Source organism: Leptodactylus fuscus, chromosome 4, assembly GCF_031893055.1.
Source record: "Leptodactylus fuscus isolate aLepFus1 chromosome 4, aLepFus1.hap2, whole genome shotgun sequence".
In the NCBI taxonomy this organism is placed as follows: domain Eukaryota; kingdom Metazoa; phylum Chordata; class Amphibia; order Anura; family Leptodactylidae; genus Leptodactylus; species Leptodactylus fuscus.
In genome coordinates this window covers 37,002,797-37,074,885 of record NC_134268.1, presented here as the reverse complement: position 1 = coordinate 37,074,885, position 72,089 = coordinate 37,002,797, and the positions used below count along the sequence as shown (strand labels likewise).

Sequence of the window (72,089 nt, the reverse complement as noted above, 5' to 3'; positions counted from 1 at the left end):
TTCTAGGAAACCTGTGTAACATAACATTTGGAGCTATAATAAGGAATGCTGAATACTATATTTACCTTCATAACTCTACCTCTTTGTGCTATAATCATATTATAATTTCCAAGGATTCTGGGAAAGCTTGGTAACATACCAAGTGATTCTGTAATGGGAGCTCCTGAGTACCAAATAGACCTAAATAAATCCCTCCGTTTGCTTCCAGATCATGCCAAGGCTTGATTGGTTTGCATTTGCATTTCAGGGTTCTGGGAAAGCTGTGTAGCATAGCATGTGGACCTGTGATAGGGAATACAGAATACTACATTTTCTGGGTGCTGAAAAGCTGGGTAAAATACCAGGCAATGCTGTATTAGGGACTGCTGAGTACTAAATATACGTAGGTAAACTTCTTGCACTGTAATTGCAACATATATGTGTTTTTTCAGGGTTCTAATCAGACCCTGCTGAAACAATATCTACCTGTATATAAACCTATTTGTAAGTTACAACACTGATAGTTTTGCTAGCTTTCAGGAATATGAGAAAGTTGGGTGATTTTCACAAAGCAGACAATAACTACACACTTGTAATTACTCCCCTGTCCCTGGTATGATTCATGCTCTGGAGCTGCATTGTCTCCATTACACTATTACATCTTTAGGGTGAATTCACACTGAGTAAACGCTAGCTTATTCTGAACGTAAAACACGTTCAGAATAAGCGGCGTCTAAAGCAGCTCCATTCATTTCTATGGGAGCGGGGATACGAGCGCTCCCCATAGAAATGAATGGGCTGCTTCTTTCACTCCGTGCAGTCCCATTGAAGTGAATGGGGAGTGCCGGCGTGTACGCTCCGGCATGAGCAGAGCTTGCCGTACACGCCGGCACTCCCCATTCACTTCAATGGGACTGCACGGAGTGAAAGAAGCAGACCATTCATTTCTATGGGGAGCGCTCGTATCCCCGCTCCCATAGAGATGAATGGAGCTGCTTTAGACGCCGCTTATTCTGAACGTGTTTTACGTTCAGAATAAGCTAGCGTTTACTCAGTGTGAATTCACCCTTAGGCTCCGTTCCCACGTTGTAATGCGCCGTGCATTCAGACACGTATACACGTGTCAGAGTGTGAGCGCTCAAAACAGATCCCATTCATTTCAATGTGTGCCGGCTCACATGCGCTACACATTGAAATCAATGGGAGTCTTTTTAACCCATTGATTTCAATGTGTAGCGCGCGTGAGCCAGCACACATTGAAATGAATGGGATCTGTTTTGAGCGCTCACCCTCTGACACGTGTATACGTGTCTGAATGCGCGGCGCGTTACTCTGTGGGAACAGAACCTTAGACTAAATGGGAGCTAAACCCCCCTCTGAACTTCCTGTGAGGCCATGCTGATGCATGCAGCCAGTGTTCAGCACTGTGCAGAGGCAGGAAATACTCTCTGCTCAATTTATATGCGAGATTTCTGCTAAACTTATGAGAGCTGTACTTTAGCAGCTAATTCTGCAGACATAGCTAGACATGAATTATATCATGCGGCTCATTGTTCTTATCCTTGGTTTTCAGGGTTTAGTGGCCCTTTAAGACCAATGGTGCCCCCTCTCACAGATCCTCCACAGGCCCTCAACAGGATTGAGGTTCAGGAGTTTATGGTGGCCAAAACATGATTTTATCTCCTTTTATGTACATGGGAGTGAAAGTGTTAATTTTACTTTTTTTTTTCTTTTTTTTTTTTTTTTGGGGGGGGGGGGGTGTTAGGATATTACATTGTTTTGCGTGAAAATTATTTTTATTTTGAAAGGCTTGATTCTTCATTTTTACCATTGTTAGAGTTAAGTCCTCCATCTTTGTATTCTGGCAGCCATCTTGTACTCTTTCACATATAAACTGTATAAGTATGTATTTTTCTGCTTAAGTCAAGGAGGCCCCTTGTCAGACTTTAAGGAATGTGATAATGAACGTTAATGCATAGGTTGCTAATCATTATCTCTCAAGGGCCTCATTTTGAGAAGATGCAGCTGACTTTGTATATCTCTTATCTCCTTTACATGATGTATGGACACATAACCAACAAAAGTATTAATCTTATGGTATCTGGGCACTCTGTCATATTTTATGGTATATGAAGGTCACTTAGAGTGTATAGACACAGAGTCTATGGAAGCGTGTCATCTTATCTCTTTTGCCATGATATATACATATAGACATAGTCTGGGATGTTAGCTCACACATACCGTATTTTTCGGACTATAAGACGCACTGGACTATAAGACCTAGGTTTTAGAGGAGGAAAATAGGGAAAAAAAATTTTGAAGCAAAAAATGGTAAAATATTTAATATATGGGAGTTGTAGTTTTGCAACAGCTGCAAGGCCACATTGACAGGTGACCCTGCAGCTGTACGGGGACGCATAGAGTGTTTTTTTTTTTTTGCGGGGCCAGAAGTACTTTTTAGTTATACCATTTTGGGGAATATCTATTGCTTAGATCACCTTGTATTGAAAAAAACCCGGTGGTTTATGACATATGATTTTCTACTTTTATATATATATTCTAGGGACAGGAGGTGATTTAGAACTTTTATTTATTTCATATTTTTATTATATATTTTTAAAGCTTTTTTTTTTTTTTTTTTTTTTTACTATTTTATTCCCCCCCGGGGGCTTGAACCTGCGGTCACTTGATTGCAAGTCCCATAGACGGCAATACAACTGTATTGCCGTCTATGGGACATTCTGTCTATTAGTATTACAGCTGGTCATAGACCCAGCCGCAATACTAATATATAGCAGTGACAGGCTGGGGAGCCTCATTAGGCTCCCGGCTGTCACCCAAACAGGTCGGCTCCTGCGATACCGCCGCGCAGGAGCCGGCCTGCAACTTTACAGGTACGGGGCGGTGGGGACCGGCCCCGGGGGAGAAGAGGCCGCTGATACAGACTGCAGACCCGGCATCCGCTGTACTAGAGAGGCGGATGCCGGGGAGGGATAGACGCTATCACAGGTGCCGGGCCTGAGACATCGCTGCGCTCCACTGTCCTGCATGAAGCCAGCGGCGGGGGGACGGAGGAGCGGAATAGCATCACTCCTCCCGCTGCTGGCTTCATGCAGGGCAGAGGAGCGCAGCGATGTCTCAGGCCCCGGCGTCTATCCCTTGCCGGCTTCCGCCTCTCTATTACGGCGGGTGCCAGGCGCCACATTCAGACTATAAGACGCACCCTTCTTTTCCCCCAAAATTAAGTGCGTCTTATAGTCCGAAAAATACGGTAAGTATTTTGAATCCTTCTTTGTTTCATGGGAAAGTCCATCCCAGTGTGGAAAGTTATAATGAGATGCAGATTATATCAGGCCTCAGCCAATAGCCATGTGCCAGGCTTGTCTTATATCTCTATGACCAATCATGATTGTACTGATTAGAATAGCCAAGCCAGCTCTTTGTCTGTAATGTATTTAAACTACCTTTTTCTTACAATAAAATCAGAACTCTTTTGATACACTACCATCTTGTGTCTTTAATCAGTTCTCCAGGCTTAAAGAAGATGGCTGCAGTCCATCTAGGCCTGTTAATTAATTATCTAATTAGGACCTCTACAACATACGGAGGGATCCATATGTCCCTATCACCATAGCAGAAGATACTCAGCAATGTCATGTGTTGTTCAAAGTTAAATTTGACACCCTCCGTAACCCGTCATCTCTCCACTAATGTGACCCACAACATCACTCTGCCACGTCATTGTGAGGTCAGTCTTTGAGGAACAGGTTGGTTTGTTGTTCACCAGCAATCCAGAATGCCATCCATCAGGCCATACAATGTAATATGGTATTCAACAGTAAATAAACCTATCTGAGGCTGAGGCACCACATGGCATAAACACCGCTTTTGCCCGCAACAAAAAAGCTGTGGAAAAAACCATGGCATTTTACAGTCACAGATGTAGCGAATACCATCCCCACTTTGCAGAAACATACACGCATGTGGAAATTGCAGCATGTCAGTTATACCTACGAAAACTTTGGCAGTTTCCCCATAAATATAAGTGAAGCAGAAAGTCCGCAGAGGAAACGGCGGTCAGGCTGTATAATCAAAATCAGGCCAAGCGAAGATCACTCCGCACAGAGAACTAAATGATTCTGAGTCTTTCTTTTTACTTCTTAGATGCTATGACTCCTAGTATCTTTTCTATCTGCTATTCTGAGCTTGTATGTGTTATTTTCTTGTAATATATTACTGTATTATCCATGCTGCTGTAACACGCTGAATTTTCCCATGGTGGGACTATTAACCACATGAGGACCGCCATACGTAAATTTACGGCCTCATGTGCTGGTACCTAAAGACCGGACTATTGCCGAAATACGTCCGGCCTTTAGGTACCTTCCTGGAGGGGGGGGGGGGGGTAGGGGTTAGGTGTTACTAACACCTAACCCCTTCCTCCATAACGTCCAGTCGGAACTGAGTCCGACTTGACGTGTTAACCCTTTCGATCGCGCCGTGAAACATCACGGCGCGATCAAAAGGGATCCGCCGACAATTGAAGGTGATCGGCACCCCCCGCGGCGAGATCGGGGGGTGCCGATGTCAGTAAAAGGTAGTCTGGGGTCTGGCCAGTGACCCCAGACTACCGGAGCCCCCACATACCTGGTGATCCTGCCAGGCGATGGAGGAAGTGAGCGATGCAGCTCACTTCCTCTGTAGCTTACAGGACACGAGCAGGCTCATGTCCTGCTCGTGCCCTGTCTGCTATTGTGCAGAATCAGTTGATGCTTTCATCAAAGCATCAACTGATTCAAGTGTCCTAAAGGGACAAATGAAAAAGTAAAAAAAAGTTTTTTTAAAAAAAAATCTTTTTTCTATACAAAATGAATTATCTAAAAAAAAAAGCACTAAAAATAAAAAAAAGCAATGCATATTTGGTATCGCCACGTCCGTAACAACCTGTACAATAAAACTGAAATAATATTTAATGTACACAATGAACGTCGGAAAAAAAAACCCGGAAAAAACTCGCTGGAAGTAATGATTTTTTGCCATCTCATCCTACAAAATATGCTATAAAAAGTGATCAAAAAGTCATATGCACCCGACAACAGTGCCAATAAAAAGCGCACATTGTCCCGCAAAAAATAAGCCCTCAACCAACACTGTCAACTGAAAAATAAAAATGTTACGCCTCTCAGAAGATGGCGCTGCAAAAAACATTGATTTATGTCCCCAAATGTGTTTTTGTTCTGCAGACTTAGTATCGCATAAAAAAATAACATAAATGAGGTATCGCCATAACCGTACCGACCCGCAGAATAAAGGTCACATGTTACTTTTACTGTACGCTGCATGGTGAAAAATTGAAAATGTAAAACTCAACGCCAGGATTGATTTTTTTTTTTTAAATCCAGCAAAAAAGAGTTAAAATGTATTCAGTAAGTTGTAGGCACCCAAAGATGGTGTCATTACAAAATGCATCTCATCCTGCAAACAACAAGCCCTTATATGGCCACGTCACCAGAAAAATAAAGAAAATATAGCATCTAGCAATGTGAAGACAAAAACCCGCAAAAATCGCCAAATCATTAGAACCCAACTGGCTGCGGCAGGTAGGGAATATATAAGCTGTGCGAGCGAATATCAGGGGACACCCCAAATTTACAGCTTATGAGGGAAAAGACACCAGAAGTGACCCCCAAAGTGACCCCCAGAGCAACTCCCGCAATCATAGGAGCTATTGGGACATAGTAGGGAATTTGGTGTTTGCAATGTCCTCCGCACAGCCTACATATTCCCTCTTCGCCATCCGCTGTGCAGTCACGTCTGGGATACTAATACTCACTACACCCCCTGATAAATACTTTGAGGGGTGCAGTTTCCAAAATTAGGTCACTCCTTTGGGGAATCCACTTTTCTGGTACCTTACAGGCTCTACAAACATGACATGGCGTTCAGATACCAAACATCCAAATCTGTGCTCCAAAAGCCTCATCGCGCTCCTTCCCTTCTGCGCCCTGCTGTGCGCCCAAACTGCAGTTTATGCCCCATGTATGACACATGTATGGCACTGGTGTACCCGGGATAATGTACGTAATGTCATATGTGGGTATAAACTGATATTAGGGCACAGCTGGACACAGAAGGGAAGAAGGGTTATTGGGTTTTTGGAGCACAGACGGTTTGGTTTTTGGATGCCATGACACTTTTGCAGATCTGAAACGCCAGTAAAGTGGAATCCCCTGATATGAGACCTTATTTTGGAAACTACACCCCTGAAGGATTTATCCAGGGGTACAGAGAGCATTTTTAACCCCCAAGTGTTGCTATAACTTATTATTCATAAATGAATACGAAGCTGATTGTGAGAAGTGAAAATGACCATTTTTCCAGGAATCCGTCATTTCAGTGCGTAATATGTTGTGCCCGCCTTGTATCAGAGATGAACGCTCTAAAAGCTGTTGTGCCTGGGATACCCGCTTACCAGTTTTTGGAGTGTGTATCTCTGCTGACATAAGTTGGGCACAACATATCGGGCACTAAAATGGTGAATTTCTGGAAAAATTTCATTTTTAACTTCTCTATCAGTTGCGATTTCATTTCTGGAAACTAAATAAATGCAACACTCAAGGGTTAAAAATTCTCGCTATAACACTTGATAAATCCCATCAGTGGGGTAGTGTCCAAAATAGGGTGACATATCTGCGGATTCCACTTTATTGACAATTCAGGGGCTTTGCAAAAGTGGCATGACGTCCAAAAACCAAACTGTGCTCCAAAAACCAAAATTGCGCTCCTTCCCTTCTGTCCCCGGCTGTGCCCAAACAGCCATTTCTACCCACATATGGCTTTAAGTCCGTTATCCGGGGTACACCAGTGTCATACATGTCGGCATACACCGCTATTTGGGTACCCAGCAGGGTGCAGATGTGAAGGAGCAATATGTGCTTTTGGAGTGCAGATTTAGATTCTTCGTTTTTGGACACCATGTCACATTTGCAGAGACCCTAAAATTGCCCCTACAAAATGGGGTCACTTCTTGGTGAATTCCAGTTTACTGGCACCTCCAGGGCTCTGCAAAAACAACATGATGCCCAGAGGGTCCCTCTAAATCTGTACCCCAAAAGCTAAAACGCACAGTGGTCCTTCCTTTCTGAGCCCTACTGTGTGCCCAAGCAGCAGTTTACACCCACATATATAATTTTTTGACCCCCGGGATGGACCCTTAATAGTTTTAGGAGTGCAGGTCTCTGACAACACAAAGTGGGTGCAATGTATTGGGCACCGAAATGGCATATTTAAAAATTTCAATTTTCATTTTGTACATTCATTTTTGGGAAGCATTTTAGGCTCAAAATGATAATACCCCTTGATACATTCCTTGACAGGTGCCCTCCAAAATCCAAATAGCACTCTTTCCATTCTGAGCCCCACTATGTACCTATACAGCAGATTTTGGCCACATATGGGGTATTGCCGTGTTCAGAAGAAATTGTGTAACAAACTGTGGGGGGGCTTTTCATTCTTAAACTATTTGCAAAATTAAAACTATGGCGCTAAATGGACGATTTATTGGGAAAAAAAGCAATTTTTCATTTTCATGTCCCAATGTTAATAAAATCTGTGAAACACCTGTGAGGCCAAAATACTCACTCTACCCCTAGATAAATTCTATGAGGGGTGTAGTTTCCAAAATGGGGTCACTTTTAGGGGGTTTCCACTGTATTGGTACTTTAGGGGCTCTGCAAATACGACATGGCACCTGAAAAATATTCCAGCAAAATCTGCCCTTCAAAAGCCAAATAGCGCTCTTTCCATTCTGAGCCCCGCCATGTTCCCATACAAAAGATTATGACCACATATGGGGCATTTCTGTGTTCAGGAGAAATTGTGTAACGAACTTTAGGGAGCTTTTTCTCCTTTATCCTCTTGTGAAAATTAAAAATTTGGGGCTAAATTGACAGTTTATTGGAAAAAAAGTAATTTTTCATTTTCATGGCCCAATGTTAATAAAATCTGTGAAACAGCTGTAGGGTCAAAATGCTCACTCTACCCTTTGATATGTTCTGTGGGGGGTTTAGTTTCCCAAATGGGGTCACTTTTAGGGGGTTTCCACTGTATTGGTACTCTAGGGGTTCTGCTAATGCGACATGGCACCTAAAAATAATTCCAGCAAAATCTGCCATCCAAAAGCCAAATAGCGCTCCTTCCATTCTGAGCCCCGCCATGTACCCATACAGCATACTATGGCCACATATGGGGTATTGCCGTGTTCAGGAGAAATTGTTTAACAAACTGTGTGGGGGCTTTTACTCCTTTAACCACTTGTGAAAACGAAAACTTTGGAGATAAAGTGACATTTTAGTAATTTTTCATTTACACATCCCAATGTTAGTAAAATCTGTGAAACAACTGTAGGGTCAAAATGCTGACTATACCCCTTGATGAATTCTGTGAGGGGTGTGGATTCTAAAATGGGGTCACTTTTGGGGGGGTTTCCATTGTTTTGGTACTCTAGGGTCTCTGCAAATGAGACATGGTGCCTGAAAATTATTCCAGCAAAATCTGCTGTTCAAACACCCAGTTTGAACAGCAGATTTCCATGCATTGCCGTGTGCCCAAAAATCAGTTTACACCCACATGTGGGGTATTTCTGTGCACGGGAGAAATTGCACAATAAACTGTCAGATGCATTCCCCTGCGTCCCACCAGCGGCACAATATGGGGTATTTTCTGCCCCTGTGTGCTGGTAGGACAGGCGGAATTTTTAATTAGCCAGACTTAACACCTGGCTGGACCCTATAAGAGGGCACCACACCCCTCCCCCTGCGTGTTTTTTTCTGTCCTGTGTGTGGACAGGTGGGCAGGACTTGGTGTCCTCCTATAGGGCTCTTTGGGTCACTTACCTGATCCTGAGTCCTGTCCCTCGCTGGGGCTCCTGACCTAGAAGAGAGGCAGGGGGTCAGCAGGGTCTTTCTCTCCTTCCCCTCTCCCCGTCCGCTGACTCTTACCTGCAGAGTCGACGCTTCATGGAGGGCAGGACACTCAGTCCTTGCCTTCCTAGTTTCCCACTAGTGGGGCTTGTGTAGCAGAGTGCAGCAGTTTGCAGCAGTTTGCAGTTTGCACTTGCAGGTGGCAGCTGAGTTTTGGACAACTTTGTCTAAGTGCGCCGCACTTCCGGTCGCGCGGCGACCGAAATTTTACAGACACTAGCTCCGGAGAAGGAGCTAGGTTTAGGGGCAGGGTAAGGCAGTCCCCTGGCCCCATTCCCCCCCCCTCTCTAGGTAATCAATTCTTTGTTCGGGAGTCTTGGGGGGTGGGAAGCGGGAAGGGGGCGGGGTTTCGGGCGGACCCACCCCCTTTTTTTCGGCGGCCAGCTTAAAAAGCCGTTCCTCCAACGCCCGGTAAGAAACCATTATTGTGTTTCATGTGTGTTACTCCTCTCATACTGTAAATCTATTTTTTTTTTTTTTTTTTAAATGTAGATTGTGAGCCCCACATAGAGCTCACAATGTACATTTTTTCCTAACAGTATGTCTTTTTTGGAATATGGGATGGAAATCCATGCAAACACGGGGAGAACATACAAACTCCTTGCAGATGGTTTTATGCCCTTGGCGGGATTTGAACACCAGGACTCCAGAGCTGCAAGGCTGCAGTGCTAACCACTGAGCCACCATGTGGCCCCCATACTGTAAATCTATTTAGGTGAACATAGCGGTCGCTATTTTCCGCTACCATGTCCTCTTCCACCACTCCTCCTGGGGACCAGGAGAGGAGGAAATCCTCGGCCAAGAGAAAGCATTTTTCCTGCCGGGATTGCGATATTCCCTTACCTGATGGTAAGTGTGGTCGGGGATAGGGGCTCTCTGCAGTAGGAGGTTGCTAATTAACCTCTATGTTCCAGGATACGATTGGTCACGTTGTCGGTCCTGCAGAGGGCCTCCTGCTGATGAGCCCTCCCCCAGGGACATGGTAATATGCATGAAGGAGTATATGGTGAGTACGGTGCAGAGAACAAGAGGAAAGATGGTTTCCCCACTTCTGGTAAGCTCCTCCTCCCCTTTTTTGTAGGAGGAGTCACTAAAGGACATCCGCCTGTCCATCACCCAGCTCTCCAAGAAGCAGCGGACAGAAGGGCGCTCTGCTTCTCCCCCCTCCCTGGAAAGACTGCAGATGGAGGATGACTCCTGCCCATCCATGGTGCAGTCGAGCGTGGCCAGCAAACCCATATTCCCATGGGACAGAACAACCAATTTGCTGAAGGCCATCCGGTCAAGGGGCCTGGATGACTTGGGGGAAGCCTCCGCTTCTACCGCTGAAGGGCAGAGGGCCTTTCAGGTAGATGCGGCATTAATGGCCATTATGGAGCAGGAGTGGGAATTTCCTGAGAAGACTCATGTGGCCTCCAGGGTATTTAAGAATTTGTATCCGGTGGATCCTGTCCAGCTGGCTTCCTGGGGGCCACCCCCAAAAGTAGACCTGGCGGTAGCCAGGATGTCCAAGCGTACCATTGTGCCTCTTGAAGACGGCTCTAACTTACAGGACCTCTTGGATAGGACGATAGACTTCACACTTAAAAAAGCGTACTCATCTGCTTCGGCTCAGACCTCTGTGGCCATTGCCTCCACCGAGGTGGCAGACTTCCTACGTGCCCGGCTGACGCAACTGGAGCGGGACATAGATACCGGCGTCGATAGAGACGAGATCTTATCGTCTATGTCCTCTATTCATCTAGCAGCAGATTACCTGGGAGAGTCATCCAGACAACAGTTACGTCTGTCAGCAAAAACCATGGCTCAGACCACAGCCGCAAGAAGGCCACTGTGGCTCCGTCCCTGGAGGGCGGACTTACCATCCAAATACGCCCTATGCGGTCTACCCTTCCAGCCGGGGAAGGTGTTCGGGCGCAGCCTCGATGATCTAATGGAGGGCCTGGCCGAAGACAAAGGCAGAACCTTGCCGCAGGCCTCCAGAAGCAGAAGGCCTCCCCCAGGTAGGGGGCGGGGTGCTCAATCTAGGGCTCAACCTCAAAGGAGGTCCAGAATACGACCTAGAGGTATGGGCAGGGGGCGCGCCAGGGATGATCCAAAAGGTAAACCTACCTTTTGAGGGTGCGCAGCTCTCTGCAGCCAATCTTGCGGTAGATGGGCGTCTGGCCCACTTTGCCGGTGTGTGGGATCAGATCATCAAAGATCCTTGGGTCTTGCGGGTGGTGGCCCAGGGCTATGCCTTGGAATTCAAGCAGCCTCCCTGCGATCATTTCACCAGCACTCGTACCCTGCCTGCTGCCCAGCAGTCCATCTTAGAGGCAGCTGTCTTGGAATACAGGACAAAGGGGGCCCTGGAGAGGGTCCCCCCTCTGGAGGAAGGCCTCGGTATCTACTCTCCAGTTTTCCTCGTCCCCAAACCATCTGGGGACTGGAGGATGATAGTAGATTTAAGATATCTCAATCGCTTTCTAAAGGAAAAAACATTCCGTATGGAAACAGTAGATTCTGTAACATCCTTCCTCCAGCAGGACAAGGTAATGGTGACCCTAGATCTCAGGTCCCTATTTTTTGCCCACACAGGAAATATCTAAGAATAGCTGTTCAAATAGCTGGTCGCAGAGAGCATTTTCAGTTTACCGCCCTCCCCTTTGGCATATCGTCAGCCCCGTACGTCTTTACCAAGACGGTCGCGCCCATCGCCGCCGCTCTAAGATTAGAGGGGCTCTTCGTGGTTCCGTATTTAGACGACTAGCTCATAAAAGCTCAGTCTACTTCTCTACTCCGCCAACATCTTCAGATTGCTGTATCCCTCCTCCAGAAACTAGGATGGGTGATCAACTGGGAGAAATCCGAGACAGTGCCGTCCACCCGGAGGAAGTTTCTCGGATTTATTCTGGATTCCCAGAAGATGCAGATCTACCTTTCCGGCCCAAGGAAACTCAAGATAGAGGCAGCTGCCCGCTTTCTGTTCAGAACTCGGCGATTAACCATCCAGACCGCCATGAGAGTTCTAGGCCTGATGTCTTCTTCAGCCAGGGCGGTTCCTTGGGCCTTATGGCATTTGCGTCCCCTTCAGAGGGAAGTGCTGAGCGCCTGGAACAGGTCCCGTCTTTCCCTCAGATGGTGGATACACCTGAAAGACGGAAGGTCTACGGTCCCTCCAGAGTGGGTCCTGCTGACAACGGATGCATCCCATCAGGGATGGGGAGCCCTTTTGGACGACAAAACTATACACGGCGTTTGGGCACATCCGGAACAGGGGTCATCCAACCTGAAGGAACTTCAGGCAGTGTACCTTGCCTTGTGTCACTTCACCCTCCTCCTCAAAGGGAAGGCGGTCAAAGTCCGGTCGGACAATATGACAACGGTCATCTATATAAACAAACAAGGCGGTACCAGATCCCGGGCCCTTCAAAGAACCACGAACCTAATCTTCTCATGGGCAGAAAAGAACCTGTCTCATCTATCCGCTGTTCACATCAGAGGCTCCCTGAACATAGTAGCGGATCAGTTGAGTCGGGGTATTTCCGTATCCGGAGAATGGTCGCTTCATCCAGGAATATTCCAGCAGATCGTCCAAAGATGGGGTCTCCCAGAGGTCGATCTTATGGCAACCCGACTCAACGCCAAGGTGCAGACCTTCTGTTCCCTGTATCAGGAGGACAACCCCTTGGCAGTGGATGCCCTGTCCATCCCATGGAGGTTCAGGCTGGTTTACATCTTCCCTCCAGTTCCCATCATACCCAGGGTATTGATGAAGATAAGACAGGACCAAGTCTCGGGCATTGCCATAATCCCATTCTGGCCAAAAAGGACTTGGTTTGCCCAGCTCATGAGGATGAGTCAAGGCATCTATTGGAGGCTTCCCCCCCTCCCAGACCTGGTAACTCAAGGAGAGCTGCTCTGCCAGGATCTGAGGAGGTTCAACTTGACAGCCTGGAAGTTAACCAGTCCCCATTAAGGAATAGAGGACTTTCAAAGGCCGTCCTAAAGACGATGTCCTGTGCCCGCTCAGAAGCTACAAATAGGATTGGTAACATCTTTAAAACTTGGTGCCAGGAGCACGAAGTGGACTCCGTGGATCCTCCGGTAGGTGTGATCCTGGACTTTCTTCAGGACGGCCTTGACAGGGGCCTCTCGGTTGCCACCTTGAAGGTGCATATGGCCGCCCTGTCCGCCTGTCTGGGGAGGCAGTTATCTCAAGACCCCCTAGTAAGTTCCTTCCTTAAAGGGGCGGGGAGGTTGATACCAGCAGTATTTGCTCCCGTCCACAAGTGGGATCTCAGCACGGTCCTATCGGCGCTATGTGGTAAGCCCTTTGAACCTCTGGAGTCGGCAGAGCTTAAGTTCCTCTCCTGCAAGGTAGCATTCCTCTTGGCGATAACATCAGCCAAGAGGGTAGGAGAATTACAGGCGTTCTCCTGTGAAGAACCGTATATCAACTTCTACGAGGACAGAGTCCAGTTAAGATATCTGCCGGGATTTACCCCCAAGGTTCCCTCTGTGACCAACAGATGTCAGCTGGTCACACTTCCAGTATTCTATCCAACACCCTCCACTCCGGAGGAAGTAAAACTTCATTCACTTGACTTGTCAAGGTGTTTAAGGATTTATCTAGAGCGCACGCGCTCTTTTAGAAGATCGGAAAACCTCTTTGTAAACTTCTTCGGGAAATTAAAGGGCCTAGCGGCCTCGAAACCCACCATTTCTAGGTGGGTGAAGGAGGCCATTAAAATTTCATTTGAGATACAGGACTTATCTCCTCCGGCCTTCTTGACAGCGCACTCCACGAGGGCAGTCTCTACCTCGTGGGCAGAAAGGTGCGCCTTGCCGCTTGACCAGATCTGTGCGGCGGCGTCGTGGAGCTCAGACTCCACATTTGTAAAACACTATAGACTGGCTACCCAGTCTGCAGAAGCTTTGGCTTTCGGCCGTACAGTGTTGAGTTCTGTAGAACACCCACCCTAATAAGGGGACTATGCTTGCTATCTCCCCATATTGTGCCGCTGGTGGGACGCAGGGGAATGATGGGTTATGTAGATAACCTGTTTTCCCTAAGTCCCAACAGCGGCACAAGTCTCCCTCCCTGTAATTTGGTAGAGGAAAACAGACTTAATGTACATAAGTTGCTTGTATGCACTTGTAAAGATTGTATGTATGTGGGAAATACCAATATCTTTACTGTAAACATATTATATTGTATAGAGCCTATTATAGGTTACTTAATATTAACACGCAGGGGGAGGGGTGTGGTGCCCTCATATAGGGTCCAGCCAGGTGTTAAGTCTGGCTAATTAAAAATTCCGCCTGTCCTACCAGCACACAGGGGCAGAAAATACCCCATATTGTGCCGCTGTTGGGACTTAGGGAAAACAGGTTATCTACATAACCCATCATTTTCTCCTTTAACCCTTTGTGAATGTGTTAATTTTAGGTCTAAATGAATGTACTAGTGAAAAAAAATGAAATGTCTAAATTTCACTGCCATATTATTTTTATTCTTATGAAATGCTTAAAGGGTTAACAAACATCCCAAATGCTGTTTTGAATAATTTGAGGGGTGCAGTATTGAAAATGGGGTGATTTATGGGGGTTTCTATTATATAGGCCTTTATCATTACTTTCAGAACTGAAGTGGTCCCTAAAAAATTGGTTTGGGGAATTTTCTTGTAAATCTGGAAAATCACTGTTACACTTGTAACGTCCAAAATAAATTAAAAGACAATCAAAAGATGATACCAATATAAAACAGAGATATGGTAGATAATATTTATTTATGTATTTGGATGGTATGACTATCTGCCTGAAAAATAGAAAATTTCACATTTTGAAAATTGCAATTTTTTTCAAATTTCCATAAAATTTCATAGTTTTTTTTAATAAATAAATACAAAAATATTGATTAGTGTTTACCACTAACATGAAGTATAATGTGTTACGAAAAAAACAATCTCAAAATCACTTGTGTAAGTTAAAGCGTCTCAAAGTTATTGCCATTTAAAGTGACACGTCAGTTTTGAAAAAAAAGGCCTGGTCTTTAACATACTTTTGGGCCCGGTCCTTAACCGGTTAAAGGATTATCTTATGGACACATAATTGGGCTCCCGCGGAAAGAACCACCAGTCAGCTATGCACAGATGGTTTTTGGGCATCACATGTTGCAGAGGCCTATATGTAACAGTACAGTGGGAACCCTAGAGAAGAAACCCTGTTCTAGAAATTACACCCTGAAAGTATTCATATGGAGGTATAGTAATTTTGTTTTTGGGCATAAGTGGGTCCAGGCACTGTAGATATTCTGAAGTGACAGAACAGACAACACTGTCCTTTGGTATTCATCTAGGAGTATAATGAAATGTTGTTTTAAGGTAAAATTCCAATTGCTAAATGGATAATATATATAATAAATATGATTATAAGATATTAAATGTATATGAATATATATCTTTCATGCAATATATATATAATACACTAAATAAGGTGGAAAATGTCTGCGGATCTAAACGAAAATTCCAAGAGGCTTACCATTCTTCTCTAAATTATTTCATTCAATTACAAAAAAAAAAAAAAATTGAATGAAATAACTTAGAGAAGAATGGTAAGCATGGGAACAGGTTTTGATGCCCAAGCTCGGTGTCAGGAGTGTCACTTCAGCTGTTAATTCTTTAAGGTTGCTGTGTCAAGCTGAAAAAGCTTCTGAGTCCAGAAGTTCTCTTCTTTGACCCATTAGCAGCTGAGGAGGCCTTTATAAGACCACTCCTTCTAGACTCAGGTGCTGACTAATTGTTTACTACTCCTGGTTTGGCTCCATTACCTATTGTGACTATTTGCTTCTAACTTGGCTTGTTCTCGGGTTTCCTTTTACCTCCTGATTCTGCTTGTGACATTCCCTTTTGGATTTGTGACACTTGGCTTGTTTCTCAGGTTTCGTTTTTGTTTTCTGATTTGGTCTCTGGCATTAAACCTTGCTTGTACAAGTTCTCTTGCCACAACTTCGCTGTGTGTTACTCTATTTTGTTTTAGTTTCTGCAGCAGTGTTTATTATTGGTACACCTTTGTATGGTAGGTGAGACACCAATATACCCAAGCAACACACAAGTAGCAAACAAAAGGATAAAAAACCTAAACAATATTTACTCTTTTCGGACTTGTGGGGACTTTTATTAAATTGTCCATTTATTATATAGAAAAAAATACAGTGCTTAAAACAATCAAAATGTGTATTCAAAAAAGACATATATGTACAATGTAAAACAAAGAAGAGACAAGTTTTAAGCCTGGCTATTGGAGCGCTTTGCAAGAAAATGGGCCGATCCCACACTAGATGTGACTCCAAAAAATCTGACACTGAGGTCATTTACTTCATCGTATTTATGGACCCCTGACCAAAAACTACTCCCTTGAAACCTGCCACCTGTGATGTCATAATTTTTGGTGGACATAATTTTTGACTTCCAGACTGACATGTGCAGTCAAACTAACCAGCCGGTGCTCATAAGAGACTTCCTAGTGGATTGCCCACAATTCAATTAGCACCTGGAACTTCCTTGTCTCTGTAGCCTGAGCTGTGGATTGCTGAACGAAGGAAACACCTAGACCTAGCACAAGCAACTATTCAAAGGACCAATCTCCCAACTACACCCATGAATGAAAAAAAACCATAACTAGAAGAAAATTCATATATCGTGTGAGAACGTGAAAGGCAAAGTGCTGAAATCTCACTATATCAGCCCCAGATAACTGACTTATGTGTGGTCTAGAGTAGGCCTCAGCCCCAGGTGTTGGGCCATAAAAGCCTGCACTTCAGGGCAGATCCTGGGAGGAGAGGAAGTGGCTGGGTCTGTCCTGACACTGAGAGCCTTGTGTACAGTACAGTGATTTTTCTTTGTCTTGTGTGGCTGGTAGTAAGCCACACATACAGTTAGTATTTTGTTTACTTAGCACTCAGACAAGCAGGATTTTGGTTTGACATTGTTTTCCTGAAGGTTGTATTTTATTATGCTCATTTTTGTACCTGAAGTAAAGGTTTATTTATTTTGCTGTTTTTCTTAAATAAACCTCTTTGCTGCAAGATTTGCGTGTCTGACTGGTTGGGTCCGCACCACAATAGACCCAATTCATAACACAATATACACGTCTCATCACACCTTGTAGGAGAGGTTGGCATGTTGTTTTTAAACATGCTTGATCCTATTGTTCTGAGAGGGATTCATCTCTGTCACAAGATATGGCGTACATGTGTATGGGAAATAGGAGAAGGAGGGATAGCTGCTTACCTTTGTGTTTGGTAGCCATGTTTCTTTTTTATTATAATTGCACGTTTCTTGCATTGCATCTGTGATTGGAAGTTACATATATACTTCTGATTCCTTTGTCACCCAGTAGTGCACACAAGCAGATTTTTCCGTATTCATGACGAAAAGTTCCAAAGCAGGTGCATGAAATATGCATAACTCTTAGAAAAATGTATTAATATACTGTATTACAGTGGTGTAGGTAAAATCTACAGCTTTTCAGACCCAGATTTGTTGCAGATATTTTTGTGATTGTTATGTTGATCATATGCCAGTTTCTTACCTTTTCTGCATGTTTATACTTTCATCGCTGTATTGTATATTAGACTGGGGCCATTGATTAGAGCAGTAAGCCAGACTCTGGTGTCATGCCTTTCTACTTGAGTCTAGTGAGAGTTATGTATTTACTCAGCAGTTCCTACCGGTATATAATGAAATTTCATGGTATGTACTATATACATTTTCTACTGGGGCAACAGAAACATCCCAGATTCTGTGGGAGATTAGAGAGGCTCTTGCCTGATCACAGCTCATCCTGGCTGTATGGTTATGATGTCTTGGCTTATTTAAGAGAACATGGGGAGAAACGGGATAATAACACTGATCTCCCAGCAAGTATGAAAATGAAAAATGCCTGGCACCCCAATGAATGTCCTAGATCAGGATAAATAGCTCAGTGTCAGCTCCTACCCAGACACCCACCCAGAGGGCGGTGAGAGACAATGGGAGTAGAGAAAACAAAAAAACGGGATGGTTCAAATCAATTAAAGGGGTATTCTGGGCAAAAATAAATAAATAAATATTTTTTTTAAAAAGGTCGGTTAGTGCTATTAATGGGTTTGGGTTAAATGCATCCAAATACCTTTAGCAGTGTTTTGAGTGATTTGGGGTATCTCTGAGAGCTCCAGGCATCCTCTGCATTTGTTTATGGGGTGTATCTTCCTACTGTATTAGCTCATGAAATACATCAAGATAGTTGTAGGCTCTCACACGATCTCCCTTTCTCACAACTACTCCCTGTCTTCCTAGAACTCCTGCCCACTACTAGCCCTTCCCAACCTCATCATAGTTACCGGTTTTACTTCCAAACTTCTGAAGGACGGACCCTCCTCTTCTTTGATGCACAATAGAGATGAGCGAGTACTATTCGATCGAATACCTCACCGACATCAGAATGCATGTAATCGGCCGAACACCAAGGGGTTAAACGCTTCGAAGCGTTTAACCCCTTGGTGTTCGGCTGATTACACACATTCCTATGCCGGCAAAGTATTAGATTGAATAGTACTCGCTCATCACTAATGCACAATAGTCTTGGCACTTAGACCAGCAAGCCACCTCTACTGCGCAGGCGTGAGAGGCTCCTCTGGCCTGCGCTGGCGGACGTCAAAGAAGAGGAGCTGTCATACAGAAGGAGGTCTGGAAGGAAGTATGATGGGGTTGGAGGGGGTATTGGTGAAAGTAGGCAGGGGAAGGGTGTTTAGCTTAGTGTAAGAATTCCATTTTATCCTAGACAACCCCTTTAATGTTTTTATTTTTTTGCAAACTCCACCCAAACCTTATATTGAAGTGAATGGTAATCCCTTCATGATTTTTCATGATGGCTCCTGCTGCAAGGTGCACTATGTGAACTTACATTAAGGCCTCAGGCACACAGGCCTAGGTTCATAATGGTGTTCGGCTTTCCCTTCTTCAGGAAGCTATAATGGGTTCTGCTGGGTTACAACCCGAAAAATGCAGAGAAGTCATGCTTTTTTTTTAAGGCATTTACAGTACAGTACAAATGATCTAACCATTGTGTTACCATTCTGAAGAAACCAAAACCAAAGTTTTATTTCCTTACTTTTTCATAATAAACGTACTTTTGAAAAATATTGGTTTTAGTGTCGCTGCATTGAAAGACTCATCCAAGTAGGCAGTGTTTTTTTAGAGGACAAATTGTAGTTTTCATTAAAGAGCTTGTGAAGGCAAAATTGGACAACCCTTTTTAATCAGCTGGGGGCACTGGGGAAAAAAAAAAAAGTCATACCCACCTGTCCCTGATGCTCCGGAGTCCTTTAGTGTATCCCGGTTTTTCTGCTGCAGCATTGGGGACATATGTGGACACATTTATTTTTTTCAATGGCCCCAGGCCGATTTAAAAGGTTTGTCCATTTTTACCTGGACAACCCCTTTAACATAATTTCTAAGAACGTATGACTTTAAGATCGCTATTTAAATGTATTATTTTGGGGACACAAAGGACAAAGATATAATTTTAGTCATTTTTTATGAAGTTGACTGTACAGGATAAACAACCATATTATTGATGTAACCCATTATGGATGAAGTTACATCAATATACAACAATTTTTTTTTTAGAATAAAAAGGACACTGAAATAAATGTAAAGTGGCTTTTATTTTTTAAAACTTTATGTCCCAGTAAGAAAACTGAACATCCAATTTTCTAATCAGTTACTTCTGTACTGCAATACATTACATCTGTTACTGTAAATCTGACAGGCAACTTTGGAATGGCTTAATGCTAAGGCCCCACTGGGTGGAAACGCAGCGCGGGAAGAACCGCGGCGTGAACGCATTGCGGTTCTTCCCGCAGTGCTTTCAACTGAAAGTTCACGGAGCACTCCTCTGTGGACATTCTGTTACAATTAGATCTATAGAAAAGCCGCCGGCGTTTCTATCGATATAATTGACATGCCGCAATGGTTTTGGAAATCGCAGCGTGTCCGCACTGTGATTTTTTCCGCAAAGTGGACATGGGATTCGCATGAATCCCATCCACTTTGCAAGTACTGTAAAACGCCGTGATTTTTACCGCAGCGTTTCCGGCCAGTGGGGCCCTGGCCTAAAGAGGTTTTCCGATCAAAAAGATCTGTTAGTGCTATTAATGGGTTACCTTTAGCTGTGTTCTGAGTGATTTCTGGGTTTCTCTGCGAATGCCTTTGTTTACAAGGTGTAGCTTCCTACTGTCTAAGCTAATGCAATGCATTCTGGTAGTTGTAGGCTCTCACATCTCCCTCTCACTCCTCAACCCCTCCATGTCTCCCTAGTTATTCCTCCCTCTGCTAGCCCTTCCCAACTCACTAAACCCACCCTCCTACTCCATTATACTTTACCCATCCCCGTCTTCTTCCTGTCTTCCTTCTGTAGGGAACAGCTCCTCCTCCTTTTTGACTGCAAGCACGTAGCACTGTGTCATAGCTCCCAGCTTGCACAATAGGGATGTACTGTCAGCTTCAGCACTAAGCCAGGACTCTGGCTCTGTTGCGCATGCCTACATCAAGGAACAAGATTTTTAATTATCTAATTTAAAAAGGCGGGGGGGAGATTTAGATTAATGTAGGATTTGATAGTTATCCCGGACAACCTTTTTAATAGCAAACCATTCCTGGACCCTTCTAGAAATAGATAACTTGGATCTTTATGACAAGAAAAAAAAATTCATCTTTTCTCTGCATTGTAAAAGGTGATTTTTTTTTTTTTTTCCCCCCCTTTAAGAGACAGAAACGATTTCTTATTATGTGTAAGTCTCACTTAGTGACTAAGGTACCTAATGTATGTTCAGTGATATACATTATACATAATGTAAACATTAGAGATGAGCGAACAGTGTTCTATCGAACACATGTTCGATCGGATATCAGGGTGTTCGCCATGTTCGAATCGAATCGAACACCGCGTGGTAAAGTGCGCCAAAATTCGATTCCCCTCCCACCTTCCCTGGCGCCTTTTTTGCACCAATAACAGCGCAGGGGAGGTGGGACAGGAACTACGACACTGGGGGCATTGAAAAAAATTGGAAAAAGTCATTGGCTGCCGAAATCAGGTGACCTCCATTTTAGACGAATAGTGGATTTCAAATCCAGGTCATATGAGAATGTGAACTTTGTGACTATGAGACAGGGATAGCTGTACAGGCAGGGATAGCTAGGGATAACCTTTATTTAGGGGGGAATGTTATTAAAAATAACTTTTTGGGGCTCTATCGGGTGTGTAATTGTGATTTTTGTGAGATAAACTTTTTCCCATAGGGATGCATTGGCCAGCGCTGATTGGCCGAATTCCGTACTCTGGCCAATCAGTGCTGGCCAATGCATTCTATTAGCTTGATGAAGCAGAGTGTGCACAAGGGTTCAAGCGCACCCTCGGCTCTGATGTAGCAGAGCTGAGGCTGCACAAGGGTTCAAGCGCACCCTCGGCTCTGATGTAGGAGAGCCGAGGGTGCACTTGAACCCTTGTGCACCCTCGGCTCTGCTACATCAGAGCCGAGGGTGCGCTTGAACCCTTGTGCACACTCTGCTTCATCAAGCTAATAGAATGCATTGGCCAGCGCTGATTGGCCAATGCATTCTATTAGCCCGATGAAGTAGAGCTGAATGTGTGTGCTAAGCACACACATTCAGCTCTACTTCATCGGGCTAATAGAATGCATTGGCCAGCGCTGATTGGCCAGAGTACGGAATTCGGCCAATCAGCGCTGGCTCTGCTGGAGGAGGCGGAGTCTAAGATCGCTCCACACCAGTCTCCATTCAGGTCCGACCTTAGACTCCGCCTCCTCCAGCAGAGCCAGCGCTGATTGGCCGAATTCCGTACTCTGGCCAATCAGCACTGGCTAATGCATTGTATTGGCGTGATGAAGCAGTGCTGAATGTGTGTGCTTAGCACACACATTCAGCTCTACTTCATCGGGCTAATAGAATGCATTGGCCAGCGCTGATTGGCCAGAGTACGGAATTCGGCCAATCAGCGCTGGCTCTGCTGGAGGAGGCGGAGTCTAAGATCGCTCCACACCAGTCTCCATTCAGGTCCGACCTTAGACTCCGCCTCCTCCAGCAGAGCCAGCGCTGATTGGCCGAATTCCGTACTCTGGCCAATCAGCACTGGCTAATGCATTGTATTGGCGTGATGAAGCAGTGCTGAATGTGTGTGCTTAACACACACATTCAGCTCTACTTCATCGGGCTAATAGAATGCATTGGCCAATCAGCGCTGGCCAATGCATTCTATTAGCGTGAACTGAGTTTGCACAGGGGTTCTAGTGCACCCTCGGCTCTGCTACATCAGATGCTACATCAGATGCTACATCTGATGTAGCAGTGCCGAGTGTGCATCAGATGTGTAGTTGAGCAAAACTGACTCAGCACTGCTAAGTCTCTGCATTCGCATAGGAATGCATTGGCCAGCCTTCGGCCAATCAGCGCTGGCTCTGCCGGAGGAGGCGGAGTCTAAGGTCGGACCTGAATGGAGACTGGTGTGGAGCGATCTTAGACTCCGCCTCCTCCAGCAGAGCCAGCGCTAATTGGTCGAGTTCCGTACTCTGGCCAATCAGCACTGGCCAATGCATTTCTATGGGGAAAAGTTAGCTTGTGAAAATCGCAAACTGACAGGGATTTCCATGAAATAAAGTGACTTTTATGCCCCCAGACATGCTTCCCCTGCTGTCCCAGTGTCATTCCAGGGTGTTGGTATCATTTCCTGGGGTGTCATAGTGGACTTGGTGACCCTCCAGACACGAATTTGGGTTTCCCCCTTAACGAGTTTGTGTTCCCCATAGACTATAATGGAGTTCGAAACCCATTCGAACACTCGAACAGTGAGCGGCTGTTCGAATCGAATTTCGAACCTCGAACATTTTAGTGTTCGCTCATCTCTAGTAAACATATTAATGTCTCATCAAATTAAAACCCACGTAAAAAGCATGTGTGTCATTGAGAAAGTGATTGTTTTGAAGAGGTATTCGCTTTTTTCAATTATTCTTCGATTTTTATTTTGACTACTATAATTTATATATTTTTATTTGGACAACTAGGTCCACATCCAGGAAACAGATATATCATATCATAATAGCAGAGCATCACAGAACTTGGAAACACAATACTTACACTGATTTAACTCGATAACCTGTTGGAAATGTTGGATTTGGTTGTCAGAAACTGCCCATTTCCCCCAATGGAACAGTATGCTCCTACAAACAAGAACTAAAGAAATCAACTAGAGATGTGAGAGTGTTATCAGCTGGTGGGTCGTGCACAGAACTTGCTGTATGTGTCACTGTTCCTTCTCAAGTTTTCACAACCCCAAATATTTCAGTTCTCACATTCATGTTGTATTCGCTTTAAGGCGGAGGCCCCACATTGCTGAAATGCAGGATTTTTTTGTTGCAGATATTATTGTTTTTTTTTTTAGCCAAAGCCAAGAATGGCTACAAAAGGGCTGGGAAATATATGGATAGTTCTTATATTCCTACCTTCTGCTAAATCCACTCCTAACTTTGGTTTAAAAAAAAACGCAAGAAAAAAAAAAAAGCTGGGTTTCCGCAATGTGGGGCCTTAGCCTAAATAAGTTCTCTGGGACTTCGATATTGATGATGACCTCTAGACTGCTTACCAAGCACGACCTTGACTGGGACAGAGTGGCAGAGTGGCAATCTGGCATGATGACTGATGGATGCGCCAACATATGGCCTGTGAAGCGGAAGCAGCAGCTCTATTCAGGCTGCGGGTTATGGTGACAGACTCCTACTGATATGGTACCAATCACATGTCAATCCCAGAATACCCTTGTACACTAATCTTACCTTGCATTTTCTATTCGATACATGAAATGTCTTCAGTTGCCTACAACTGACCTTTTGCGTTTAAAGCCATACTCAAAACAAAGCTTGAACAGTGCCTATAAGACTAGGAGAACAGTGCCTATAAGACTTGGATGTCCGTCGCGCTGCTTTTGCTGGCAGGCCATGCTAACAGGCGCTCCAAAGTGTATCTTATAGTCAGGTCCCAGTTGATTTCACAGCTCCTCTTCTTGGATACCTGGACGTGTTCCATCCCTGTGTGCTTCAACCCAATGTAGATATTCTGTACTACCACCTCCACACTAACCTGTTCTCTTGTGACACATAATGTAACAGAAGTGCGTGTCACAGGGGCTATTGGTCCTACATCCAATTTCTTCCAGGTAACAATTAGAGAAATATTTCTTCATATTTCTTCCCAAACTTTGTAATCCAAGAAAAAGACCCTATTGGATTTGTATTACGTATTGCACAGGAAGAAAGACCTTCCTATAGAAAAGTACAGAAAAGTAGGTGTTTCAGAAATTTTGAGAAGGGTCAGATTATGATGGCTAAACTTGGTCGGGGCATCTTTAAAAGTCGATCCTGTGTGGTATTCCCAGTAGTTGGCACCTTCCAGAAGGATAACTAGTGACGGTCATAGTCACCCAATGTTTATCTATTCATGTGTTAAGAAAAGCAGATTGCTGTAAAAGATACCAGTGGCTATCGTAGCAAGGTTTCAGAGCACACGGTGCCTTGCAGCTTGCTTTACAACAAAGCGCTCATCCTGTACTGCTGTCCACTGATGAATGTGCCTACAACGCACATGTGAGCATCAGAACTGAACCTTGAATCAATGATCTGAACCATGGCCTAGTTATCCCATTTTCCTTTACGTCATATGGGTGGCAAGATGTGTGCGCACACAAAGCTTACCTGGGAAAAGAAGGCACCAGGATGCACTATAGGAAGAAGGCAAGCAAGTGGATTGTGATGTTCTGAAGGGAAACCTTAGGGTTCCACATGTTGACTTGGCCTTCTCCATCCCCAAATCTCAATGCAAATGAGCATCTTTGGGATGTGCTAAAAAGACAAGATCCATATAGACACCATCTCACAAATTACAGGACACCTTCAGAGGTCTTATGTAACCTATGCCTCAACAGATCAGAGATGTCTTGGCAACACAATAGGAACCCATACAACAGCTACTTTTAGGTCATGGTTGATCGGTGTATATGTATTTGCACATTTACAATAATGTGCATGTTTGTTGTCCAGAACAATTCAGCTCATTTCCTAGGTGAGCAATTTGTCAAGAATAGACGGCGATATCTTGAGATGCAGGTGATTTGTGTTCCTGGTGACACATACAAGTAGCGTTGAATCACACAAATCTAAAATAAGAAAAAAATAATAGGCTACAAAATTACTATCTTTTGGAAGCTTGGACAAGGCATATCCATACGAAGGTTATCATCATTGTGATCATTCCAAAAATATAATCTGGATTTACTCACATCTTTATTCTTCATCCAATGACAGACCATATTTCACCTTATCTTGCTTTGGACAGTAAAAAAAAAAAAACCAAAACCAAAACGATGTGATTGTTTACCAGCGTCCGTCCACAAAATATCCAGGTTCACGTTTTACCGTTTTCCTTTATCTGCCTATTTTGGGTCCAATGTCCATTTCTGTTCACCAACGCTCCTAGGAAAGGGGTGAATCCCCTAATCCTGCCTTTAGTTATCATTCTGCAGCTGTCCAGAATGTGTTCAGATGTATCTCAATGCAAATAAATAGAGTATAATTTGCACATCAAGTGTTTTCAGGAATATTTCATGCAAAGAATCAGTCCCGTCTACCGTCTCTAACTAAAGCTAATTCCATTTACCCGTTTCAAATACCATGGTCTTCACTTTCACAATCCATCAACCTAAGACAGATGTTCCTCATAAACCTGTCACCAGCACATTTAAATTTGGTCAAATGTTTTATTGCTGACTAAAAATGTATCCGCGTTTCATAAAATCTGGATAGAGTTGAGCAAATATTCCAGATACCACAATGAATAGGTACCCAAAATGAAATAGTCACGCCCCAGCCAGAAGGATTGTATTTACCATGCTACATCTTAAAGTGATGGCTCCTAAACATAAGTCAATTTCCACTTTTGGGATTTGAAGAGCTCTTGTCTGTCACTATTTCTTTTATCCAAGATTATGGCCTGGTTTCTAGAAACGTTGGTGGATTTCTTCTATTGCTTCAAACATTCCGAAACTCCCTTCTGACGGTGATGAATCGGCCCTATCAGAATTGAATCGTAAAACCTGCAAACTGAAGAAATGCCATCCCTGCATCTGAATAACTGGTCTTTAAACTGCAATAACTGTGACAGTGATTTGTTCTTCGACTAGGCCTTAGGGTGATATCAAATCGTATGTAACCTATGGCTACAGAAGGTTTCACTTGCTGCACAATTACTTGAGTTACACCTTAGTTGAAGAAATATTTAATATCTTGCTCATGGCACACAACAACCTTGTCGCCTGCACAATTGGAATTTCCATAGTAATTTGGCTTTCCCAGCTGCCCCTGTACCTACATAGTAGGATATTTTCCCTTCTCAGCACCCTTGTGGCGGTGGGTACTTGGATATTTAAATTTTTCGCCCTATTAATCACAGATTTGGAAGACAGAAATAGCAGAAAAGACCAGAAAATCCATGCCATACACTCAAAGTAATGCCAACACCTGAAATAACAAAACCACATTGGACAAAACGACTCCTTGCAACGTACAACCAAAGTGTTGGCTGTTACTTCCGATCTTTATACCCTGACAATCGCTTTTCCGCGTGCAAAACATCTCCAGGGTATTTCCCACTATGGTAAAAAATGCCTGATCATTCACATGGCCTTAGTCGAAACGTTTTCCAACACAATCCCATAATGAGTCACACAGCAGACCTTCTGAAGCTGTAGAAGTTTCCATATTCCAAATACTGAATTTTAGCAATGAAGAACGACAAAGAACAGACTGCAGCAAAGCGAGATAACACTGGGATAAAAGGTATGGATGGAGGGCTTGAATGCAAAGGCAATTTCCCATTCTCAAAAAGCACAGGCAAAAAAACTAGAAGGTAAAACAACCAACCAAAAAAAAAGCGCTAAACTATCAAACGATATACAAACTGAATCCAAAATATCTGACAAAACAAAGAAAGGAAAAAAGTGAAGGCCTCAGGGAATGAAACCCATTACAAAAATCATTACTTCCCAACTTGTATATTCCTGAAAAATATCACAGGCCATTAATGTGCCATTTGTTTTGCACATCAACAATAAATCTGTAATACTGTAATCGTGCACTAACAACAGGCCTTTACAATACCACGGATACCAATAAAAGCATCTCTGCCTGAACTAAGGACACAAATACACCTCCCAACTTACAAGGTAATTGCTGCTTACAAGAATGGTGGATTCACGATTTGCCTAAAAAAATTTCCAGACATACTTGTATGGTTATAGGTCAACATTTTAATCCAAAACGAACAGCACAGAACAAGCATAACTGAAGACAAAAATGTGGAATGTGTTCAAGAACAGAATCCGATTTTGCTTTGCCTTTAGACCAACTAAAAAGTTCAGTATTTTTTTTTTTTTTTAAAAAAAACAAAACCTTGCCAACTACCGTGAAAAATGTTGTCAGACGTGCGACACAGCAGAGTTTAAAACAAAGTCCATCCGGTCCTGTTAAAGCCTGGTCAAAGTCAAAGTAATTTTCCGTGTTCCGATAGGTCTTCCGTTAAGCTCACTCACAGAAGCCAAAGCTTCCTCGTAATTGTCGGTGCAGATCGTAGCATAACCCGTGGCCATTCCTTTTTTGTTAAATTTGATATCTACGGAATCAGGGATGATGTTATAACCATAGAAAAAGTCTAAAATTTCTGCAGTGGTAATGGAGTATGGTAAGTTTTTCATGCGGATTATTGCTCCTGCTGAACTGCTATCAAAGTTTTGGTGAGGAGCAGACCAGGAATGATCATTTTCAGCATGATTGTTTTCCATGTCATACCCACCATAAGACTCATCTCCTGCACCATACTCCATTGGATAAGGGTCATATAGCCTTTCTGGAGAATCTCTAAATTCCCTATGATCATATTCAGGCAACATATAAGACCCACCATGGGGTTCTGGTAGTGGAACTCTTGTGTAAATCTCTCTATACATTGATGAATGTCCGACCAGTGGTTCAACTGGAGCTTCATTGACAGCGCCCAACTCTTTCATCTGTTCTTCAGAAATACGCCTCAAAAGAACTTCTGTTCCCAAAAAGCGTTGGCGGTTTAAGCCTTCAGCAAGCTCCGCTTGTTCTTCGGATGGGAACCTTACTAGGGCTTCTCCCAATCCAACTCCTTTGTTGTCAAAAAGCAAGCATATATCCTCCTCGTGCACGGGATATCCGGTAAAAAACTTCTGAACCTCAGCTTTACTCACATCGAAAGGAAAATTCCTTAAGTAGATACATCTCTTTAGGTTAGACTGCTCTCTTCTCGGATAACCGTCGTATGTGCGCTCTTGTTTTGGAGGGGTTTGTGTTTCATAGGCTTCTATTAACTCTAACATAGCCTTCCGTGCAATAGGGAGGATCAACACGTGCCGACCCTTTAAATTGGATTTGTGTAAATTGAGACATTTTTCATACAGCCTCTGGCTTTTTAACATGATAAAGCCTTCCCTTGTTCTGTTGTTATACTTATCAAGCAGAAATTTGATCTGGGAATCTGCCATATCAGGTGCCCCCAAAAAATGCTTAACATCTTGTTTTTCCACTCCATAGGATAAGTTTTTCATGTGCACATAAAACTGTTGGTTCTGCGGTGATCTAGACCTTGTTCGTCTCCTAGGTTGTTTGGAATAATCCTCATCAAGCTGGCCTCCAGCCTTCACCCACTTGTCTTCTGTTGCTTTTGAGATAGATATAAACCTATTACCTATATATTCGTTGTTAAAATTCATAGCTGTATCGGCATCCTTTGCGCTTCCAAATTTCACATACGCATTTCCATTCTTTAGACCATTTGCTCTTAGAAGAAAAACAACATCTACTACATCTAGGCCTTTAAAAAACCGCCTGATGTCTTCCTCCGTTGAACTGTATGGTAACCCAAATAGAAATACATAAACATCATCTTTGGAAGAATTGCCTTCCTTTCTGTCGTACTTCTGTCCATACGAGTCACGCTGTTTAGGCCCACTGTTGTTGAAATCACTATCATAGGTTTTTTTCTCAAATTTATTTTGATTTGCTCCTTTCTTCGTCATTGCCGATCGGTTCATCTCACCAGAAGGTGCTACAGCCGGATGCTTCGGATTCTTGTTCGTTTTGCGGCTAATTTCTAGCGTATTCTGCATTTCTGTCTTGCTGCTTAGTAAAAGCTGAATTTGCGAATTTTTAATGAAACCTCCAGTCCGACTCATTGCTCGTCTGGCATCTTCATCTGTGGCAAATATGATGAATGCCTCACCAAGATTTCCACCAATAATATGCACGCCTCCATCGGGAATTTGCAAACCAGTAAAGAAATGCCGAATATCAACTGAACCAGCAACAACAGGAAGCCCCTGTAAGCGGATCACTACAGCCATCTTTAGGGTCTAAAGATTGTCACCTGAAAACAAAAGTGCACAACAGTAATTGTAAGTACGCTGTAAAATTAAACTATATACAAATATAACAGAGTTTTACCTGTGTGGTAAATAAATCTGGCACAATGCAACTTACAAAGATCTGACAACAGGCAATACAACAAAATATACAAAGACAACTGGACACAAACCCAAACCATCTAACCTGATAAGTTGCAAATACATACAAAGGTCAGACAGAATAGGGGTGGGGGGAAAAATTTGAAGCTTCATGTTGGCCGCAGCAAGCACTAGAGGTTTCAGTATTCGGCCTTCAAGCTCACAATTCTTCTTACCTGTAGATATATTGACGCTCTTTTGAAATTTAACTGTAAAAATAAAGACAAAAACATATAAATTTCTGGGATGGCGAGAGAAAAATATTTACAAGGCAAGGTCTCTCAAACAATGACATAAGGCACTGTTCACATCACATTAATACCTTCTGTCAATTGTATGCATCAGAAGTATTGCCGAATGTATACCTGCCTAATTCTAGTGCACGCGAGCCAGGAAGTTTAGAAAGGGCTGGGTTTAGGGGGCAACACAGTGGCTCAGTGGTTAGCACAGCAGCCTTGCAGCGCTGGAGTTTGTATGTTCTCCCCGTGTTTGCGTGGATTTCCTCACATACTACAAAAGACATACTGATAGGGAAAAAAAAGTACTTTGTGAGCCCTATATGGGGCTCACAATCTACAAAAAGAAAAAGAAGGGGAAAAAAAGGGCTGGGTTTAAAAGAGGACCTTTCATGTGGTTTTATATACTATCTACAATATACCGTATACTGTCTTATAAAGCAGACAGTGCGCTGAATTCAGTGTGTTCCCAGCTAGACTGTCAGGAACACCCATCTAACAATGGGCAGACATCAGTAATAGCACAGATATCTCCACCCCGGGGCACATAACAGGAAAGCACAGGGCACTGTTGGCTTTCTAGAAGTATATGAAACTGCATGGGCCCGAGGACATGAAAGGTCCTCTTTAAGTAACAGTTTTCACCTACACAGAGAGTGTGAACATTTTGTTGGGAGGAATACCCCAAGTAGCTGACAGTAAGAAACATTAGTACCACCAGCAGAAGTGACAATAGCCAGCTGTACCCCACTAAGGCCAGGTTCACATCTACACCGGAGTCTATCAGAGAAAACTCCGAAAATTGGCTAAGAAAAAAGTTCGGCATGGAGGACTTTTCTCTTCACTGGTTTCAGTTTCCAAATAGCAGAAACCTGATAAACCCCACTGTAATCAATGGGGTCTGCTGATGTCTTTGTGTAACCACTGAAACAGCAGTCCGTTCCCCGACAATGGAAAGCACTCTATTGTGAAGCTACTGTCATGCACAGTGACAACAATATAACCCAGTACAGCTACCCAGGGAGAGTCACCCAACTTTCCGACACTAAATGGCAAATAGGGAACTTATCAACGCATTCCTACTAGAGATGAGCGAACACTGTTTGGAACAGCACGCTCACATAGAAATGAATGGAAGCGGCCGGCACGCGGCGGGTTAAGCGGCCGGCAAAGTCTGCGTGCCAGGTGCTTCCATTCATTTCTATGGGAGCGTGCTGTTCGGATAGGCTGATCCGAACAGTTTTCGCTCATCTCTAATTTCTACACATCTTTTCTATATCCTCTATCAGGAGTTTTGGAAAACTGGGTAACAATCAATGGATAAGTATTCTGAATACCAGACCTCACTGCTGCCCCCATTCTATATATTATACTACACAGGGTGTAAGGAAACTAGAATATACACTAAATATGGACCTTACTAGAGTCACAAATGTTTAAAACCTAACTTTTATTAAGCCTTTTAAAATAAGTCCAGACTGGACAATCCCCTTAATATTCCTATGTATTCTCTGACCAGTTATTCGCAGAAAGTTAAAAACAAACGTTCTGGTGACCAAAGGGATCTCGGGCCAATATGCCCCCAGTAAAGAAATGTATTTTCCTATTGATACTGATGGGTCCCTTAAAGAATTCTACCTCATATTCACCAGATCGTTCAATCTAAAGTGTTAATGTCTGCTCAATAGCCCCACAGGGTGGAAACAGGTATACGAAATGGGAATATTTCCTATAAGTCCTATGCAGTTCTGAACCGTGTCAACACACCCATTTCAGCAGTTCATGTCCGACTGGATCTCCCCCAAACAATATTCTACCTACCGGTATGTCCACAGTCTAGCTGCTATCAATGATAAACTAAATCCCTCAATTACGGCATTCCTTAACATCGAACCCAATATTTGTCCGTTCCGAACATATATGAATACTTACGATGCTCTCAGCGCAGCCCAACATTGATCCCGCCCACCTTGAGGTTGGATTGCCTGACGCACATGGATTGGTCCGCCGGGCGGAGCGATGGGAGGCGTGACAACACGGGCTCTGGCTATTTAGAGCTGAGACAACAGAGACCAGCGTCAATCCTTTAGTAGCGTGGCCAACCTTTATGGTCCTGCGAACTGCGGTTTTAACCACATATCGTGCGTTAATAGAACGCTGCTCCTAAATATACCTCCTGATGAACTATTAGTAGAGAAACGCGTCGAGGGATTTAGTTTATCATTGATAGAAGCTAGACTGTGGACATAGGTAGAATATTGTTTGGGGGAGATCCAGTCGGACATCAACCGCTGACATGGGTGGATTGACACGGTTCAGAACTGCATAGGACATATAGGGAATAGCTAGATTTTAAACATTTGTGACTCTAGTAAGGACTATATTGACCCCATTCTATTTACTAGGATGGCATACCATGGTCTCAGGTAACATACCAGATAATTTTGTTATAAGAACTGCCAAGTAATAAATGAATGAATGAAGTAACAGGACCCAGAGCTTGCCAGATTTGCCTTTCAGACTTCTGGGAAAGTTGGGTAACATAATATGTATAGCTGTAATAAGAACTACTACATTTACGTAAATAAACACTTTCTTGCATTATAATCATTTCCCTTTCAGGGTTCTGGGAAAGCTGTGTAGCATACCAGGTAATGTGGAATACTGAGTATAGCCATATAATATCATAGCAATCTCCCTCAATGCTCCACAAGCATGCCAGAGCTCGACAGTTTTGCCTTTTAAGATCTTGGGAATGCTGGGTAATATACAGTATACAAAGTGCTGTAGACAACAGGAACTACCAAATACTAAATATACAGAAGTATTTTGCAGGTGGATTTTGACACAGAATCTGCCTCAAAATACGCCTGAAAAATGCCTCCCATTCAATTCAATGGGAGTCAGTAGTAGTTTTTTTTTTTTTTTTTCCTCTAGCGGATTTTTTCAGCTAGCAGAGAAAAAACAAAAACAAAAGACGACATGACCTATCTTCAGGTGGATTCAACCTTGAAAAACCCATTGAAGTTGATGGGAGGCGGAAAAACTGCCAGCGCTTTTTTTTTAATGCAGTTTTGGACGTGTTTTTGCAAAAACCGGTAGCATTACTTTTAAAGAGAAGTTTCCAGGACCATTCTGTGAGGTGGAGAGAAAGAAAAAAAAACCATACCCTAACTATTACTTAATCACTTCTGGACCGTCCATAGAGTCTATCCGAATATATATAAATATGCATGTAAGACTTCCCCATGCCAAGACATGAAGGTGTGAACTTAGCCGTAGCCAGACAACTTAGGGACCAGATGAAGAGGGGTATGGCACATGCTCTTCAGTGCTTCAATGAAGCTGCCTGCATGTTTCACAAATATTATGCCAAGCTTTAGGGCTAGTTCACACGGGGACATGGACGCTGATTTTGACAGCGGATTTCGCGGCCAAATCAGCGTCCATACAATGTCCACACTATGTGAACTGCTCCCGCCGCGACCATCGCGGTCGCAGCTTTCACCTCCGCTGTCGGCTCAAATGAATGAGCCGACATGGAGGGCGCTGCGGCTGGGCGGAAGCCGCGGCTCATCGCGAGCGGCTTCCGCCCGAAAGATAGGTCATGTCGCTTCTTTTTCTGCTAGCGAGCTAGCAGAAAAAAAAAAAGCGAGCAGTTCACATAGGGATACATTGTATGGACGCTGATTTGGCCGCGAAATCCGCTGTCAAAATCAGCGTCCATGTCCCCGTGTGAACTAGCCCTTACCCCTTGCCGACTTCTCTCCCCTCTGCTGCAGTTGAAATGCCTTATCAGTTTATTTTAGATCTGGTCATTTACCTTCTCTCACTTAGCCTCCTTAATAAACTCATTGAGCCTGATGAGATACAACAGCTAATAAAAGACGGCCCCAAACAATGGGAGATCGCCAGGCCTCGATGATTTTACGTATTTGTTTTACAAAGTTTTTGGAGCTGAACTAATCCCCCGCCTAGTATCCCTGTTCAACATTTCCATGGCTAGGACCCCCATCCCTGATTCTGTCTTGCACTCCTTCCTTACCCATATCCCGAAGCCAAGGAGGGACCAACAAGACTGTAAGAATGTTAGACCCATGGCGCTATTGAATTCTGATCTCAAACTGTTCATCAAGATTTTAGCCACACAACTCAAACGGTCTCCCTTCTGACACCTGATCATCAGGTGGGGTTTGTCCCTTGCTGTAAAGAAGGTGATAATACTCTGCGGATGAATGATCTGATAAACATTACCTCCGGATCGGGCTCTGAACTCTTGCTGCTCAGCTTGTATGCTGAGAAGGCTTTTGACTGTCTGGGTTGGCCCCACTTGTTTGCAACCTTGGGAGCCTTTACACAGCCCCTACTATCACTATTAAACTTTCTGATGCCTTCCCCTCACTGTTTATCCTTCACAACAGTACATAACAGGGATTACCCACTACCCTCTTTTTTTTGTCATGTGCATAGAGCCTTTAGCTGCTGCTATTTGTTTGCACCTGGACATCAGTGGGGTGAGGATAAGGGTCAAGGAGTTTTAAGGGCACACCTCTTAACCCTGACTAATCCACACATTACTCTTCCTAACCTCCCTGCCATTTTAGATACATTTGGCTGTCTCTCCGAATATAAAATGAATGCTTCTAAGTTTGAGACCTTGCCCATCTGGATCCTCCACTGATTGCAGGCCTCAGTAGAAGGACTGTTCCCTGATATATCTAGGTAAAAAATATGCAAATCTATTCTCCAGGATGTACCGTATTTTTCGGACTATAAGACGCACCCAGGTTTTATAGGAGAAAAATAGGGAAAAAAAATTTTTCAGGCAAAAAATGGTAAAATATTTAATGTATGGGAGTTGTAGTTTTGGAACAGCTGCAAGGCCACATTGACAGGTGACCCTGCAGCTGTACGGGGATGTATAGGGCGTTTTTTTTTGTGGGGCCAGGTGTACTTTTTAGTTATACCATTTTGGGAAATGTTTATTGCTTAGATCACCTATTATTTAATTCAGAGGCAAAACAGAGAGAAAAACCCAGCGGTTTAGCACTTTTGATTTTGACGTTCACTGTACATAAAACTATTAGTAGACCGGGCATTTTCAGACACAGGTAGACCTAATGTGTATGTTTCACAGTAATGTTATACTTTTATATGTATTCTAGGGAAAGGAAGTGAACTTTTATTTATTTTATTTTTTATTATATTTTTTTTAAGTGTTTTTTTTTAAAATATTTTATTATCCCCCGCCTAGGGGGCTTGAACCTGCAATCATTTGATTGCAAGTCCCATAGACGGCAATACAAGTGTATTGCCGTCTATGGGAGATTCTATACATTACTATCGCGGAGTGTCATAGACCAGCCGCGATAGTAATATATAGCTATGACAGGCCTGGGAGCCTTCATTAGGCTCCCAGCTGTCATCAGAACAGGTCGGCTCCTGCGGTCTCGCCGTGCAGGAGCCGGCCTGCATCACTAAAGGTATGGGGCCGGTGGGGACCGGCCCCGGGGCTAACTAACTGCCGGGACCTGCGGAGGAGGAGCGGATTTGCAGCATGGCCGCGCTACTGCCACCGCTGGTTTTCTTCAGCGGCAGGAGCGTGGCAATCTGCAGGCCCCGGCAGCTGCTGTAATAGACCGGCAGATGCCGGGGACTGTCTTAGCTGCCGGGACCTGCAGATTGTCACGCTCCTGCCGCTGAAGAAAACCAGCGGTGGCAGTAGCGCGGCCATGCTGCAAATCCGCTCACACAGTATTCGGACTATAAGACGCACCCTCATTTTCCTCCGAAATTTGGGGGAGAAAAAGTGCGTCTTATAGTCCGAAAAATACAGTAATTAGGAGAACAGTGCCTCTGTATGCCGCCCTCTAGGAACAGCCCCCTTAACATCATGCATGGCTCAGTTAATAAGCCTACTGACATGATGCAGGGTTTATTGACAAATTAGTATTTCTATTCCAAAAGGAACAGATTCCCAGCTATGGACAGCGCTGTTTCGGTCTTTTGGACCTCGTCAGCATAGCGCAGGGATACTAATTTGGCAGAGTGAGAGACTATAGACCAGGGTCAGGGGATAATCATACACATTAGGTAGAGTGTGTGCCTACATAGGTGTACGGAGACTTACAAGTCATTCTTGCCCCGCTAGGGATTCTGGGTAAAAAATATGCAAATCTATTCTCCAGGATGTAATTAGGAGAACAGTGCCTCTGTATGCTGCCCTCTAGGCATATCTACGCATTCACCATACTAAATCCTTTCCCCATTTGTACCAAGAAAATTTCCCTCCCTTATACCATACCTGTCTCTACTTGGCCAGATATCTGCTGTAAGGCCCGATTCACATCTCGTTCCCCTCTCCGCATGAATATTGTGGAGAGAAAAGTCCTGCAAGCAACACTTTTCCTCATGACTGTAGTGTGTGTGTGTTTTGTGTGTGTGTGTGTGTGTGTGGGGGGGGGAGTCAAAGTTGCCAAATGGCGATTTTTTTCTCTCCAAACACTTTGTCACTGAGAGAAAAAAAAAAAAAAAGTGATCCAACCATCCGACCTTCCCCAAAATGGTATAAACAAAAACCATCATCTTGGCCTTCATAGGAAGAAATACTCGGCCCCATACACATCAACATGAAAAAGTTACAGGTATTAGAACATAGCGACACAAAAGGTAATAAAACATTACATATATTATACAAATTTGGCATCGCCATGATCATACTGGCCCAGAGAATACAGGTAACGTCATATTTACCACATAGTGAATGCCGGAAAAACTAAACCCATATGAAATTGGTACAAATACATTTTTTTCTCTAATTCTATCTCATTCTGAACTTTTTTCCAGCACATTACACAGGATATTGAATGGCGCCATTACAAAGTACAATTCATCCCACAAACAATAAGCCCTCATATGACTGTGTGTCTACCAGCGCGTCTGGTCCCGCTGCTCAGCTGTCTTCTTTTGACGCAAGTCATCGCGAGCTGTGACGTCATGTGTCCTGTGTCACTGTGATGGCCGATTGGTGTCAGCGGTCACATGATGTGGGAACTATCCAGAACTGCAGGCCCATATTGGGGACTGGTATGTATTTTTTTTTTTTTTATCCCGAACAACCCCTTAAAGGGATCCTATCAAACTCAGTTTTTTGTCCCTAAGGGACAGCAAAAACCTACGTCGGGTTTTGCTATCCGCTTGAAAAGTCGGACATCTTTGGGAACAGACAGCTAAGGACAGACACGGACTGTAAAACAACGCACCCGATGTCCATTTAAATCAATGCAAATGTCACAGACACAGCTAATGCCCGATGCTAATGTCCGCACAAGATTTTGAACGGACATTAGCAGTGGACACTAGCTGTCGGACACCGACGGTAGTGTGAACGCCCCCTAATGTGTAGGAAAGGTTATTCTCCTACCTTTAGAGAAATCCCAGTTTTCGTCGTTATGCAAATGAGTTCTCTCGCAGCACTGGGGGCGGGCCCCAGCGCTCAAACATCACTGGGGGCGTCCCCAATGCTGCCAAAGAACTCTCCAGTGCTGCCTCTATCTTCTTCAGGAACGGGCTCTCTTCGTGTCTTCTTCCGGCGGTGGCTTCAAACTTCTATGCCTCAGGCACCGACTGCGCATGCCCGCAGTATTGTAAGCGGCCATTTTCTTGTGGCCGACAGGCATGCGCAGTCGGCTTTGCCCTAGAAGTTTGAAGCCACCACCGGAAGAAGACGTGTGAATAGCCTGTTCCTGAAGAAGATGGAGGCGGCGCTGGAGAGTTCTCTTGCAGCATTGGGGACGCCCCCAGTGCTGCGAGAGAACTCATTTGCATACCAACGAAAACCGGGATTTCTACTGAACAGCGGCGCGAAAAAAACATCTAAAAGGTAGTAGAAGAATAGGCTTTCTTAAGGCTATTCCTACGTGTTAGGGGCAAAAAATTGAGTAATAATGGTAGGATCCCTTTAAGGCTACGGCCCCTGATAGCGTGCCGCAGTCTCTATCACACCTATACAGAAAACACCAACATTTCCGAAATTGCTGCATTTCCACTACAAATATTTTTCTGCAACGCGTGAATGTGAGTAGCCAAAATCCCATCCACTATGCAGGCCCTGTAATGCGCCATGTTTTATTGCTGAGGATTTTTTTTTTTTTTTGGGGGGGGGCAAAACACAACGTGGGCCTTAAAGGGTTAAACTGCCTCACACATCCTGGACAAAACCTTGGATTGCCACGTGCTCAGATACTACTACTACTAAGTCCCAGCAACCTGGACAGCCATAAGGGTCCACCAGCAGACAAAGCGATATACAAGCCAGTCATACAGGAACATCACCACAAAAAATCTCACACAACTCTGCGCCTCCGCCCGGGCACAGGTCACGAAGAACATGGCGCATAGCCCTTATATCTAGTACATATTCCCTCGCCGGGGCCACTATCTCCACGGAACTACTTACTATTGTAACACTCAGTTCCTCTATACCAAATATCACACTCCGGTAACAAAAACTGTGGAGCGGATACAAAATTCAAGACGTTCCAAGATGGCGCCCGCTGTCCCAGAGACCTTGGAACGCCTGGAAGCTTCTGATTTGACGCGCCAATGACGCCGCTGATCACCGATTGGCTCCTACTAACAGTCGCCGACTAGAAGGCAGACATGTTTTTAGTTTTCAGCCTTGGTTACTGAAAAGCCGAACGCAGCGGCTTGACTGCTACGCATGCGCAATAGGATGACTAGCTAACTGCGGCCGCCATTTCCTTCAGACGTTGTTAGTTCTAGCATCGCGGGGCTGCAGACACCCACCGTGCGCGGTAACCGGGCCCCTCATGGTAAGTGTTATTATATTAGTTACTGACATTGCTCTATTATTCCGTGGCCTTAGTCTTATGACACAGATGCGGGATAGGAAGGACTGGGACGTGTAGGCCAGTTTGTGGTCCCCATGCTGGTGTTGTCACAGCCTGTGGTATGGTGAGGTGCTAATAGGCCTCTCATGGGTGACTGGCCGTACTTTATAGCCTGGTCCGTGTGCAGCTTCTTTCTGCATTGGGGGAAATTATTTTTGCACAAAAATCTGACTTTATTTTCACTTTTACTCTGCCTGTGTCACTTACCCGGTACATAAGGCCCTCCCTGCGCAGCTGCAAGGGTTAAAGTCTGGTGTTTTCCACGCTAGTCATTATAAAGTTACCCAATTTATTTAAAACCGTTTCTCCTCCTTGGGTCGTGTTCACATCTATCTCAGATTGTGTAGATTTTTTTTTTTTTTTTTTTGCATGAAATGCTTTCTACAAAGCTGACGCCTTAGCAGAACTTGATAAAACCTCTTTATTAGGCAATTATTGGTGTCCTTTGCTGTCCTAGGGCGAGAGCAATAGACATTGGGGGTTGTCTATCATCTGCCCCTTTTTTCACCATATTGTTGGTAACTAGTTTTATAGCGCTGCACCTCCTTGTTAAAGAGGACTTTTCATGTCCTCGGGCACGTGTGGTTTTATATACCGCTAGAAAGCAAACAGTGCAGTGAATTTAGGGCACTGTCGGCTTTCCCGGTATGTGCCCCGGGGCTGGAGATGTCGGTGCCGTTAGTTTTGGCACCGACTTCTGCCCACCATCAGAAGGGCAATCCTGACAGTCTAGCTGGGCTGCAAAGAACACCCCCTGACAGTACTGTCCATAGCCCTGTACTGTCAGAGGGGGGCACTCCTTACCATGCTAAGCTGTGAGGAACTCCCCCTCTGACAGTACTCGTGTATAGACTTGTACTGGGGTGATGGTCCTCACAGCTTAGCGTCATTGCTGGATGGTAAAGAACACCCCCTCTGACTATACAGGGCTATGGATGAGTACTGTCCGGAACGCACTTCTGACGGCAGACTGAGATTGTTGCCATTATAACAGCACGGATATCTCAAGCCCTGGGGCACAGAACCGGAAAGCCAACAGTGTGCTGAATTCCGTGCACTGTCGTCTTTGTAGCGGTATATAAGGGAGGGTTCACACGATGTCTTTTGGCTCGTAATCTGGCACGTCTACGCTGCAGGAGCTTTTGCGGCCGTATACGCTCCCATTGATTTCAGTGACAGCGTGGATCGTATACGTGGCGCTATTTTGCGGCTGTGATTTTCTGGCCGCAAAATAGCGCCGCGTATACGCCCCGCAAAAGCTCCCGCGGCGTAAACGTGCCAGATTACGAGCCAAAAGACATCGTGTGAACCCTCCCTAAAACCGCATGTGCCTGAGGGCATGAAAGATCCTCTTTAAATGTTGTGCACGTGTGTGTTAGTGTAGATGCTCCTTTATAAGTTTTGTAGACTTTGCCTCTTTTTTTGTTCAAAAAGGCACAATTGCCCTTTTTTTTAAAAAAAAAAAACAACCCCCCCCCACAAAAGTGGTGAGGGCAGCATATCATGTGAAAAAGTGCAAATGCTTCATAATGCACCACAGGGCAGAAAAAGACGCAATTGCCTCCCAACACGGTTCGGTCTTGTAGCTCCGCTGGTTTCTTCCCACCGCATGCAACCACAGCGGCCTAAAGAAAGAAACAGGGACGTCACATTAGACACAGACGTCCGGCTAAAGTATAGAGCCGAGTAGCAAGGACCGTACCAACCTGAGAGACAGCGGAGCATCCGTGGACAGGTGATGTGCCCCAAAACTATAGCAGAGTAGCGGGTATAGATGACAGTGAGGAAGAAAACGTCCTGCATGCGCAACTTTTTTCCATCAGAAAAGTAAAAACATGGCAGAAAGAAGTTTGTCACATTTTGTATATTTGGGTGACTGCAGATGGACACGCGATATATCTGACATTTATTGGCCGTTGCTCCCATTCTGTGATGGATGAGAGCAACAGATATTAAATAGTGTGAACCTAGCCTTAGTTATTGGGATCCATCAGGTGCCACTTCACACCTGCAATAAGGGCTAGTTCACACGTGAGTATAAGGGGAGGTTTTTGACAGCGGATTTCGCGTCCAAAACCTCCCCTTATAATGGTGGTCTATGGAGACCGCCGGGCTTCTGTTCTCCGCTAGCGGCGAGCTGCTGCTAGCGGAGAAAAGAAAGGACATGTCCTTTCTTCAGGCGGAAGCCGCGCTGTCTCAGTCGCGCGGCTTCCGCCCCCGGCAGCTCCCTCCTATGTCGGCTCATTCATTTGAGCCGACAGCAGGGGGTTAAGCCGCGACAGCGATGGTCGCGGCGGGCGGGTTTTGACAAGAGAGAGACGCGGCTCGCCGCGTCTCTCTCTGTGTCAAAACCCGCGCGGGCAGTTCACGTGTGAACTAGCCCTAAGAGCTTCAGTTGTATATTTCTGTCCTGTGGCAGGTCTGTGACGTCCGAGTCACCTCGAAAAAATTGCCAACTTTTGCTTCAAAGCAAAATGAAAAATAATTATTGATATGATAAATGGTTTGTTGCATTTTTACTTTCATAGTAACTCAATCACTGGCTTTTTTGTGCCGTAACCATGACTTTGAGTTAAACATTGCTCTGCATTTTTGCAACTAAAATTGTGGCACACAAGGGATCATAATGCAACTTTATTCATTAACAAGAGTGTAGGAATCGCAGGGTGACAATGCAATCTTTGGACTCGTGCCAGGAGTTGCAATCAAATTTGACACCTAGCCCTGGCATTAAGAAGGTTGTCCAGGAAATACCATTTTGTTTTTTTCGGGAGGCTGGGGAAGGTGAAAAAAAAAACCCCAAAACACATCCCACTCCCTTATCCACGATTTCTGGTGTCTCCCACCACTGTCTGGTCCCACGGCTTCTTCTGGTGGAAGTCCTCACTGCAGTGGCTTAAGGAAAGGTCCTGGGACGTTACAGGTGATGTTTGTTGGTGACGTGCTTTCACTACCCTGCGGTGCAAGGCATCGGGGACCGGTATGGTGTTTTGTTTTGTTTTTTTTTGAATTTTTCACCTCCCTCAGCCTGCAGGAAAATCAGTATTTCCAGGACGAACCATTTAATTTATTCCCCTACTAGTGCAAAATGCCCCTGAGTTATGAGACTCCAGCTTCTTCCTTAATAATTCTGGCACTCCGTGGGGAGTCCCATGTACCATAACTGATATCTACGCCTGCCAGGGACTGGCATAGATTTCAGATACGATTCGTGTCACTTTTCTGTTGTCATTTATAGTAAATTTAGAGGTCTGCTCTGGATGAAATAAGACCAATGGAGGATATCTGGAGTAGAATAGAGCTGTGCGCCAAACATATGCCGCATCTTCCCCAAATTGTAAATCCATCATTGTGTTCAGTGATAGCTATTGAGGATATACAGCCATCTTAGCTTCATATTGGCATAATTAGTTATTTTTACTTTTATTTGTTCACCCGAAATTAGACATGTTCTTGGCACACCAGTGGAGCATGTGTCCTATTTCCCTAAAAGATAATGCGGGGAAAATCAAGGCCCCTGAATACATTAGTATTAAAATTATTCTGTGTCTTTTTGTAGTCATCAAGTACTTGCATGTTTTTTGTTTTTATTTAGTTTTTTTTATTAGTTATGTGATGTTTTTGGGAGTTTCATGTTTCCTTCTTTATGTTTGCAGGTACAAATAGAAACATTATAACCAGCAAGCAGTTGTCTGAAAAAGCATCCAGGTATGAGATATGAACCCCTTATACAAAAAGGCTGAAAATCACAGCACTGAACATTTTGTTATATACGAGGGTAGTCTGAAAAGTTTCCGACCTCCACATGTAGATGGCAACACTCGTCAACCAAAGTTGGGGAATGTGTTCGCGCATGCGTTGGAATGAACTCACAAAAATTTCAGCCATTTTGCACCAGCTGTTTTTCTTTGACAGTCGTTGAAGTCAGTCAATGCGAGTGATTTTGTGAAAATAGATAAGATCGACTATCGAGCTGTTATTAGATATTTGTTTTTGAAAGGCAATACGCCTTCGCAAATTAAAGAAGAGTTGGATGCTGTGTACGGGGACTCTGCACCATCATGTACCACTGTCAAATTTTGGGCAGCTGAATTTAAACGTGGCCGTATCAGCTTGGTTGACTCGTACAGTCCCTGACAGAAGTTCTGTCGCTTATCCATGTTGTGGAATCAAAAGCTTATAACCTGACTTTAAATTCATCTATTGGTTTAAGAAATGACTTGTCATTTAAATGCACCCAATCCTAGTGTACAGCCTCACCTGCGCTCACTAATTAATCGGTTAATTAGTGGGTGTGTATAAGACGACCTCCAGCACCCCAGACCTTAACTTGAACTGAAACTTAACCTCTGACAACATGCCAAAAATCAGCCCTGCGACCAAAGCCTTGATTATCAAGAGGCTGAAGACCAAATCCACTGCAGAGGTGGCCAGCACCTTTAATGTGTCTCAGCGTCAAGTACAAAGAATTAAAAAAAGATTTGAACAGACTGGAGATGTTTTTGACAAGCCCAGGTCCGGCAGACCCCGCAAGACAACGGCTCAGGAGGAACGTTTGTTGGTTAGAAAATCAAAAGCCAGCCCCTCTTCCACTGCAGCAGAGCTCCAACAGGCCTGGTCACCTCAAGTCCCTGTGTCAACTAGAACAGTTTGTAGGATTCTGTCTCGAAATGGCCTCCATGGTGGAATCTGTGCCAAGAAGCCAGCACTAAACCAAAGCCAAGTAAAAAACCGTGTGGCATTTGCCAAGGCCCACAGCCTGCTAAATGGATGGACGCTGGAAAAGTGGCAGAAGGTGGATTTCTCAGATGAATCTTCAGTTGAATTTCACCACAGCCATCGCAAATACTGCGGGAAACCTACTGGAGCCCGTATGGATCCAAGATACACCCAGAAAACAGTTAAGTTTGGTGGTGGAAAGATCATGGTCTGGGGTTACATTCAGTATGGGGGTGTGCGAAACATTTGCAAGGTGGAAGGCAATATCAATAGCCTAAAATATCAACAAGTATTAGCTTCCTCTTACATTCCCAATCGTAAAAGGGGTCACATTTTGCAGCAGACTGATGCTCCATCTCATACATCCATCTCTACAATAAAGTTCCTCAAGGAAAAAAAGATCAAGGTGTTCCAGGATTGGCCAGCCCAGTCACCAGACATGAACATCATTGAGCGTGTTTGGGGTAGGATGAAAGAGCAAGCTTGGCAGACAAAACCAAAGAATCTTGATGACCTCTGGGAGGCATGTAAGACTGCATTCTTTGCTATTCCTGATGACTTCATCAATAAATTGTATGAATCATTGTCGAAACGCATGGATGCCGTCCTTCAAGCTCATGGAAGTCACACAAAATATTAAATATGGCTCTAATAGCACCACAACTTCATTCACCAATGTTATGAAACATATCTTTGTATTTGAACTGAATTATTGGTTTGATTTTCACATTATGTGGGCGACAACTTTTGTCTTGGCAAAATCTGACCGTTCTGTGTTCATTAAATGATCAATATTTCACCAGTGAAGCCAATTTATTTTCTTAACAAGAAAAAGAAAAACATTTGTGATGGTTTCAGCTTTCATGAGTCATTTCTAAAACCAATGGATGAATTTAAAGTCAGGTTATAAGCTTTTGATTCCACAACATGGATAAAAGACAGAACTTCTGGTCAGGGACTGTACCATTATAAAGATGACCGTGCTCTGAATTCGGCACACTTTCAGTTTTGTTAGCCTCTTCTGTTGGTTCCAGAGATATTAGTGCTGCTAGTTTCTGCTACCTATATCTCTGTACTATCAGGGGCCTGCCTAATAGCTCCGTGTCATTCACAGTACAAGTATCTAGATGTACAGTGTTGGCCAAAAGTATTGGCACCCCTGCAATTCTGTCAGATAATACTCCATTTTCTTTCAGAAAATGACTGCAATCACAAATTATTTGGTATTATTATCTTCATTTAAGTTGTCTTCAATGGAAAACCACAAAAAGAATTGCCAAAAAGCCAAATTGGATATAATATCACAGCAAACATAAAAAAGGGAGTGGACAAAAGTATTGGCACTGTTTGAAAAATCATGTGATGCTTCTCTAATTTGTGTAATTAACAGCACCTGTTACTTACTTGAGGCACCTAACAGGTGGTGGCAATAACGAAATCATACTTGCAGCCAGTTGAAATGGATTAAAGTTGACTCAACCTGTGTCCTTGTGTGTACCACATTGAGCATGGAGGAAAGAAGACCAAAGAACTGTCTGAGGACTTGAGAAGCAAAATTGTGAGGAAGCATGAGCAATCTCGAGGCTACAAGTCCATCTCCAAATACCTGAATGTTCCTGTGTCTACCGTGCGCAGTGTCATCAAGAAGTTTAATGCCCATGGCACTGTGGCTAACCTCCCTAGATGTGGACGGAAAAGAAAAATTGGCGAGAGATTTCAACGCAAGATTGTGCGGATGGTGGATAAAGAACCTTGACTAACATCCAAAGAAGTTCAAGCTGCCCTGCAGTCCGAGGGTACAACAGTGTCAACCCGTACTATCCGTCGGCGTCTGAATGAAAAGGGACTGTATGGTAGGAGACCCAGGAAGACCCCACTTCTTACCCAGAGACATAAAAAAGCCAGGCTGGAGTTTGCCAAAACTTGCCTGAGAAAGCCAAAAACGTTTTGGGACACTGTTCTCTGGTCAGATGAGACAAAAGTAGGAAAAGGCATCAACATAGAGTTTACAGGAAAAAAAAAAGAGGCCTTCAAAGAAATGAACACGGTCCCTACAGTCAGACATGGCGGAGGGTCCCTGATGTTTTGGGGTTGCTTTGCTGCCTCTGGCACTGGACTGCTTGACCGTGTGCATGGCATTATGAAGTCTGAAGACGACCAACACATTGTGCAGCATCATGTAGGGCCCAGTGTGAGAAAGCTGGGTCTCCCTCAGAGGTCCTGGGTCTTCCAGCAGGACAATGACCCAAAACACACTTCAAAAAGCACTAGAAAATGGTTTGAGAGAAAGCACTGGAGACTTCTAAAGTGGCCAGCAATGAGTCCAGACCTGAATCCCATAGAACACCTGTGGGGGAGAGATCTCTTGATGGCAGTTTGGAGAAGGCCCCCACATCTCAGGGGGGACCTGGAGCAGTTTGCCAAAGAAGAATGGTCTAAAATTCCAGCAGAGCCTTGTAAGAAACTCATTTATGGTTACCGGAAGCGGTTGTTCGCAGTTATTTTGTCTAAAGGTTGTGCTACCAATTATTAGGCTGAGGGCGCCAATACTTCTGTCTGGCCCATTTTTGGAGTTTTGTGTAAAATGATCAATGATTTGACTTTTTTTTTTTTTTTTTTTTTTCTTCCCATTCTCCCGTGTTTTTTCATTGCAAGCAAAATAAATGAAGATATTAATACCAAAGAGTTTGTGCTTGCAATCATTTTCTGGAAGAACAGGAGTATTATCTGACAGAATTGCAGGGGTGCCAATACTTTTGGCCAACACTGTATACTGTCACAGTACTGTTGCAGGTCACACCTTCAGGGATCATAAACTGCAATATGCTTTTGCTTTATAAGAATTGACTACCCTTTTATTACATGTTGCCTTGCTTACAATGCTGAAATAATATTCCTATACGCTGTGGCCAAACTTTGTGGGAAAAGTTTTTATATTCTAGATTTTGCTCTTGTAGTTCTCCCTTGCTCTACTTATACACTAGCCTTTAGCTCAAAACACCATAGCAAAATCTGCAGCAAAAAAAAGCAACGTATGACCTCAACCTTAGGCTGGAATCGCACATGTAGTAATTTGGTTCGCTTGCAATACTACTAGTTTTTTTTCCATAGTAGAAAGATGTTCTTGAGAGATTCTTGAAAATCACTGGACCATTTGCAATTCATTTGGACTTCATAAAACATTATCGTAGTCACAGCAGGTTTACAGTAGGGTCAGATGTGAAGATACATGAGCAGAAACCATGTCCTGTAGTCCAGATTTAGATGATCTGTAAAGTATTCCTGCAAGGTCTTATTTATTTCGGTGAGTGACCAGATTCTGGACACTTTCAGCTCTGTCTGTAACTACAATGTATTTTCTATTTATTATACACAAGTGGTTACCATTGACTTACAACAGGGTCCGTCAGGTTTAAACAAAATCCTTGATAAGAGTGTGAGCCTTACATTGCTCTTTTATTACTGTTAGTACCATTGTTCTGTTTCATCGGTTTAGCTTCCAGGCTGCCAGAATTCATACCATGTGGACTAGATGTGTGTTTTCAATATAGAAAACATCCTATTCTGTTTTTAGAAAATTCAAAACTTTTCAGCAGTTCCTTATCTTTTGCAAATTTTCTGAAGATGCTGTGTCAAACTTTCTTGGTTATAACAATATTTGCATGCAGGAGTCTATGCGAAATTATCTTTAGCATGTGGAAATGCTATTATGACGTCTAGCACCTTCTAAATGTTACCTGTTAAAGTGTACCCTTCATGTCTTCATGCACATGCAGTTTTATATACCGCTAGAAAGCAGACTGCGCTGAATTCACTGCACTGTCGGGTTTCCCGTTATGTGCCCTCAGTGCTGGAGCACTGATCTCTGCCCACCTTCAGAAGGGCGTTCTTGACAGTCTAGCTGGGTTGTGAGGAACGCGTTCCCCTACCTCCGACAGTACTCGTCCATCGTTCTGTACTGTCAGAGGAGGCATTCTTACCGGCTAGCCATGACGTTAAACCGTGAAAAACGCACCCTCCTTCCAGTACAAGGCTATGGACAAGTACTGTTAAGAGGGGCGTTCCTCACAGCCCAGCTAGACTGTCGGGAACACCCTTCTGATGGTGGGCAGAGATCAGTGCCCAAACTAATGGCACTAGTATCTCCAGCTTGGGGGCAAATAATGGGAAAGTCGACAGTGCGCTGAATTCGGCACACTGTCAGCTTTGTAACGGCATATAAAACAATCTGTGCCCGAGGACATGAAAGGTCCTCTTTAAAGGGGTAGTCCTATCTCCAGGATCATATTTAAACTTTTCCGTTAAGATATCTAAAATGTTTTACCCAATACGTTGCTTTATCTATCCGTCCATTATGCCTCCTCAGTATTTACGGCACATTGCCTAGGTACCAGACCACATGTTTTATCTAGACATAATGGTCAGCAAATGACTCCCTGCTCCTGGCCATCTACCGTATTTTTCGGACTATAAGACGCACCGGACCATAAGACGCACTAAGGTTTTAGAGGAGGAAAATAGGGAAAAAAAAATTTTAAGGAAAAAAAATTGGTGAAATATTTAATAACCTAATAATATAATATTTCACCAATGTAAATAGAACCGGGGGCTTTCGGACACAGGGATACCAAATGTGTATGTGTTTCACAGTAATGTTTTTGTTTTATATGTATTGTAGGGCTATGGGGGTGATTTGAATCTATCTATCTAATCTATCCTATCTATCTAATCTATCCTATCTATCTATCTATCTCCTATCTGTCTGTCTGTCTATCTATCTATTCTATCTAATCTCATCCATGGATGGAAAGAGACACCCTGCAGTGAAGCTATGTAAGAAGAGAAAAAGGGGCGGGCCAGACGGGTGAAGGAGGTGTGGTTTTCTAAGCAAACTTGAAAACACACCTCTTTCACCTGTCTGGCTCGTCCCTCCTTCACTGCCTCTCAGATGTCGCTTCTGCAATGATGCCACACAGGCAGGGAAATAGGGGCGGGCCAGACGGGTGAAGGAGGCGTGGTTTCAAGCTTGCCGAGAAAACCACGCCTCCTCCTCCCGTTTGGCCCGCCCCTCCTTCCCTGTCTGTGTGGTTTCATTGCCGGAGCCAGATCTGAGAGGCAGTGAAGGAGGGACGAGCCAGACGGGAGAAGGAGGCGTGGTTTTCTCGGCAAGCTTGAAACCACGCTTCCTTCACCTGTCTGGCCCGCCCCTACTTCCCTGCCTCTCAGATCTCGCTCCTGCAAACACGCGACACAGACAGGGAAGGAGGGGCAGAGCAGGCAGGCACCGTGCTGCTCTTCTTTTCATTCGGACAGACGGGACACAGACGCTGCACACGCTGCATTCGGACTATAAGACGCACACACATTTTCCTCCCATATTGGGAGGAAAAAAAGTGCGTCTTATAGTCCGAAAAATACGGTATATCTTCTTCTGTCCCTTTCAGATGCTGACCCCTGATAAGAGCTAGAAATTAGAGATGAGCGAGTAGTATTCGTTCGAATATCGAATCCTATTATAGTCTATGGGAAAAAACGGAAATGTTGTTCCGGTTTCCATGGAAACCAAAGTTCGACACCTTGGATCCTCTAAGTTCTGGAAGTAGCAGGATGAGGAGCACGAGGAGGTTTTTGCATTGAATTCAATGGAGTTTTCCCGCGTGGTATTCGACCGATACGAGTATTCGATCAAATACTACTCGCTCATCTCTAATGTTTCTTCTGTTATTTCTGTATGTAAATCCACAGATAATGGCACTTTGTAAATGATACAGAGGACAATACTTGACACAGCTGAAAACTAGAAAATAGAGGGGAGAGGAGACAGGACGGCAGGAGAAACCCTGATGTATGAGAAAATCTTTGTAATGACTAATTTGTGAGGGACGCTATTGTTATTGTACTTCTAATTTTGTTTAGAGCTTCTACTTGCATTGTGTCACGTGACTTGTACAAATACAACTTTGTTACTGTGAAGGGGCACTTGATGAGCACAGAGAGCCTCCCTGTGCACTCTACCAAGCATATAACCTGGTCAGGGGGGAACATCAGTCACATGGTCCAATCACATTAATGTGACCACCTGTCAAAATCCAGAGTAATCACCTTTCACAGAGCGGACGCTGCGAGACGTGCAGGAAGAGAGGGGATGTTGTGATGATGGTCACTGGGATGTTGAGCCATGCCGACTCCAGTGCCGTGGCCAGCTGCGCTAGGTTATACGGTTGAGCATCCATGGCGCGAACAACCCGATCGAGGTGATCCCACAGATTCTCGATTGGGTTCAAGTCCGGGGAATTTGCTGGCCAAGGGAGTACGGTAAACTCATCCTGGTGCTCCTTGAACCAGGCACATACACTGCGAGCTTTATGACACGTCACATTGTCCTGCTGGTAGATGCCATCATCCTGAGGAAAAACGTGCCTTCTGTGATTAGTTATTTAACGTCAAAAGTAGGCAGTGGTCACATTAATATGACTGGACTGTGTATATCAGAGAAAAATGCTTTTTTCTCCCCTTATCAGGTTGTTTTCCTGTTCTGCCTCATTAAGCTAAATTGACTTCCACTCTGAAAATCTTTGTGTCACGGGATGGTTAGAGTCTATACTATAGGCAATGTGTAATATATATTTCATGTGGAATGTATTCTCTAACCTGTTATATACATCAATGTGTAGTTGGCTGATTAGGGTCTAGTGTGTTAGCACATTGTATGCAAATACCTCTAACTAGTGAGGACCAGTGAGGACAATGGGTGGAGATAATCTGATCAGTGTCTCCAAGAAGATGTTGGATGGTGCATTGTCCATAGTAGACAGGGAGTCTGCTCTCCTTGGTATAGGTGAGGGGGGAAGGATCTGTGACTCAGCCCTTCCCACCCACAGATATAGGTGTAACAGTCTTAGTATATAGTTGTAGCTAGCAGTTAGTATGTGTTAGCTGGCCTGTGCACAGCTCTGCAGAGAGCCAGGATTTGGTTACAGGACCAAGGAGCCAAAGCTATCATTGGATTGTGACTTCTGTGGACTTATTGTTATTACGGTTGATGTGACCGCCGCCGGCTACTAACTTTGTGGATTACAATAAATTGCTGTTGTCTCCCGACCTCTTGCGTCCGTGTTGATTCAAAAGACCATCCGGAGGAAGACGTATACCTTTGCTCCGTGACACTTTGCTATAGCAAACTAGAGACTGAGGTTAGATACGTTTATGGAGAGGAGAAACAAGCAGAGGCTTAGTGTGATGCTGGAGCTAAATAGAAACTTTACATCATGAGTGTGGTACTTTTACATCAGAGCAAGTTAGTACTTCTCTCTATATCTCCTGCATGATCCTGGGGTGTTTTCTAAGAGACAGTTGGTGCCTATTCACTCCAGTACAGCAGCCATATGGCATTTGAGATCCTTGAAAGAATGCTCTATATTTTTTGAGGATTGGACTATCGGGAGTGTTTTTATAGATCAGACTTGTCCATTGAAGTGAATGGGTCAGTGAACAAACAAGTGCTGCACGTTCCTGCACTGTACATGTCTGTGTCTCCTCTATACTTGCTGTGTGTAGGAACTAGTCTCCAGCCACCAGTTCAGAGAGAAATTCAGACTACAGATAGAGCCTGCTCATATAATGGTCAGAAATAGTCACTCCTCATGAAACGATGCATATGCTTTGAGAGAAGGTGGACTATATTCTTTATATGACTTGGATGGAAAAACATCATGACTGAAGCTTTCTTCCAAAGTTCCATAGAAGAAAAAGTCAGATCTGCAGAGATTTTCTTGTTACAAAAGTAAACAAACAGGACCAAAGGGGCAGTGTCTGCATCTGTCACACTATTGATATTAATGTCCATTGTTCTTATCCTATGATGGATGAGAGCAACGGACATTAACAGGTGTGAGAATATCCCCTTAAAAAGGATGAGTTTTCTTCTGTTCCGATCTTTTGAGAGATCTGAACAATGAAAGTAACCTTATACCATATATAGATATATGTAACTCATATCAATGTATTTTTCTTGTGTATTATAAGGGCTCGTTCACATGGGGCAAGAGGGGGCGGATTTTGGCATTGAATCCACGTCATAATCCGATCCCTCACAATAAAGGTCTATGTAGACCGCCAGCTTACTTTTTTCCGTGAGCGGCAACTGAAAAAAGAAGCGAACTGCCCTTTCTTCTGGCAGATTCCGTGGCTGATTCAGCCTCGTGGCCGCCCCCTTCACACTAGGCCCATTCATTTGTGCCTACTCCGGAGCGGGAAGCTGCGACTGTCGGAAGCCGCAACAGTCATGGCAGGCGCATTTTGGCCTTATTCTGTTGCGGCTTCCCGCATCAGAATCTGGACCAAAATACGCCATACCGCGCCCCGTGTGAATGGGGCCTAAATGTCTTCTGTTAGTATTTCAAGGTAAATTTGGCGTTTGTTACTACTACATATCCATTCTCTTATTGAAAGAAAACTAGACATTATACACTTTTTTTTTTTTTTTCTCTTACCTGCAGGTGTAATTTTTTTCCCCTCTTCCCCCGAAAATGTCACTTATCATCCGGCTGCAGGGTCTTCCTCCTGTAGCAGATTCTTTTGACATTCGACAGTTCTTTTGTGGATTGAATATTCCCAGAGGCGGTGTGTACATCACAGGTGGAAGTTTCGGGGAGGCTTTTATTGTATTTGCAACATACGAAGATGCTCGGTATGGTTTGGGCCTGTCAGGCCGTCCTCTTAAAGGTTCATATGTCCGTCTTACATACAGCAGTGAAGAGGATATGAGACATGCATTGGAAATGTACCAAATAAATCTAAATCCTTCAGTAAATGGTCCCTATAACCCAGGGCCTAATGTAAGAGGTGCAGAGAAAAGACACCCGGCAGCATTTTCCTATGTATACATGCATGGGATGCCAGTCAAAGTTACTAAAGTGGAAATACGAGAATTTTTCAGGGGGCTTCTTGTGGAGGACGTCTTGTTTTTGAAATTCGTAAACGGAGTTAGAAACGGTAATGCCATCGTCAAGTTTGGAAGGATTACTGATGCCAGCGAAGGGCTGAAACTTAACAACATGCCCATTTGTGGTTCAGCAGTAACACTTAAGCTTTCCAATGAAGTCGAATGGATCAAAAATGGTGGAGAATATGATGTAAGGAGAAGGCAGCGGACACCTCCACGTTTACCTAGGTTTGGAAGACCACGGAGCAGATCCAGATCGCCAGTTCGCAGAAGATCAAGACGTTCATCACCTTGTGTGCGTCAGTACTGGGTGCATCTTATTAATCTGAGTTACAGAGCTGAGAAAAAAGATATCAAGAAGTTCTTTTTTGATCTCGACATGAAAGACTCTCAGATCACCTTCCTAGTTGACAAAGAAGGTAAAAGGACTAGAGAAGGTTTTGCCATGTTCACGACAGAAAAAGATTACAGAAGAGCACTCCGCTTAAATGAAGAAAACTTCAAAGGCCACACTATAAATATATTACCCATCTCCAAGAAGGCAGTGTCAGAATTAATCCAACGTATGAAAGTCCGAGTTAGTAAAGATCACCCAGATAAGAAAAAGTCTCCAAGTCGATCCTCAAAAGAACGCAGGTACCTTTATCTGCGAAACTTTCCTTTCGATGTCTCCAAAGTTGATGTCCAAAAATTCTTTACCGGACATACTATAAAAGAGGATGACATCACTCTGTTACTGGACGGTAAAGGAGATGGGCTTGGGGAAACATTGGTAAAATTTGCAGATGAAAAAGCGGCATCTAAAGCTGAAAAGGAAAATAAACAGACCTATTTGGGGATTAAAATCCTCTTGAGCCTCATTAATGAGGAGCAAATGAAGGCGTTACAGGAGGCAAATCAAGGAGATACCATTGTTACTGAGGCAGATGATGTGCCCGATTTTACTTCGGATGTGTTACCTGAAATGGTTCCCCGTGGAGTGTCTCCCCCACCACCACCACCACCAGTCAAAACCAATGAAGAGTCATCAGCACCGGAATCGAAAGAGGAAGAGATACGTTCCGATACGGAAAGTGCAACTCCTTCAAGTAAAGTAACTGAACCCACGCCCGGATCAGAATTTGTGCTGCCACCACCCCCTTTGATTCAGGACGATCCTATAGAAGAAAGTCTGGACGATGCAAATGTTTGCAATGAGGAATCAACCTACGAGGTTGAAGTGACCAAGAAGAGCGAAGTCACTTTAGTTTTTATTAGAAATCTGCCCGCGTCCGTCACCGCTGCTGAAGTTTTAGACTTCTTTCATGACTACAAAGTGAGCGCTGTGAATCTCAAAAATATTGAAAAGGGCGTAGCCACCGTGCGCATGCCCAGTTACGCAGAAGCAGTGTCTGCCATAGATACCCTTAACAAGAAAGAAGTGGGCCTTAAGCAGGTGTTCCTCAGTTTGTTCTGAGTTCTGGGACTGTTCCCTTGGTAAGTGATTTGCCTTTAGTAATTTTCCAACATTGGAATTGTTTTCAATTGTTTCATATTAAGCCAATTTTCCTTTGTTTTTTTTTTTGTTCTGTGACCAATTCATTTATATGTACAAAGTGTAGTATGTTTGATAGTGAAACAGCAGTTATTTTCCACAATTTGTTGTAGATTAGACTAAACTACACACAGAAATAAAGCGGAAAATTATTAGTTTGGAGAATGAATTGACCAAGCTTTTTGTGTTGGGATTAAAATGGCCATCGTGATCATTGGGTGGAAGAGAAGGAGGACCTTTCACCAGCAGTTGGATTTTTTTCACTAGCCCCCACCATTCCTGAGCAATTGACACTCTTGGTTTCAGCACAGTTATGCTCGGTCAGGTGGGCGATCCTAAGTTGGAGCAGAAAGATGGGTATCGCCCACCTGACTGCAAGTAGAGGGCATAGTTGTGCTGAAAGTAAAATAAATGTTTGCTCAGAAACAGTAGGGGCTAGAGTGAAAATCCCAACTGCATCAATGGAGAGTATAAAAGAATACTAAGAAGTGGACATGGTGAAAGGTTGGCACGGAGCAAAAAAACCATAGATTCTAGATAAAATAGAAGGTGGACTTTCGAATTAGAGGTTTTTCAGGCTTATCGATCGATAACCTATCCTTAGCCCAATCCACTTGAGTGGGACTCGGGGGCGAACAGGCCATGTGACGGATGAATGTGACGTCAAATGGCCTATGAAGTGGAAGCAGCACTCTGGGAAGGGGACCCATGCACTGGACCCCTCCTGATCTTCAATTGAAGATCAATCAATTGATAAACCTGAAACCCCCCCCCCCTTTTTTAAAGAGGCTATATTTATAGAAGAAAAAATCCCAAAATTGACCATGTAATAAAATATTGCTATAATGACCCGGTAATTCACCCACCACTCAGCAATGGGTTTTTGATGGTCCTGCTGGTTCTTTCCTTCAGTGATGATGCGTCAATCACTGTAGCCGATCTGTGTCACATGCCGACTGTCCTGTCATCAAGGACTTGCTTCAGGGGTGACCTAGGGATAGATGCCACTTCCTTACTTTGGAGCAGCCAGCAGAGACCATTGGGACTGATGTCGCTGTAGTGATGGGGGAATTACTGCTTAATTTTTATAAAAATAACTTAATTTCCAACTATACTCTCCGGCTTAAGGTAAAAGTTTTCTTTTGTGTATATATCTCTCTGGAACCCTTTTGTTAGAATTCCATTCGTCATTTAATTTAACTGTTTATATCTCTGCAATTGTTATAGATGACTTTATAACTGTATAACATTTCTGTGATGTGGTCCCTTAGGCAAAGTTCCCACGTAGCTGGCCGCAGCAAAAAATTGCAGTTTTTCCCTCAGCGCTTTTCACAGAAGGCCTGCAGAGGTCGCCCCTGCGGACTTTCTGCTTCCATTATACCTATAGGGAAACCGCCAGCATTTCCATAAGTATAATTAACATGCTGCGATTTCCAAGATCACAGCGGTTTGGGAAATCGCAGCATGTCCACTGCACGTATTTTTCTGCAATGTGTGAACGGGATTCGATAGATTTCCATCCACTTTGCAGAGACTGTGTGTGTTTATGCCACATGGAACCCCGGCCTTACAAAGGTTTAGGGCTGACTATTTTGGGACTAACTTGTAACCATCGAGGCTTAGGCAGGGCAGGAAGGACTGTGTTGTAAAGGAACAGGTTAGAATAGCCCTTTAGTTTCTATATGTGAGGAGCGAGCAATGTTCTACTGCAAGGTTAGGTCTACACAGTATACTGTAAAATGCATGCAATAACTTCAATGTGTGAATGCAGTCTAATATTCAACCAAGACAGTATGAACTGCTCCTTGTCCCATAATCTTGCAGCACAACTATATTGACTTGCCAATCCGTGGTCAGTGTTATAAACCCTTTTATATCACATGTAATGACTTATATCACATCTTGTTCTGTTGGATTGCATGGAGGCGCCTCCTCACAGCATTATGTTACGCGGGGCATTACTTTTACATCAATAAAAACATTTCTTTAAAAATGAAAAAGCCCTTTATAGTGAATGCATAAGATTTATCGTATTGCAAGGGGAAATAAGAGGATGCCTGTGCCAGTCAATCAGCTTTCCTTGTTCAGAGGCCATTGAGGGAAAAAAAAGCAGGAACCTAATGCTATGGCATCAACTTTTTTTCCCTGTGAGGCCTGCTTCACATCTGTGCATAGGTTTCTGTTTGGGGGTCCACTTGGGGACCCCCCCCCCGAATGGAAACCTAATGTGCATTAAAAAATTGGTTACCTCAGGAAACCTGCGGACCCCATAGACTATAATGGGATCCGTGTGGTTTTTGTTCGGTTTCTGCATAAAAAATGCAGAGAGAAAAGTGCTGCTCGCCGGACTCTTCTCTCTGCAGATTTCATGCGGAGAGGGGAACAGAATGGCCAGAACGCAGATGTGAACTGGGCCTAAGAGTTTTATTAATCTTTCTATGTGTATATGGAGGGGGGGACAATCAAGGTAAATAAAACTGAACCAACTATCGATGGACATCTGCTTCTGAGAAAGCTGCACTATCTGCTTGTGGAGGCTTGGAGAGGAGTGATTGCTGAGGAAAAATTCTAAGGATCCTTGGGGATGGAGAACAGGACCAGTTGGTGTATTTCACAGTGGCTTGGTGCTACGGAGGACAGATTTTAGAGGGGAATGCCACTTTCACAAGGATAGTGATATCTGCAGTGTAAGTATCCTCCTAGCATGTAATAAACTATTGCATGGAATAATCCATGAGGGAAGGGTGTGTATTACAGGACCAGACTACACAGGGTTTGGTTGTGGTCTGTTTCTACAGATACATAGGTGCGTAGTGGAACCTTTGATCCAAAACCATAAAATAGCAAATGAAGCAGTTGGTGCACTGGGGGCGGGCCTTCAGCCCAGGGAGAACTGCTTATTACTTAACACTTAAGTACTATCATGGTGTCTCTCATACACCACTACCATAGACATATCGTTATGCTGGAAACCATGATAGTACCTAAGGGTTAAGTAGGAAGGGTAATGTCTTAGCAGTGCTCTCGCTGCACGGGGTGGCACAGGCAGGTGATTGTAGGGGCTTAAATGGTAATGACTAGGTAGCTGATGGTCTGATCCCAGTGCACCTACTGATTCGTTTGCGTAAGACTTTTCTCTAAATCTAGAAAAGTGACACGACAGATGCGTAGAGTTTATCCATGTAATGTGCTCTATAACATGGTGGAGAAGCTAGTCTGCCTTTAAGGGTCCATTCACACTGAGGAAAATGGTGAGGAATTTGGTGTGGAAGTTCAACACTGAAAAAAAAGCCTCCCATTGACTTCAATGTGTTCCTTTTTCTGTTCCCTTTTCTGAAGTCAATGGGAGGCTTTTTTTTTTTTTTTTTTTTTTTCAGCGCTGAAATTCCACACCAAATTCCTCACCATTTTCCTCTGTGTGAATGGACTTAACAGCCTGGTAGTAATACAATAGGATGTCAACAATATTGCACCACCGGAGGATGTTGCTGATCCAGGATTGCAAGAAATGAAGTGTGAAGGGCCCATGGAGTAAGGTGATCGTGTGGCATCAAATCCTGGAGATGGAAGCAGCCATTCAACTTTTTTTTTTTTTTTTCCTATTCATTTCAGAGGTTGACTTTTTATTTATTTTTTTACTTTAAAATAAAATCTCAGTTTTAAAACGCTTTTCATTACTGGGTGTTTACTACCTACCGTGCCCCATGGTAGAGATTACATCGCTGGATCATAGATTATTGTTGCTTGAATTCTCTGTTTACAAGCAGTAGTAACTAGAAAGCTATCCTCTACTCCAAAAAGAGCAATACCCCCAAAGACAAGAAATCGGTCTCTGAATATTCCTGCTGTAATTGTTCCTGCTGAATGGATATGTTCACACAGATGTCTTTGGATCAGACTTTGAGGTCTTTGCCCTAAAAAAAAAAAAAAACTTGCTCTGCCTCCCATTCATTTCAATGGGAGACAAAGTTAGAAATTCTTCCTTTAGCAGAAATAAGTTGTACAGGTTCATCCTGCCTGAAAATCCTCACACTTCAAAAACTGCTCAGAGATAAAATCCTGTGGGCTAGGCACTCTAAAACGGCTTTAAAGGGATCCTAGCATTGGATACCCTTTTTTCCCCTCGATAAGACGTAGGAATAGCCTTAAGAAAGCCCATTCTTCTCCTCCCTTTAGATGTCTTCTCCTCGCCGCCATTCGGTAGAAATCCCGGTTTTCTTCGGTATGCAAATGAGTTCTCTCACAGCACTGGGGGCGTCCTCAATGCTGCGAGAGAACTCTCCAGCGACACCTCTATCTTCTTCTGCAACGACCTCTCCCTGAGTCTTCTTCCATTCTGGCTTTCAATCTTCTAGGCCTCGGGCAGAGCCGACTGTGCATACCCGGACCACAAGAAAATAGCTGCTTACACAGTACATTTTCTTGTTGCCCGGGCATGCACAGTCATCTAAAGGTAGAAGAATACCCTTTCTTAAGGTTATTGCTACGTGTTATTGAGGATAAAAAGGGTATCTAATGATAGGATCTCTTTAACAAAAGAAAAAAAAAAATCTGCTTCACAAACTTGAAGCATATTTATTTTTTGCCTGACAAAGAACTCTATGTGAACATATCTCAAGAGTAATTTACGAGGATGTTTGCATCTGCGTGGGACAGACTTGTGCTGGACTCTACAGACGCTGATCCTGGTTACCAGAACTTGCAGGCCATTTGTGAAGCAGAGACTACATGGAGTAACAGCCAGGTAAATGTAATGTTGTACGTTCCATTCACATAACGCTGAAGAGGACGGTCCCTGTCACTATTGGTGGAATGGAATACCTCCGCTGCTATGGACCTAAGGTGAGTGTAAAGTATGCATTGGCTCACAAGGAAGGGCCATCTAGAGCCAATTTTTATTTTTTTTGAATACATATATTAAGGAAGCACTCCAGCAGCTTTTTCTTTTGTACCATCCTACTCCCAGTAGGATCGACTTTGCTTAATGTGCAGTAAGGCAGCCTCACCATCTGAGGTTGCTACTACATTTCCCAAAATATTACTTACTGCTGTGAAACAAAGGATCAGATGGAGGTGAATGGCTATGCAGCTGACCGTACAGTCTGAGATGAGGAGAAAACTGACACGTTGGTAGGGACGGTAAGTACATAAAGATACAAGGATTGGGGACGTAACGGTAATGGTGTCTGAATATGGGTGCAGCAGACTGACCTCTGGTCTCAGGAGAAACTCGTGTGCCTGGTGGATGCTGTGATTGGCTTCTTGGATCTCCGTAGGAGATGAAACTGGCTAAAGAAGCTGTTACAAGAAGAAGAATATGTACATATTATGTTATACTGATGGTGAGTACTACACACACACCTAATTTGGAACAAAATTGCTGGAGTGCTTCTTTATCCAAGTATATGTATTGTAAAATCATCTTCACTGCTGCTGTTACCCATTACAAAAAAGTAATAATGCTGCAGGACCCTGGTAACTGGTGATTCCAGCTTTTATCCAGAATCCTAGTTAATATGTACTGTTGACTGTACGAAAATGAAAAGGTTTTAAAAGTAGATTAGTAGGCCAATCCACAGACTGACTCCTTAAAGAGGATGTTACATCACGTCACACCAATCATATCTCTTTACATCACTTGGTATCTGCTGCTCCACTGAGTCTGGCACAGTTGGAATTTTTTCTCTAGCCCTTACTGTTCCCAAACAATCAGTGCTTTTAGTTTTGGTGCCGGATATGCTATTTAGGCTCTGTACTGTCAGGTGGGCGGTATCAGGCAGGAGCAGACAAGGGCTGTGATTCTGAGCTCTGACACTGGCTGCCTCTGATTGGAGCTCTGAGTCACACCCCCCGTCTAACACCCCCCCCCCCCCCCCGACATTACAGAGCTTAAATAGTACAATAGGCACCAAAACTGTGTTTGTTGCTCAGGAATGGTGGGGGCTAGAGAGAAAATTCCAACTGTGCTGGAATGAGTGGAGCAACAGTTATTAGCAGATACAGAGTACAGTCCTTTTTAAATGGGTGATAGCCATGGTCAATCAGAAGCGGTAATTCATTAAAAAGCCAGTTATTTTTAATTACTATGGAATTAAATAACAAACTATGGATCTAATCATTTATACAATATTAATTGTGTAATGTAATTAAACGTCATTTTATTTTAAAGCTGGAACTTTTTTCCAACTTCAGCCAAGAGCCAGACCACCATTTTGTCTCCCACAAACCGTGATTAAAACCTCAAAACTGTATAAGTACATTGTATAAATAACAAAACACTATATGCTTCGCTGTACATGGATTTTTTATTTTATTTTTAACAAAGGTAAAGTAATTTTGGCTGTCAGTGAAGGGCATGAAAACAAAGCCTTTAAGAAGGTCGCACAAACAGCTTTTCTCCAATTCCTCCTTATTCTGAATATTTTATTCCAGCTTCCCAGTACATGGTGCAGAACATTAAGTAGTATCATTATGTTAATAGGAAGGGGTTAAAGAGGTTGTCCTGGCTAAAATATTTTTTTAGTTTGGTTAGGGGAGGTGAAAAAAACAAAAAAACAAACAAAAAGAAAATATCCGTACTTGCCTGTCCCCAGTGCTCCTCTGTCCTCCCAGCGTGGTCCTGTCCTGCTGCTCAGCTGTGACGTACTGGGTCCCTTCTGCTGAGTGGTCACGTGTTGTGGGGAATTAGAAGACAACAAGCATGTTGGGAGGCTCCGGTGATAGGTGAGTATGTTTTTGTTGTTTGTTTTTTTTTCATCTCCCCCCAACCTATTAAAAAAAATTCTTTAGCCTGGACAACGCCTTTATCAGACATAATTATAATGTAAAAAAAATGACTTTCCCGATTTGTGCTCCAGGTAAAGAGCTTTCGGTCCCGGTACCATAGCTCTTTACAGTCAGAAGGGCGTTCCTGACAGTCTGTCAAGAACGTCCTTCTCCACAGCAGCGCCTATAGCGCTGTACAGTGTGAGCGGGGAGGAACGCCCCCTCCCCTCCTGATAATACTCGTCTATGGAAATCCTGACCAAAAAGACGGTTCTCATTTAAATAAATGGGAACCGGTCAGTTTTTTTTTTTCCAGGAGCCGTTTATTCCGGCTCCCGGCAAAAAAACCCCCAAAAAACAGACCTGCTCATTCTTCACGCGGAGTTGCCTTGCGAATCCGCCTGAAGTCACTCTCTCCTACTGACTAGGCCCATTCATTTGGAGCTGATCCAAAGCAGCACCTAATCGGCATCCAGTCACAGCTACCCGTATTTTGGGCCAGAACCTGAGGTGGTTCTGGACCAAAAATAGCTCTAGCTCCCACCAGAAATCAGTGCAGGTAGTTCAATACCCAATATACTAATGTGAGACTTTCACAATCTAGTACTCATGTCCTATTATGGGACTAAGCATAAGTTATTTAAAAAGAAAAAATAAAGTATGAAATTAAAGGGGCTCTATGATTGGGAAATGTCATTTTTAGATAAGCACATCCTTGCATAGGCTTTCGAAAGGCTATTTCACACCTACCTTTTGTATGTAAATTGCCTCAGCAGATTTTGTATAAGTCCGTTTTTATTCATATGCTAATGAGCTTAGGGGGTGTTCACACTACCGTCTGTGTCCGACAGATAGTGTCCGGACACCTGTCATTCACTTAAATGGCGATCAGGTGTGTTCTTTTGCACTCCGTGCCCTTTCTTCACTGTCCACATGTAAAGATGTCCGACTTTTCAAGCGGACAGAAAAACCTGATGTAGGTTTTTTCTGTCCGCTTGAAAAGTCTGACATCTTTACATGCGGACAGTGAAGGACAGGCATGGAGTGCAAAAGAACGCACTCGATCGCCATTTAAATGAATGAAAAGTGTCACGGACACAGCTAGTGTCCGCTCCTAATGTCCGTGCGAGATTTTAAACGGACACTAGGAGTGGACACTACCTATCGGACACTGACGGTAGTGTGAACGCTCCCTTACACTGTGCATCGGAAGTGTCTGTGATCACAGTCTGCTCTATGTGTATGGATAGCAGAGATGAGTCCTCAGCACAGCAGCCTCTGCTGTACATACACATAGAGTAGACAGTGCACACAGACACTTTCGGTGCACGGTGGAAGCTCATTAACATATGAGTCAAAACGGACTTATACAAAATCTACTGAGGCAATTTGAATACAAAAGGTAGGTATGAAATAGGCTTTCTGAAGGCTATGTAAGAATATGCTTATCTAAAATGACATTTCCCAATGATAGAGCCCCTTTAAAACGAGAATCTCCTCTTTCATGGGACACTAAAAGCAAGTTTGTACATTTTATAATGTCTGTGATATAATTGTTTGAAGTAACCCTTTCCCACCTTCATTTTTGCACACAACCCCATACTCCATACACAGTGAGAGGCAGATACAGCTCTCAATATAGAATGAAGGATTTCACAGAAAGGAGCCAAAATATATTAATAAATTTATTAATGACACAAATACTGCTAGAAAATCAAAAGTTGTCTGAAAGTTTAGTTAAACTGAAAAAATTCACACATGCAGCACATAGAAGCTTTTCACTTCCTTTCCAATTATTTTAAAGGCTTTGTATTCTCTACTTTAGCTGAAGAACCCCCTGTCCTGAGAACTCTTATCTAAAGTAGACAAGCATTTCTTTTCTTTAATATTGACACCTGGTCATTGCTATTACTAATCCCAGTTTGGCAGTCAGCACTGATTGTAAGGGTAAGTTCACCCGGGGTTTTTTGGTCAGGGTTTTGAGGCCGTATTCGCCTCAAAACCCAGACCAAAAAGACGGTTCCCATTGAAATCAAAGAAACGGCTCCTGGAAAAAAGGAGCGAGATGCTCAGTCTTCAGGCCGAGTCGCCTCGGCCTGAAGACGCCCTCCTCCGGACTAAGCCCATTTATTGGGCCTAATCCGGAGCAGAGTGCGCAGCTGGATACAGGTGCAGTCCACCGTGAACTTACCCACATAATGTCAGACTGTGCAAGCACACAACCCAACTGCTAATAGTTTCTAGTTGGAAAAAGGGCTAAATTCACATTACGGTTAATACAGTCATTGCTGTCACCTACTTTGGAAAAAAAATATATATATATATAATTTTTTTTTTTTTTTTTTTTCTTCTCTTCATCATTCATTGAAGCCAAGGGACACCTCCTGCTTTAGTGCACAAATACCAGACCTTGGACACGTGCAGTAAAGCTAAAACATACTTCCTCTGCTTCAATGAAAAACAGGGCAGGCACTGGGAGCATTAGAGAGGAGGCCATTGAGACATAACTGTAGAGAAGTATAAGGCTAAGTTCATGAGACAAAAAATGAAGAGAAATTCCTCTTCATGTTCCACTATCACATATGGCTGCAGGATTGCTGATGCAGGGTATCGACATTCAGTTGAGATTTTATTCTGTGTTGGGGTAACCTTTGCTTTGACATCATTCAAGCAACACATCCAAGCCCTAAACAACGCCTGCCGACTCCATCTCAAGAACATGCATAGGATTCGCTCCTTCCTCACCCCTGAAACTACAAATTGCTAGTCCATGCCCTCATAATCTCCCACTTAGACTGCTGTAACACCTTTCTCCATGGTTTCCCAGCAAAGGCTGTTGTAACCCTCCAGTCCACTCTTCCACTCACTTAATCAACCTCTCTTCTTTCATCAGCTGTCCCCTTAGACTTTAAAATCTTAACGCTGACATACAAACCCATCTACAACCTGTTCCCTCCATACATCTCTGACCTAATCTCCTGCTACCTACCCACCCTAACTTCCAATCCTCTCAAAATCTCCTTTTAGGCTCTGCTCTTATCCATTCGTCACGTAATCGTCTCCAACACTTCTCCTGTGCATTCCCCGGTACATTGACACTTTAAAGGGGTATTCCCATCTTCTGGATCCTAGCTATACTGGTAGATTATGTAAATATATAGCTTTTGCAATGCTGCTTTGTTTATCTTTTATGTGAAACTATTCATCCCACTGTTTACACATTGTTTCCATAACGCCATTCCTGGCAGGGCAATCAGTTCAGCTAATTGCAGTTTGCTGGTAAAGCTAGTATTTTATCTTTGTATGCAAACACACCAATAACACTGAGTCCATTCTCTACAAGAATGTGCATATTATCTGATCTGCATTTATATTAGATTTCCAGTAATCATAAATATTGTGAAACTACACAGTGTCCTATTCAGCAAGCTGGGGGGGGGGGGATACAGGAAGTGAGAAGAGACAGCAGGCAAAGCTGCTGAAATAGGGAGATGGAAAAACCCCTTTAAGACTGTCCCTTTCCTAAATCATGAGCTTAGAGAAGGCCCTAAAGACTCCAATAACACTACTGTCACCACATCACCATCTGAACAGTGTCTACCCTCATCTATTGTTTGTCTCCTTTTCCTCATAGATTGTAAGCCCTTGCAGACAGGACTTTCTATCCCACTGTAACAATTGGTCACTGTTAGCATTGTACTTGTTTAGTGTATGTTGTGTATTGTATATAAACTCTCAAATGTACAGCACCATGGAAATAATGGTTGTCAATAAATGAATAATAATAGCAGCAGCTAACCATTTGTTTATGCCTATTGTGATTTTTGCACATTTCTAACTTTTTTCCATCTACTTTGTTACAGGCCATAAACATGATGAATTAACAGCCGGTGATATATAGATGTAAGTATTGAACATGGAACGACTAAGAGAGTTTAGCTGCAATTGTTGAATCTTTTGCAGCCTACTATGGTTTTGAGGATCTTTTGAGAAACAAAAAAAATGAAGCAGACGCATTGGTCATGACCAGTTCCTTAAACTCTACCTCCAATTCCGAAACTACTTTACACAAATGAATAGTACAGGTGAATACAAGTAGGACAGACAGCGGGTTGTGAACACACTGTGCTACCAAAGAGGTTTGACTTGGAGCAACCTGTAAGGGTGTTATCTGATCTGACTTCCCAGGATTCACCATTAACCCTCATACAGATATTTGTACGTCACATCTAGGAGTCTGCCAGGTCGATGCCCTCTGAAGTGGCCTCGTGTTTGTAGCAGCTGACCAGGCAGGTCTAGGACAATGGTGCAGTGCTTCACAGAGTCGGGGAAAAAACAGTGTGTGTATACAGGCAAAAATTAGAGCAGACAGAATACATGCATAGTATAAACAGTAATTTCAGGGCTAGTAAAAGAAGTGCTAAAACAGAGGCCAAGTCTAAAACAGAAATCCTGGACAGGACATCAAGACAGGTAGCAGAGGTACTGCAGAGGCCCCTAGGCCAAACATCCATAGCAGAAGCCCAAAGGTCAGGGTTCATTCACATCTGCTTTTGTATTCCGTCCACGGAAAGTTTGCATGGAGACCCCCTGAATGCAATAAAAACGTAAGTGCTGTGCTGTAAAAGCGCACAGACCCCATACACTATAGATGGTGAACTACTTTCCTGTCCGCACTATTGCTGCAGAGATTTGCCAGTAAGCACACGGACCTGTGGGGTGCATGCGCTTTTACAGGACAGCGCTTTGTACTTGCATTTGGTATTCTGTTGGGTGGGGCCTCATGCGGACTTCCCCGGACGGAATCTAAATGCTGATGTGAACGAGGGGGTCACAGGTAGTAGAGGTAATGCAGAAGCCAGTAGACCACAAGTAACAGACCTCCCTCCATCCATACACAGGAACGTTTACAATGTAATAAAAAATATATACAAAACTGCTTAGGAGAAATATAATAAAGTGGAGAAGCAACGAAGAATTTAAAAAAAACTATCCGTAGGTGGAGGGAGGGGGGGTCAATAGAGGAGAGGATAAAAGTTGACAAATAGTGGAAATAAGGCCTTTAGTAAAGATTCCCGACCCACATAAACTCTCAATAGCAGTGGGGTGGGGAGTAGATACCTGTAAAGAGACAAAATGAGGGAACACGAGATGGGAAACTTAGTTCTAGTGGAACCACTTAGTACAAGGAATGTTCCATGCGGAAGTGAGATAATAAAAGGGCCTGAGCTCCAAAGTCAAAGGATCAAGCATATCAGCTACTCAAAAGGGGCCAGCTCTGGACCAGGAGCGTACCATAGAAGCTGCCAGCCCCTGTACGGGTAGTGGATTATATAGGGAGGAAATTATAGTGGAATAGACCGGAGCATGTGGCCCAAATCGTCCTTGTAAGGCATATCGGGCCTAGTGAGCTGGTGGAGAGGGGAAGTTTGGATGCACAAGAAAGCATTAGGGTGCATGGGAGCAAGCGTCAGCATCTCAATGTTCACACACTTTGTATACGCCTGAGATGCAGCCCAAAAATGAATGCATCGCAGATGGGTGGCTCAGTAGTAATGAAGATGGTGTGGAACTGACAGACTACCAACCGCCATCATAATAGATCTAGGGATCTGATGATGTTTAGCAGTCTAAATGAATTGAAATATGGCCTTCTGAAAGTCCAAACGGGGGACCGCCACTGGGAGAGTCTTAAAGAAGTATAACAGTTTAGGACTTAGGGTAATTTATACAGCAGAGATCCTACCCAGCAGGGGAATATACAGGGGGTGCCACCTATCCAGCAGTGTCTTGAGCTCACAAAACAATCGATAATAATTTACAGAATAGAGCTTAGAGTAAGAGGGAGAGCGCTGGATTCCCAGATATTTAAAGGGGTTGTCCGGGGGAAAATGACAATTGAACACTAAACTAAATACCCTCCCCCCGCCTAACATCTAACTTCTTGTATAAAAAAATGTATATTTGCCCAGATCGCTCCAGGGACACTTTATGGTAATGTTCCGTTTCCATTTTCATGAAAACAGATCATCACCAATACTACCCCCCCCCCCCCCCCCCCCTCATCATACTGACTTGTCTTTATGTCCTGATCTTCTGGGCACGAAACCTCACTTCTGCAAGTGACTGTGCAGAAGAGCGGGAGTGCTGGCACTCTGGCTGTATTGTGCAGGTGCCGGCAGAAGTCATGAGACAAAGGAACCCGGCAGCACAGGAGAAAGTGATCTCCAGGACAGGAAGCTAGGTAAGTATAATGGGGAGGGCTGAGTTAGTTAGGTAGGGCTAGTAGTACGTGGGCTAGCTAGGGAAATGGAGCAGAAGTGAGGGGGACCTGAATGAAGAGCGATGCCTCATGGTAGTTATAGGATAAGGGAGCAGGAAGCTACTCATCTAAACAAATGCAGAGGATACCAGGAGCTCCCAGAAATCACTCAAGACATTACTAAAGGTATCTGAGTGCACTTATAATAATATTAATAGCAATAACAGCCCTTTTAAAAAAAAAAAAAAAATGTTTTTGCCCAGAAAACCCTTTCCATCTTAGAGGACTTTATATGACCTTATACTCCCATAGCTGACCGTAGTCACGTAGGATTTTCATGAGGGAAGGTAGAGTAGTGTGGGGAATTGTGAGAGTAAGAAGTACGTCGTATGTCAAAAGGGAAATTTGAAATCCGTATCCCGGACTCTAATACCTGTAACTATCTTTATTGTTTAATGTGCTTTTTTGTTCTTACAATAGAACAGAGTAAACCACAGATATGAACACACCCTAAGAAGTGCCAAAGGCTTAGGTCAGAACAGTATTATAGCATACACATCGGTAAAGAGAAGATGACCCTTATACAACAAGTTTACATAGTTGCAGAGTCGTTAAAAAAATGCAAGTCCATGATGTTCAACCAAGGGATGAGAAAAGGACATGTCTGAAGGGAAGCGGTAAGGTGTCATTCTCTTGCAGGATATTTTCAGCACATTACAATGTTGTAAATAAAGATTATTTTAAAACCAAATCTGTTCTTTCTTTTATATTTGGTAACGATGATGCACAATTCATTGAATTAAACTGCTGGTCATATGGTACAAGTTTTCCCATTAATCGTAATGGTGGCATTTGTAATTGACCCCTTCCTGCCAGAGGCAATTTTCGATTTTCGCCTTTGACTCCTTGTCTTCCAAACACCATAACTTTTCTTTTTTCTTCTTTTTTTTTGTTTACAGAACCATGTGAGGGTTTAATGTTTGTGAGATAAAATTGTATTGGGAAGCTATATATATAAAAAAAAAAAATGGTGTGGAATTGCAGAAAAAGTGCATTTGTGTGACCTTCACATTGGCTTGACTTTGACGGTGTTCAATGTGCAGCCAAAATTATGTCACCTGGATTCTATCTTTTTGGTACGATTGTGGGGATACCGGAATTTCTATAGTTTTATTTACATTTTAACCCCTTAAGGGTGCATTCAGACTACGTAACGCCGGGCGTGTATGAGAGCCGTACACGCCGGCATTACGGCAGACTGCCGAACACTTCCCATTCACTTCAATGGGAGCGCTCGTAACAGCGGCGTTTACGAGCGCTCCCATTGAAGTGAATGGGAAGTGTTCGGCAGTCTGCCGTAATGCCGGCGTGTACGGCTCTCATACACGCCCGGCGTTACGTAGTCTGAATGCACCCTAACAAAGATTCAAAACTTTTCAATTCTTTTTTTTCTGTAAAGTAGCCAAAGTCTCCTTGGTTTTTTTTTTGGTTTTTTTCTTTTTCATGACCAGGTGTACTTTTTAGTTACACCATTTTGGGGGAATGTTTCTTGTTTTGATCACTTTTTATTCAAATTTTTAATACAGCTGAAACAATGAAAAAAACGGTTCTGTACTTTTGATTGTACAGGAAAAATATTTTTATAAGCTTGAAGAGTGGGCGTTTTCGGACATAGGGATACCTAATGTCTATGTGTTTCACTGTCCAACCTTTACTTAATAATAATAATAAATTTTATTTATATAGCGCCAACATATTCCACAGCTTTGTACAATTTGTGGGGTTCAATTACAGACAAAGATACATTACAAAGTAAGGGTGCATGCACACTACGTAACGCCGGGCGTGTATGAGAGCCGTACACGCCGGCATTACGGCAGACTGCCGAACACTTCCCATTCACTTCAATGGGAGCGCTCGTAACAGCGGCGTTTACGAGCGCTCCCATTGAAGTGAATGGGAAGTGTTCGGCCGCCCTGTTGTAACGCCGGCGTGTACGGCTCTCATACACGCCCGGCGTTACTCAGTGTGCATGCACCCTAATAGTCACTTCACACAATGGGACTGAGGGCCCTGCTCACAACAGCTTACAATCTATGAGGTAGAGGGGGTGACACAAGAGGTAGCAGGGGCAGCATTGCTTATACAGAGGTAAGACAATGTTGTAATAGAGGTGACTGTCATTACACAAACATAGAACTTTATGAGCTGTCACCAGTCGTGACCTTTAACATGCAGATGGTGCTTGGACATATAAAATGCCTCAAATGGCATCATATCGTGGGGTTATGTGGGAGTTGGAACACAGGAGGGTTAGATTTGGGGGATTCTAATGACGGTACGGAAGGGTTTACATTAAGAATTGTGATAGGCCTGTCTGAAAAGATGTATCTTTAGTCCGGGGTAGAGCAGAGAAGTGGTGCAACTCGGGAGAAGTCTTTTATACGAGCGTGGGAGGTTCTGATAATAGAGGATGTAAGTGTTAGGTCTTTGAGTGAACGGAGAGCACGGGTTGGGCGATAGACAGAGATGAGGGAGGAAATATATGGAGGTGCGGCATTATGGAGAGCCTTGTGGATGAGGGTGATAAGTTTACATTTTATTCTATAATGAATAGGCAACCAGTGTAGTGACTGGCACAGACCCGAGGCATCGCTGTAGCGTTTAGCCTAATAGATGAGCTTGGCCGCTGCATTCAGAATAGATTGTAGAGGGGAGAGTTTAGTGAGGGGAAGACCGATTAGTAAGGAGTTACAGTAGTCAAGGCGAGAATGAATCAGAGAGACAATAAGTGTCTCTGGTAAGAAAAGGGCATATTCTGGAGATGTTTTTGAGTTGGAGGAAACATGAGCGTGCGAGTGATTCAATATGAGGGGTAAAGGAAAGGTCTGCGTCAAACATGACCCCGAGGTAGCGGGCATACTGCCTAGGAGTTACACTCACCGGCCACTTTATTAGGTACACCTGTCCAACTGCTCGTTAACACTTAATTTCTAATCATCCAATCACATGGCGGCAACTCAGTGCATTTAGGCATGTAGACATGGTCAAGACAATCTCCTGCAGTTCAAACCGAGCATCAGTATGGGGAAGAAAGGTGATTTGAGTGCCTTTGAATGTGGCATGGTTGTTGGGGCCAGAAGGGCTGGTCTAAGTATTTCAGAAACTGCTGATCTACTGGGATTTTCACGCACAACCATCTCTAGGGTTTACAGAGAATGGTCCGAAAAAGAAAAAACATCCAGTGAGCGGCAGTTCTGTGGGCGGAAATGCGTTGTTGATGCCAGAGGTCAGAGGAGAATGGCCAGACTGGTTCGAGCTGATAGAAAGGCAACAGTGACTCAAATAGCCACCCGTTACAACCAAGGTAGCCAGAAGAGCATCTCTGAACGCCGCACAGTACGTCGAACTTTGAGGCAGATGGGCTACAGCAGCAGAAGACCACACCGGGTGCCACTCCTTTCAGCTAAGAACAGGAAACTGACGCTACAATTTGCACAAGCTCATCGAAATTGGACAATTGAAGATTGGAAAAACGTTGCCTGGTCTGATGAGTCTCGATTTCTGCTGCGACATTTGGATGGTAGGGTCAGAATTTGGTGTCAACAACATGAAAGCATGGATCCATCCTGCCTTGTATCAACGGTTCAGGCTGGTGGTGGTGGTGTCATGGTGTGGGGAATATTTTCTTGGCACTCTTTGGGCCCCTTGGTACCAATTGAGCATCGTTGCAACGCCAAAGCCTACCTGAGTATTGTTGCTGACCATGTCCATCCCTTTATGACCACAATGTACCCAACATCTGATGGCTACTTTCAGCAGGATAATGCGCCATGTCATAAAGCTGGAATCATCTCAGACTGGTTTCTTGAACATGACAATGAGTTCACTGTACTCCAATGGCCTCCACAGTCACCAGATTTCAATCCAATAGAGCATCTTTGGGATGTGGTGGAACGGGAGATTCGCATCATGGATGTGCAGCCGACAAATCTGCGGCAACTGTGTGATGCCATCATGTCAATATGGACCAAAATCTCTGAGGAATGCTTCCAGCACCTTGTTGTATCTATGCCACGAAGAATTGAGGCAGTTCTGAAGGCAAAAGGGGGTCCAACCCGTTACTAGCATGGTGTACCTAATAAAGTGGCCGGTGAGTGTATAGTAAGTAGAGATGAGCGAACACTGTTCGGATCAGCACGCTCCCATAGAAATGAATGGAAGCACCTGGCACGGCGACCGGCCGCCACAAAGTGTACATGCCAGGTGCTTCCATTCATTTCTATGGGAGCGTGCTGTTCAGAATGGCTGATCCGAACAGTGTTCGCTCATCTCTAATAGTAAGGCCTGAGACTACAATGGATATATCAGGGACAGATCTATTAGATGGTGGAAATAGTAGTAGTTCAGTCTTAGAGAGATTTAGTTTCAGATAGAGTGAGGACATGATATTAGAGACAGCAGAGAGACAGTTGCTGGTGTTCTGTATGAGTGCAGGGGTGATGTCACGGGAAGATGTGTATAATTGGGTGTCATCAGCATAAAGATGGTACTGGAAGCCAAATCTGGTGATGGTTTGTCCAATGGGGGCTGTGCAGAGAGAAAAGAGCAGGGGGCCTAGGACCGAGCCCTGAGGAACCCCAACAGCAAGGGAAAGAGGGGAGGAAACAGAGCCTGCAAATGATACACTGAAAGTGCGGTCTGAGAGATAAGAGGAGAACCAGGAGAGCGCAGTATCATTGAGGCCGACTGAGCGGAGCATAGTGAGGAGGAGTTGATGGTCAGCAGTGTCAAAAGCTTTGTCTTCAACGTATCCCCTATACTGTCATTACCTGTGGTTGCTGCCAAGTGCCACCTCCAATCATATAGAATGTAAGCTCTCACATAAAGGGCCCTCACTCCTTTTCTTTCATATGTTAACCACTTCAGTACCGGGCCAATTTGTGGTCCAGGACCAGACACATTTTAGGTTTATTTTGTATGTGCGGTTTTGAGGTCTGTAAAAATTTTTCTCGTATATCTTAGTTAACAAATTTTTGCGTCTTTTTTCGGGGACACATAGGGCTTTATTTTTGTTATTTTTATTT

At 43.7% G+C, this 72,089-nt stretch overlaps 2 protein-coding genes across 4 annotated transcripts; one reads left to right on the top strand and one right to left on the bottom strand.

Moving 5' to 3' along the window:
- Positions 1 to 27,189: 27,189 nt before the first annotated feature.
- Positions 27,190 to 38,396, bottom strand: LOC142200145 (RNA-binding protein 12B-B-like). Of its 2 annotated transcripts, XM_075270296.1 has the most exons (3): positions 38,325 to 38,396; positions 29,807 to 29,839; positions 27,190 to 29,494 (listed from the first exon to the last, which is right to left on the bottom strand). In XM_075270296.1, exon 3 carries the CDS (start codon positions 29,469 to 29,471, stop codon positions 27,573 to 27,575), a length of 1,899 nt encoding a protein of 632 aa, XP_075126397.1. In that variant the 5' UTR covers positions 29,472 to 29,494; positions 29,807 to 29,839; positions 38,325 to 38,396; the 3' UTR covers positions 27,190 to 27,572. The 2 variants fall into 2 exon arrangements, with proteins under 2 accessions (XP_075126397.1, XP_075126398.1); XM_075270297.1 differs by lacking the exon at positions 29,807 to 29,839 and having other exon boundaries at positions 38,325 to 38,343.
- A 232-nt stretch (positions 38,397 to 38,628) lies between these two features.
- On the top strand, positions 38,629 to 67,707 carry LOC142200158 (RNA-binding protein 12B-like). Of its 2 annotated transcripts, XR_012715438.1 has the most exons (5): positions 38,629 to 38,700; positions 42,435 to 42,486; positions 51,996 to 53,917; positions 64,604 to 64,643; positions 67,483 to 67,707. XR_012715438.1 is itself a non-coding variant. In XM_075270313.1 (4 exons), exon 3 carries the CDS (start codon positions 52,026 to 52,028, stop codon positions 53,895 to 53,897), a length of 1,872 nt encoding a protein of 623 aa, XP_075126414.1. In that variant the 5' UTR covers positions 38,629 to 38,700; positions 42,435 to 42,486; positions 51,996 to 52,025; the 3' UTR covers positions 53,898 to 53,917; positions 64,604 to 66,691. The 2 variants fall into 2 exon arrangements, 1 of the variants encoding a protein (XP_075126414.1); XM_075270313.1 differs by lacking the exon at positions 67,483 to 67,707 and having other exon boundaries at positions 64,604 to 66,691.
- Positions 67,708 to 72,089: the final 4,382 nt, after the last annotated feature.

Excerpts from the sequence above, each read along its gene's own strand:
- LOC142200145 (XM_075270296.1), bottom strand. The coding sequence starts at position 29,471 with ATGGCTGTAGTGATCCGCTTACAGGGGCTTCCTGTTGTTGCTGGTTCA.
- LOC142200158 (XM_075270313.1), top strand. The coding sequence starts at position 52,026 with ATGTCACTTATCATCCGGCTGCAGGGTCTTCCTCCTGTAGCAGATTCT.